The sequence below is a fragment of the Equus caballus genome, chromosome 15 (genome assembly GCF_041296265.1).
Source record: "Equus caballus isolate H_3958 breed thoroughbred chromosome 15, TB-T2T, whole genome shotgun sequence".
NCBI lineage: Eukaryota > Metazoa > Chordata > Mammalia > Perissodactyla > Equidae > Equus > Equus caballus.
This window is the reverse complement of record NC_091698.1, coordinates 9279259-9348052: the sequence shown is the minus strand read 5'-3', so window position 1 is coordinate 9348052 and position 68794 is coordinate 9279259.

The window sequence follows — 68794 nt, the reverse complement described above, 5'->3', positions numbered from 1 at the left end:
TCCACTTCCTAAAGAGCTGGAAGCAGTCCAAGAGGTGGTTTGTCTCCCATTGAGGGGTGGATCCAGAACCAGTGCCTTGTGCCTTCCACCTCGAGAGCAATGGAGGGCATGGCTGAGAGCAAAGGGGCCTTTCTGACATAGCTGCTTTCCGACGCTCTCTAAGCAGTGTAAAATGGTGGTTGGAAAAAGGCATGCTGTTTATCGCCTCCTAAGCATGTGGATGCTCAATCATTTGGGAATCAGCACAGTCGCTTCAGGGGAAGATGTAGGCATTTCGTCTGAGCCGGGTTGGCAAGGTGGAAATGCGGCAGAAGCAGATGTTGCAGATTGGTGAGTTAAGGGCTGAAAAGACACGGTGTTCAGCTGCCTTTGTATGAGACGTTCCCAGGACGCTGTAAGAGCACTGTGCAATGCGAGTGCTTTCCCAGCTTCCTAAAGAGCTGGAAGCAGGACAGTTGCTGGCTTGTCTCCAATTGAAGGATGGAGGCAGTGCTTTGTGCCTTCCACCTCTAGAGCAATGGAGGGCACGGCTGAGATCCAAGGGCCCTTTCTGACATAGGTGCATTCTGACACTCTCTGAGCCAGTGCACAATGGCGGTTTGCAAAAAGCCTATTGTCTGCTCCTGCTAAGCATGCAGAAGCACAGTCATCTGGGCCTCGTCCCCGTTGCTGAAGGGGAAGATGTAGACATTTCGTCTGAGCCGGGTTGGCCAGGTGGAAATGTGGCAGGAGCAGAAGTTCCAAATCTGCGAGTTAAGCGCTGAAAAGAAATGGCATATCAGCTGCCTTTGTATGAGATGTTGCCAGGACACAGAAAGAGCACTGTTGAAAGCGAGTTCTTGCTCAGCTTCCTAAAGAGATGGAAGGAAGGTGGTCTGTGGCTTGTCGCCGCTTGAGGGGGGAGCCAGTGCATTGTGCATTCCACGTCTAGAGCAATGAAGGGCACGGCTGAGAGCAAAGGGGTGTTTCTGACATAGCTGCTTTCCGACACTCTCTCCAGCAGTGCACAATGGTGGTTGGAAAAAGGCGTGCAGTCTATCGCCTCCTAAGCACGTGGACGCTCAATCATTTGGGACTCAGCCCAGTTGCTTCAGGGGAAGATGTAGGCATTTCGTCTGAGCCGGGTTGGCAAGGTGGAATTGCGGCAGAAGCAGGAGTCCTACAGCTGCGAGTTAAGGGCTGGGAAGAAATGCCATTTGAGCTGCCTTGGTATGAGAAGTTCCCCGGTCTGCTGTAACAGGACTGTGGAAAGCGAGTTGTTTGTCAGCTTCCTAAAGAGCTGGAGGCAAGACAGTTTATGGCTTGTCTCCAATTGAAGGATGGAGGCAGTGCTTTGTGCCTTCCACCTCTAGAGCAATGGAGGGCACGGCTGAGAGCAAAGGGCCCTTTCTGACATAGGTGCATTCTGACACTCTCTGACCCAGTGAACAATGGCGGTTTGTAAAAAGCCTATTGTCTGCTCCTGCTAAGCATGTGACAGCAGAATCATGTGGGCTTCGCCCCCGTTGCTTAAGGGGAAGATGTAGGCATTTCGTCTGAGGCGGGTTGGCAAGGTGGAACAGTGGCAGAAGCGGAAGTCCTAAAGCGGCCAGTTAAGCACTGGGAAGAAATGGCGTTTGAGCTGCCTCGGTATGAGCGTTTCCTCGTATGCTGTAACAGCACTGTGGAAAGTGAGTTCTTTCCCAGCTTCCTAAAGAGCTGGAGGCAAGACAGTTTATGGCTTGTCTCCCATTGAAGGATGGAGGCAGTGCTTTGTGCCTTCCACCTCTACAGCAATGGAGGGCGCGGCTGAGAGTTAAGGGGTCTTTCTGCCATTGGTGCCTTCTGACACTCTCCCAACCGTTGCACTTCGTGGTTAGTTAAAAGCCTATTGTCTCTCTCCTCCTCAGCATGTGGAACCACAATCCTATGGGCCTCATCCCCATTGCTCAAGGGGAAGATGTAGGCATTTCGTCTGAGCCGGTTTGGCAAGGTGGAAACGTGCAGGATGCAGATGTCCCAGACTGGCGAGTGAAGTGCTGAAAGGAAACGGCGTTCAGCCTCCTTTGTATGAGATGTTCCCAGGACGCTGTAAGAGCACTGTTGAAAGGGAGTTTTCTCCCCACTTCCTAAAGAGCTGGAAGCAGGCCAAGAGGTGGTTTGTCTCCCATTGAGGGGTGGATCCAGAACCAGTGCCTTGTGCCTTCCACCTCGAGAGCAATGGAGGGCATGGCTGAGAGCAAAGGGGCCTTTCTGACATAGCTGCTTTCCGACGCTCTCTAAGCAGTGTAAAATGGTGGTTGGAAAAAGGCATGCTGTTTATCGCCTCCTAAGCATGTGGATGCTCAATCATTTGGGAATCAGCACAGTCGCTTCAGGGGAAGATGTAGGCATTTCGTCTGAGCCGGGTTGGCAAGGTGGAAATGCGGCAGAAGCAGATGTTGCAGATTGGTGAGTTAACGGCTGAAAAGACACGGTGTTCAGCTGCCTTTGTATGAGACGTTCCCAGGACGCTGTAAGAGCACTGTGCAATGCGAGTGCTTTCCCAGCTTCCTAAAGAGCTGGAAGCAGGACAGTTGCTGGCTTGTCTCCAATTGAAGGATGGAGGCAGTGCTTTGTGCCTTCCACCTCTAGAGCAATGGAGGGCACGGCTGAGATCCAAGGGCCCTTTCTGACATAGGTGCATTCTGACACTCTCTGAGCCAGTGCACAATGGCGGTTTGCAAAAAGCCTATTGTCTGCTCCTGCTAAGCATGCAGAAGCACAGTCATCTGGGCCTCGTCCCCGTTGCTGAAGGGGAAGATGTAGACATTTCGTCTGAGCCGGGTTGGCCAGGTGGAAATGTGGCAGGAGCAGAAGTTCCAAATCTGCGAGTTAAGCGCTGAAAAGAAATGGCATATCAGCTGCCTTTGTATGAGATGTTGCCAGGACACAGAAAGAGCACTGTTGAAAGCGAGTTCTTGCTCAGCTTCCTAAAGAGATGGAAGGAAGATGGTCTGTGGCTTGTCGCCGCTTGAGGGGGGGAGCCAGTGCATTGTGCATTCCACGTCTAGAGCAATGAAGGGCACGGCTGAGAGCAAAGGGGTGTTTCTGACATAGCTGCTTTCCGACACTCTCTCCAGCAGTGCACAATGGTGGTTGGAAAAAGGCGTGCAGTCTATCGCCTCCTAAGCACGTGGACGCTCAATCATTTGGGACTCAGCCCAGTTGCTTCAGGGGAAGATGTAGGCATTTCGTCTGAGCCGGGTTGGCAAGGTGGAATTGCGGCAGAAGCAGGAGTCCTACAGCTGCGAGTTAAGGGCTGGGAAGAAATGCCATTTGAGCTGCCTTGGTATGAGAAGTTCCCCGGTCTGCTGTAACAGGACTGTGGAAAGCGAGTTGTTTGTCAGCTTCCTAAAGAGCTGGAGGCAAGACAGTTTATGGCTTGTCTCCAATTGAAGGATGGAGGCAGTGCTTTGTGCCTTCCACCTCTAGAGCAATGGAGGGCACGGCTGAGAGCAAAGGGCCCTTTCTGACATAGGTGCATTCTGACACTCTCTGACCCAGTGCACAATGGCGGTTTGTAAAAAGCCTATTGTCTGCTCCTGCTAAGCATGTGGCAGCACAATCATGTGGGCTTCGCCCCCGTTGCTTAAGGGGAAGATGTAGGCATTTCGTCTGAGGCGGGTTGGCAAGGTGGAACTGTGGCAGAAGCGGAAGTCCTAAAGCGGCCAGTTAAGCACTGGGAAGAAATGGCGTTTGAGCTGCCTCGGTATGAGCGTTTCCTCGTATGCTGTAACAGCACTGTGGAAAGCGAGTTCTTTCCCAGCTTCCTAAAGAGCTGGAGGCAAGACAGTTTATGGCTTGTCTCCCATTGAAGGATGGAGGCAGTGCTTTGTGCCTTCCACCTCTACAGCAATGGAGGGCGCGGCTGAGAGTTAAGGGGTCTTTCTGCCATTGGTGCCTTCTGACACTCTCCCAACCGTTGCACTTCGTGGTTAGTTAAAAGCCTATTGTCTCTCTCCTCCTCAGCATGTGGAACCACAATCCTATGGGCCTCATCCCCATTGCTCAAGGGGAAGATGTAGGCATTTCGTCTGAGCCGGTTTGGCAAGGTGGAAACGTGCAGGATGCAGATGTCCCAGACTGGCGAGTGAAGTTCTGAAAAGAAACGGCGTTCAGCCTCCTTTGTATGAGATGTTCCCAGGACGCTGTAAGAGCACTGTGGAAAGGGAGTTTTTTTCTCCACTTCCTAAAGAGCTGGAAGCAGGCCAAGAGGTGGTTTGTCTCCCATTGAGGGGTGGATCCAGAACCAGTGCCTTGTGCCTTCCACCTCGAGAGCAATGGAGGGCATGGCTGAGAGCAAAGGGGCCTTTCTGACATAGCTGCTTTCCGACGCTCTCTAAGCAGTGTAAAATGGTGGTTGGAAAAAGGCATGCAGTTTATCGCCTCCTAAGCATGTGGATGCTCAATCATTTGGGAATCAGCACAGTCGCTTCAGGGGAAGATGTAGGCATTTCGTCTGAGCCGGGTTGGCAAGGTGGAAATGCGGCAGAAGCAGATGTTGCAGATTGGTGAGTTAAGGGCTGAAAAGACACGGTGTTCAGCTGCCTTTGTATGAGACGTTCCCAGGACGCTGTAAGAGCACTGTGCAATGCGAGTGCTTTCCCAGCTTCCTAAAGAGCTGGAAGCAGGACAGTTGCTGGCTTGTCTCCAATTGAAGGATGGAGGCAGTGCTTTGTGCCTTCCACCTCTAGAGCAATGGAGGGCACGGCTGAGATCCAAGGGCCCTTTCTGACATAGGTGCATTCTGACACTCTCTGAGCCAGTGCACAATGGCGGTTTGTAAAAAGCCTATTGTCTGCTCCTGCTAAGCATGCGGAAGCACAGTCATCTGGGCCTCGTCCCCGTTGCTGAAGGGGAAGATGTAGACATTTCGTCTGAGCCGGGTTGGCCAGGTGGAAATGTGGCAGGAGCAGAAGTTCCAAATCTGCGAGTTAAGCGCTGAAAAGAAATGGCCTATCAGCTGCCTTTGTATGAGATGTTGCCAGGACACAGAAAGAGCACTGTTGAAAGCGAGTTCTTGCTCAGCTTCCTAAAGAGATGGAAGGAAGATGGTCTGTGGCTTGTCGCCGCTTGAGGGGGGGAGCCAGTGCATTGTGCATTCCACGTCTAGAGCAATGAAGGGCACGGCTGAGAGCAAAGGGGTCTTTCTGACATAGCTGCTTTCCGACACTCTCTCCAGCAGTGCACAATGGTGGTTGGAAAAAGGCGTGCAGTCTATCGCCTCCTAAGCACGTGGACGCTCAATCATTTGGGACTCAGCCCAGTTGCTTCAGGGGAAGATGTAGGCATTTCGTCTGAGCTGGGTTGGCAAGGTGGAATTGCGGCAGAAGCAGGAGTCCTAAAGCTGCGAGTTAAGGGCTGGGAAGAAATGCCATTTGAGCTGCCTTGGTATGAGAAGTTCCCCGGTCTGCTGTAACAGGACTGTGGAAAGCGAGTTGTTTGTCAGCTTCCTAAAGAGCTGGAGGCAAGACAGTTTATGGCTTGTCTCCAATTGAAGGATGGAGGCAGTGCTTTGTGCCTTCCACCTCTAGAGCAATGGAGGGCACGGCTGAGAGCAAAGGGCCCTTTCGGACATAGGTGCATTCTGACACTCTCTGACCCAGTGCACAATGGCGGTTTGTAAAAAGCCTATTGTCTGCTCCTGCTAAGCATGTGGCAGCACAATCATGTGGGCTTCGCCCCCGTTGCTTAAGGGGAAGATGTAGGCATTTCGTCTGAGGCGGGTTGGCAAGGTGGAACTGTGGCAGAAGCGGAAGTCCTAAAGCGGCCAGTTAAGCACTGGGAAGAAATGGCGTTTGAGCTGCCTCGGTATGAGCGTTTCCTCGTATGCTGTAACAGCACTGTGGAAAGCGAGTTCTTTCCCAGCTTCCTAAAGAGCTGGAGGCAAGACAGTTTATGGCTTGTCTCCCATTGAAGGATGGAGGCAGTGCTTTGTGCCTTCCACCTCTACAGCAATGGAGGGCGCGGCTGAGAGTTAAGGGGTCTTTCTGCCATTGGTGCCTTCTGACACTCTCCCAACCGTTGCACTTCGTGGTTAGTTAAAAGCCTATTGTCTCTCTCCTCCTCAGCATGTGGAACCACAATCCTATGGGCCTCATCCCCATTGCTCAAGGGGAAGATGTAGGCATTTCGTCTGAGCCGGTTTGGCAAGGTGGAAACGTGCAGGATGCAGATGTCCCAGACTGGCGAGTGAAGTGCTGAAAGGAAATGGCGTTCAGCCTCCTTTGTATGAGATGTTCCCAGGACGCTGTAAGAGCACTGTGGAAAGGGAGTTTTCTCCCCACTTCCTAAAGAGCTGGAAGCAGGCCAAGAGGTGGTTTGTCTCCCATTGAGGGGTGGATCCAGAACCAGTGCCTTGTGCCTTCCACCTCGAGAGCAATGGAGGGCATGGCTGAGAGCAAAGGGGCCTTTCTGACATAGCTGCTTTGCGACGCTCTCTAAGCAGTGTAAAATGGTGGTTGGAAAAAGGCATGCAGTTTATCGCCTCCTAAGCATGTGGATGCTCAATCCTTTGGGAATCAGCACAGTCGCTTCAGGGGAAGATGTAGGCATTTCGTCTGAGCCGGGTTGGCAAGGTGGAAATGCGGCAGAAGCAGATGTTGCAGATTGGTGAGTTAACGGCTGAAAAGACACGGTGTTCAGCTGCCTTTGTATGAGACGTTCCCAGGACGCTGTAAGAGCACTGTGCAATGCGAGTGCTTTCCCAGCTTCCTAAAGAGCTGGAAGCAGGACAGTTGCTGGCTTGTCTCCAATTGAAGGATGGAGGCAGTGCTTTGTGCCTTCCACCTCTAGAGCAATGGAGGGCACGGCTGAGATCCAAGGGCCCTTTCTGACATAGGTGCATTCTGACACTCTCTGAGCCAGTGCACAATGGCGGTTTGCAAAAAGCCTATTGTCTGCTCCTGCTAAGCATGCAGAAGCACAGTCATCTGGGCCTCGTCCCCGTTGCTGAAGGGGAAGATGTAGACATTTCGTCTGAGCCGGGTTGGCCAGGTGGAAATGTGGCAGGAGCAGAAGTTCCAAATCTGCGAGTTAAGCGCTGAAAAGAAATGGCATATCAGCTGCCTTTGTATGAGATGTTGCCAGGACACAGAAAGAGCACTGTTGAAAGCGAGTTCTTGCTCAGCTTCCTAAAGAGATGGAAGGAAGATGGTCTGTGGCTTGTCGCCGCTTGAGGGGGGGAGCCAGTGCATTGTGCATTCCACGTCTAGAGCAATGAAGGGCACGGCTGAGAGCAAAGGGGTGTTTCTGACATAGCTGCTTTCCGACACTCTCTCCAGCAGTGCACAATGGTGGTTGGAAAAAGGCGTGCAGTCTATCGCCTCCTAAGCACGTGGACGCTCAATCATTTGGGACTCAGCCCAGTTGCTTCAGGGGAAGATGTAGGCATTTCGTCTGAGCCGGGTTGGCAAGGTGGAATTGCGGCAGAAGCAGGAGTCCTACAGCTGCGAGTTAAGGGCTGGGAAGAAATGCCATTTGAGCTGCCTTGGTATGAGAAGTTCCCCGGTCTGCTGTAACAGGACTGTGGAAAGCGAGTTGTTTGTCAGCTTCCTAAAGAGCTGGAGGCAAGACAGTTTATGGCTTGTCTCCAATTGAAGGATGGAGGCAGTGCTTTGTGCCTTCCACCTCTAGAGCAATGGAGGGCACGGCTGAGAGCAAAGGGCCCTTTCTGACATAGGTGCATTCTGACACTCTCTGACCCAGTGCACAATGGCGGTTTGTAAAAAGCCTATTGTCTGCTCCTGCTAAGCATGTGACAGCAGAATCATGTGGGCTTCGCCCCCGTTGCTTAAGGGGAAGATGTAGGCATTTCGTCTGAGGCGGGTTGGCAAGGTGGAACAGTGGCAGAAGCGGAAGTCCTAAAGCGGCCAGTTAAGCACTGGGAAGAAATGGCGTTTGAGCTGCCTCGGTATGAGCGTTTCCTCGTATGCTGTAACAGCACTGTGGAAAGTGAGTTCTTTCCCAGCTTCCTAAAGAGCTGGAGGCAAGACAGTTTATGGCTTGTCTCCCATTGAAGGATGGAGGCAGTGCTTTGTGCCTTCCACCTCTACAGCAATGGAGGGCGCGGCTGAGAGTTAAGGGGTCTTTCTGCCATTGGTGCCTTCTGACACTCTCCCAACCGTTGCACTTCGTGGTTAGTTAAAAGCCTATTGTCTCTCTCCTCCTCAGCATGTGGAACCACAATCCTATGGGCCTCATCCCCATTGCTCAAGGGGAAGATGTAGGCATTTCGTCTGAGCCGGTTTGGCAAGGTGGAAACGTGCAGGATGCAGATGTCCCAGACTGGCGAGTGAAGTGCTGAAAGGAAACGGCGTTCAGCCTCCTTTGTATGAGATGTTCCCAGGACGCTGTAAGAGCACTGTTGAAAGGGAGTTTTCTCCCCACTTCCTAAAGAGCTGGAAGCAGGCCAAGAGGTGGTTTGTCTCCCATTGAGGGGTGGATCCAGAACCAGTGCCTTGTGCCTTCCACCTCGAGAGCAATGGAGGGCATGGCTGAGAGCAAAGGGGCCTTTCTGACATAGCTGCTTTCCGACGCTCTCTAAGCAGTGTAAAATGGTGGTTGGAAAAAGGCATGCTGTTTATCGCCTCCTAAGCATGTGGATGCTCAATCATTTGGGAATCAGCACAGTCGCTTCAGGGGAAGATGTAGGCATTTCGTCTGAGCCGGGTTGGCAAGGTGGAAATGCGGCAGAAGCAGATGTTGCAGATTGGTGAGTTAACGGCTGAAAAGACACGGTGTTCAGCTGCCTTTGTATGAGACGTTCCCAGGACGCTGTAAGAGCACTGTGCAATGCGAGTGCTTTCCCAGCTTCCTAAAGAGCTGGAAGCAGGACAGTTGCTGGCTTGTCTCCAATTGAAGGATGGAGGCAGTGCTTTGTGCCTTCCACCTCTAGAGCAATGGAGGGCACGGCTGAGATCCAAGGGCCCTTTCTGACATAGGTGCATTCTGACACTCTCTGAGCCAGTGCACAATGGCGGTTTGCAAAAAGCCTATTGTCTGCTCCTGCTAAGCATGCAGAAGCACAGTCATCTGGGCCTCGTCCCCGTTGCTGAAGGGGAAGATGTAGACATTTCGTCTGAGCCGGGTTGGCCAGGTGGAAATGTGGCAGGAGCAGAAGTTCCAAATCTGCGAGTTAAGCGCTGAAAAGAAATGGCATATCAGCTGCCTTTGTATGAGATGTTGCCAGGACACAGAAAGAGCACTGTTGAAAGCGAGTTCTTGCTCAGCTTCCTAAAGAGATGGAAGGAAGATGGTCTGTGGCTTGTCGCCGCTTGAGGGGGGGAGCCAGTGCATTGTGCATTCCACGTCTAGAGCAATGAAGGGCACGGCTGAGAGCAAAGGGGTGTTTCTGACATAGCTGCTTTCCGACACTCTCTCCAGCAGTGCACAATGGTGGTTGGAAAAAGGCGTGCAGTCTATCGCCTCCTAAGCACGTGGACGCTCAATCATTTGGGACTCAGCCCAGTTGCTTCAGGGGAAGATGTAGGCATTTCGTCTGAGCCGGGTTGGCAAGGTGGAATTGCGGCAGAAGCAGGAGTCCTACAGCTGCGAGTTAAGGGCTGGGAAGAAATGCCATTTGAGCTGCCTTGGTATGAGAAGTTCCCCGGTCTGCTGTAACAGGACTGTGGAAAGCGAGTTGTTTGTCAGCTTCCTAAAGAGCTGGAGGCAAGACAGTTTATGGCTTGTCTCCAATTGAAGGATGGAGGCAGTGCTTTGTGCCTTCCACCTCTAGAGCAATGGAGGGCACGGCTGAGAGCAAAGGGCCCTTTCTGACATAGGTGCATTCTGACACTCTCTGACCCAGTGCACAATGGCGGTTTGTAAAAAGCCTATTGTCTGCTCCTGCTAAGCATGTGGCAGCACAATCATGTGGGCTTCGCCCCCGTTGCTTAAGGGGAAGATGTAGGCATTTCGTCTGAGGCGGGTTGGCAAGGTGGAACTGTGGCAGAAGCGGAAGTCCTAAAGCGGCCAGTTAAGCACTGGGAAGAAATGGCGTTTGAGCTGCCTCGGTATGAGCGTTTCCTCGTATGCTGTAACAGCACTGTGGAAAGCGAGTTCTTTCCCAGCTTCCTAAAGAGCTGGAGGCAAGACAGTTTATGGCTTGTCTCCCATTGAAGGATGGAGGCAGTGCTTTGTGCCTTCCACCTCTACAGCAATGGAGGGCGCGGCTGAGAGTTAAGGGGTCTTTCTGCCATTGGTGCCTTCTGACACTCTCCCAACCGTTGCACTTCGTGGTTAGTTAAAAGCCTATTGTCTCTCTCCTCCTCAGCATGTGGAACCACAATCCTATGGGCCTCATCCCCATTGCTCAAGGGGAAGATGTAGGCATTTCGTCTGAGCCGGTTTGGCAAGGTGGAAACGTGCAGGATGCAGATGTCCCAGACTGGCGAGTGAAGTTCTGAAAAGAAACGGCGTTCAGCCTCCTTTGTATGAGATGTTCCCAGGACGCTGTAAGAGCACTGTGGAAAGGGAGTTTTTTTCTCCACTTCCTAAAGAGCTGGAAGCAGGCCAAGAGGTGGTTTGTCTCCCATTGAGGGGTGGATCCAGAACCAGTGCCTTGTGCCTTCCACCTCGAGAGCAATGGAGGGCATGGCTGAGAGCAAAGGGGCCTTTCTGACATAGCTGCTTTCCGACGCTCTCTAAGCAGTGTAAAATGGTGGTTGGAAAAAGGCATGCAGTTTATCGCCTCCTAAGCATGTGGATGCTCAATCATTTGGGAATCAGCACAGTCGCTTCAGGGGAAGATGTAGGCATTTCGTCTGAGCCGGGTTGGCAAGGTGGAAATGCGGCAGAAGCAGATGTTGCAGATTGGTGAGTTAAGGGCTGAAAAGACACGGTGTTCAGCTGCCTTTGTATGAGACGTTCCCAGGACGCTGTAAGAGCACTGTGCAATGCGAGTGCTTTCCCAGCTTCCTAAAGAGCTGGAAGCAGGACAGTTGCTGGCTTGTCTCCAATTGAAGGATGGAGGCAGTGCTTTGTGCCTTCCACCTCTAGAGCAATGGAGGGCACGGCTGAGATCCAAGGGCCCTTTCTGACATAGGTGCATTCTGACACTCTCTGAGCCAGTGCACAATGGCGGTTTGTAAAAAGCCTATTGTCTGCTCCTGCTAAGCATGCGGAAGCACAGTCATCTGGGCCTCGTCCCCGTTGCTGAAGGGGAAGATGTAGACATTTCGTCTGAGCCGGGTTGGCCAGGTGGAAATGTGGCAGGAGCAGAAGTTCCAAATCTGCGAGTTAAGCGCTGAAAAGAAATGGCCTATCAGCTGCCTTTGTATGAGATGTTGCCAGGACACAGAAAGAGCACTGTTGAAAGCGAGTTCTTGCTCAGCTTCCTAAAGAGATGGAAGGAAGATGGTCTGTGGCTTGTCGCCGCTTGAGGGGGGGAGCCAGTGCATTGTGCATTCCACGTCTAGAGCAATGAAGGGCACGGCTGAGAGCAAAGGGGTCTTTCTGACATAGCTGCTTTCCGACACTCTCTCCAGCAGTGCACAATGGTGGTTGGAAAAAGGCGTGCAGTCTATCGCCTCCTAAGCACGTGGACGCTCAATCATTTGGGACTCAGCCCAGTTGCTTCAGGGGAAGATGTAGGCATTTCGTCTGAGCTGGGTTGGCAAGGTGGAATTGCGGCAGAAGCAGGAGTCCTAAAGCTGCGAGTTAAGGGCTGGGAAGAAATGCCATTTGAGCTGCCTTGGTATGAGAAGTTCCCCGGTCTGCTGTAACAGGACTGTGGAAAGCGAGTTGTTTGTCAGCTTCCTAAAGAGCTGGAGGCAAGACAGTTTATGGCTTGTCTCCAATTGAAGGATGGAGGCAGTGCTTTGTGCCTTCCACCTCTAGAGCAATGGAGGGCACGGCTGAGAGCAAAGGGCCCTTTCGGACATAGGTGCATTCTGACACTCTCTGACCCAGTGCACAATGGCGGTTTGTAAAAAGCCTATTGTCTGCTCCTGCTAAGCATGTGGCAGCACAATCATGTGGGCTTCGCCCCCGTTGCTTAAGGGGAAGATGTAGGCATTTCGTCTGAGGCGGGTTGGCAAGGTGGAACTGTGGCAGAAGCGGAAGTCCTAAAGCGGCCAGTTAAGCACTGGGAAGAAATGGCGTTTGAGCTGCCTCGGTATGAGCGTTTCCTCGTATGCTGTAACAGCACTGTGGAAAGCGAGTTCTTTCCCAGCTTCCTAAAGAGCTGGAGGCAAGACAGTTTATGGCTTGTCTCCCATTGAAGGATGGAGGCAGTGCTTTGTGCCTTCCACCTCTACAGCAATGGAGGGCGCGGCTGAGAGTTAAGGGGTCTTTCTGCCATTGGTGCCTTCTGACACTCTCCCAACCGTTGCACTTCGTGGTTAGTTAAAAGCCTATTGTCTCTCTCCTCCTCAGCATGTGGAACCACAATCCTATGGGCCTCATCCCCATTGCTCAAGGGGAAGATGTAGGCATTTCGTCTGAGCCGGTTTGGCAAGGTGGAAACGTGCAGGATGCAGATGTCCCAGACTGGCGAGTGAAGTGCTGAAAGGAAATGGCGTTCAGCCTCCTTTGTATGAGATGTTCCCAGGACGCTGTAAGAGCACTGTGGAAAGGGAGTTTTCTCCCCACTTCCTAAAGAGCTGGAAGCAGGCCAAGAGGTGGTTTGTCTCCCATTGAGGGGTGGATCCAGAACCAGTGCCTTGTGCCTTCCACCTCGAGAGCAATGGAGGGCATGGCTGAGAGCAAAGGGGCCTTTCTGACATAGCTGCTTTGCGACGCTCTCTAAGCAGTGTAAAATGGTGGTTGGAAAAAGGCATGCAGTTTATCGCCTCCTAAGCATGTGGATGCTCAATCCTTTGGGAATCAGCACAGTCGCTTCAGGGGAAGATGTAGGCATTTCGTCTGAGCCGGGTTGGCAAGGTGGAAATGCGGCAGAAGCAGATGTTGCAGATTGGTGAGTTAACGGCTGAAAAGACACGGTGTTCAGCTGCCTTTGTATGAGACGTTCCCAGGACGCTGTAAGAGCACTGTGCAATGCGAGTGCTTTCCCAGCTTCCTAAAGAGCTGGAAGCAGGACAGTTGCTGGCTTGTCTCCAATTGAAGGATGGAGGCAGTGCTTTGTGCCTTCCACCTCTAGAGCAATGGAGGGCACGGCTGAGATCCAAGGGCCCTTTCTGACATAGGTGCATTCTGACACTCTCTGAGCCAGTGCACAATGGCGGTTTGCAAAAAGCCTATTGTCTGCTCCTGCTAAGCATGCAGAAGCACAGTCATCTGGGCCTCGTCCCCGTTGCTGAAGGGGAAGATGTAGACATTTCGTCTGAGCCGGGTTGGCCAGGTGGAAATGTGGCAGGAGCAGAAGTTCCAAATCTGCGAGTTAAGCGCTGAAAAGAAATGGCATATCAGCTGCCTTTGTATGAGATGTTGCCAGGACACAGAAAGAGCACTGTTGAAAGCGAGTTCTTGCTCAGCTTCCTAAAGAGATGGAAGGAAGATGGTCTGTGGCTTGTCGCCGCTTGAGGGGGGGAGCCAGTGCATTGTGCATTCCACGTCTAGAGCAATGAAGGGCACGGCTGAGAGCAAAGGGGTGTTTCTGACATAGCTGCTTTCCGACACTCTCTCCAGCAGTGCACAATGGTGGTTGGAAAAAGGCGTGCAGTCTATCGCCTCCTAAGCACGTGGACGCTCAATCATTTGGGACTCAGCCCAGTTGCTTCAGGGGAAGATGTAGGCATTTCGTCTGAGCCGGGTTGGCAAGGTGGAATTGCGGCAGAAGCAGGAGTCCTACAGCTGCGAGTTAAGGGCTGGGAAGAAATGCCATTTGAGCTGCCTTGGTATGAGAAGTTCCCCGGTCTGCTGTAACAGGACTGTGGAAAGCGAGTTGTTTGTCAGCTTCCTAAAGAGCTGGAGGCAAGACAGTTTATGGCTTGTCTCCAATTGAAGGATGGAGGCAGTGCTTTGTGCCTTCCACCTCTAGAGCAATGGAGGGCACGGCTGAGAGCAAAGGGCCCTTTCTGACATAGGTGCATTCTGACACTCTCTGACCCAGTGCACAATGGCGGTTTGTAAAAAGCCTATTGTCTGCTCCTGCTAAGCATGTGGCAGCACAATCATGTGGGCTTCGCCCCCGTTGCTTAAGGGGAAGATGTAGGCATTTCGTCTGAGGCGGGTTGGCAAGGTGGAACTGTGGCAGAAGCGGAAGTCCTAAAGCGGCCAGTTAAGCACTGGGAAGAAATGGCGTTTGAGCTGCCTCGGTATGAGCGTTTCCTCGTATGCTGTAACAGCACTGTGGAAAGCGAGTTCTTTCCCAGCTTCCTAAAGAGCTGGAGGCAAGACAGTTTATGGCTTGTCTCCCATTGAAGGATGGAGGCAGTGCTTTGTGCCTTCCACCTCTACAGCAATGGAGGGCGCGGCTGAGAGTTAAGGGGTCTTTCTGCCATTGGTGCCTTCTGACACTCTCCCAACCGTTGCACTTCGTGGTTAGTTAAAAGCCTATTGTCTCTCTCCTCCTCAGCATGTGGAACCACAATCCTATGGGCCTCATCCCCATTGCTCAAGGGGAAGATGTAGGCATTTCGTCTGAGCCGGTTTGGCAAGGTGGAAACGTGCAGGATGCAGATGTCCCAGACTGGCGAGTGAAGTTCTGAAAAGAAACGGCGTTCAGCCTCCTTTGTATGAGATGTTCCCAGGACGCTGTAAGAGCACTGTGGAAAGGGAGTTTTTTTCTCCACTTCCTAAAGAGCTGGAAGCAGGCCAAGAGGTGGTTTGTCTCCCATTGAGGGGTGGATCCAGAACCAGTGCCTTGTGCCTTCCACCTCGAGAGCAATGGAGGGCATGGCTGAGAGCAAAGGGGCCTTTCTGACATAGCTGCTTTCCGACGCTCTCTAAGCAGTGTAAAATGGTGGTTGGAAAAAGGCATGCAGTTTATCGCCTCCTAAGCATGTGGATGCTCAATCATTTGGGAATCAGCACAGTCGCTTCAGGGGAAGATGTAGGCATTTCGTCTGAGCCGGGTTGGCAAGGTGGAAATGCGGCAGAAGCAGATGTTGCAGATTGGTGAGTTAAGGGCTGAAAAGACACGGTGTTCAGCTGCCTTTGTATGAGACGTTCCCAGGACGCTGTAAGAGCACTGTGCAATGCGAGTGCTTTCCCAGCTTCCTAAAGAGCTGGAAGCAGGACAGTTGCTGGCTTGTCTCCAATTGAAGGATGGAGGCAGTGCTTTGTGCCTTCCACCTCTAGAGCAATGGAGGGCACGGCTGAGATCCAAGGGCCCTTTCTGACATAGGTGCATTCTGACACTCTCTGAGCCAGTGCACAATGGCGGTTTGTAAAAAGCCTATTGTCTGCTCCTGCTAAGCATGCGGAAGCACAGTCATCTGGGCCTCGTCCCCGTTGCTGAAGGGGAAGATGTAGACATTTCGTCTGAGCCGGGTTGGCCAGGTGGAAATGTGGCAGGAGCAGAAGTTCCAAATCTGCGAGTTAAGCGCTGAAAAGAAATGGCCTATCAGCTGCCTTTGTATGAGATGTTGCCAGGACACAGAAAGAGCACTGTTGAAAGCGAGTTCTTGCTCAGCTTCCTAAAGAGATGGAAGGAAGATGGTCTGTGGCTTGTCGCCGCTTGAGGGGGGGAGCCAGTGCATTGTGCATTCCACGTCTAGAGCAATGAAGGGCACGGCTGAGAGCAAAGGGGTCTTTCTGACATAGCTGCTTTCCGACACTCTCTCCAGCAGTGCACAATGGTGGTTGGAAAAAGGCGTGCAGTCTATCGCCTCCTAAGCACGTGGACGCTCAATCATTTGGGACTCAGCCCAGTTGCTTCAGGGGAAGATGTAGGCATTTCGTCTGAGCTGGGTTGGCAAGGTGGAATTGCGGCAGAAGCAGGAGTCCTAAAGCTGCGAGTTAAGGGCTGGGAAGAAATGCCATTTGAGCTGCCTTGGTATGAGAAGTTCCCCGGTCTGCTGTAACAGGACTGTGGAAAGCGAGTTGTTTGTCAGCTTCCTAAAGAGCTGGAGGCAAGACAGTTTATGGCTTGTCTCCAATTGAAGGATGGAGGCAGTGCTTTGTGCCTTCCACCTCTAGAGCAATGGAGGGCACGGCTGAGAGCAAAGGGCCCTTTCGGACATAGGTGCATTCTGACACTCTCTGACCCAGTGCACAATGGCGGTTTGTAAAAAGCCTATTGTCTGCTCCTGCTAAGCATGTGGCAGCACAATCATGTGGGCTTCGCCCCCGTTGCTTAAGGGGAAGATGTAGGCATTTCGTCTGAGGCGGGTTGGCAAGGTGGAACTGTGGCAGAAGCGGAAGTCCTAAAGCGGCCAGTTAAGCACTGGGAAGAAATGGCGTTTGAGCTGCCTCGGTATGAGCGTTTCCTCGTATGCTGTAACAGCACTGTGGAAAGCGAGTTCTTTCCCAGCTTCCTAAAGAGCTGGAGGCAAGACAGTTTATGGCTTGTCTCCCATTGAAGGATGGAGGCAGTGCTTTGTGCCTTCCACCTCTACAGCAATGGAGGGCGCGGCTGAGAGTTAAGGGGTCTTTCTGCCATTGGTGCCTTCTGACACTCTCCCAACCGTTGCACTTCGTGGTTAGTTAAAAGCCTATTGTCTCTCTCCTCCTCAGCATGTGGAACCACAATCCTATGGGCCTCATCCCCATTGCTCAAGGGGAAGATGTAGGCATTTCGTCTGAGCCGGTTTGGCAAGGTGGAAACGTGCAGGATGCAGATGTCCCAGACTGGCGAGTGAAGTGCTGAAAGGAAATGGCGTTCAGCCTCCTTTGTATGAGATGTTCCCAGGACGCTGTAAGAGCACTGTGGAAAGGGAGTTTTCTCCCCACTTCCTAAAGAGCTGGAAGCAGGCCAAGAGGTGGTTTGTCTCCCATTGAGGGGTGGATCCAGAACCAGTGCCTTGTGCCTTCCACCTCGAGAGCAATGGAGGGCATGGCTGAGAGCAAAGGGGCCTTTCTGACATAGCTGCTTTGCGACGCTCTCTAAGCAGTGTAAAATGGTGGTTGGAAAAAGGCATGCAGTTTATCGCCTCCTAAGCATGTGGATGCTCAATCCTTTGGGAATCAGCACAGTCGCTTCAGGGGAAGATGTAGGCATTTCGTCTGAGCCGGGTTGGCAAGGTGGAAATGCGGCAGAAGCAGATGTTGCAGATTGGTGAGTTAACGGCTGAAAAGACACGGTGTTCAGCTGCCTTTGTATGAGACGTTCCCAGGACGCTGTAAGAGCACTGTGCAATGCGAGTGCTTTCCCAGCTTCCTAAAGAGCTGGAAGCAGGACAGTTGCTGGCTTGTCTCCAATTGAAGGATGGAGGCAGTGCTTTGTGCCTTCCACCTCTAGAGCAATGGAGGGCACGGCTGAGATCCAAGGGCCCTTTCTGACATAGGTGCATTCTGACACTCTCTGACCCAGTGCACAATGGCGGTTTGTAAAAAGCCTATTGTCTGCTCCTGCTAAGCATGCGGAAGCACAGTCATCTGGGCCTCGTCCCCGTTGCTGAAGGGGAAGATGTAGACATTTCGTCTGAGCCGGGTTGGCCAGGTGGAAATGTGGCAGGAGCAGAAGTTCCAAATCTGCGAGTTAAGCGCTGAAAAGAAATGGCCTATCAGCTGCCTTTGTATGAGATGTTGCCAGGACACAGAAAGAGCACTGTTGAAAGCGAGTTCTTGCTCAGCTTCCTAAAGAGATGGAAGGAAGGTGGTCTGTGGCTTGTCGCCGCTTGAGGGGGGAGCCAGTGCATTGTGCATTCCACGTCTAGAGCAATGAAGGGCACGGCTGAGAGCAAAGGGGTGTTTCTGACATAGCTGCTTTCCGACACTCTCTCCAGCAGTGCACAATGGTGGTTGGAAAAAGGCGTGCAGTCTATCGCCTCCTAAGCACGTGGACGCTCAATCATTTGGGACTCAGCCCAGTTGCTTCAGGGGAAGATGTAGGCATTTCGTCTGAGCCGGGTTGGCAAGGTGGAATTGCGGCAGAAGCAGGAGTCCTACAGCTGCGAGTTAAGGGCTGGGAAGAAATGCCATTTGAGCTGCCTTGGTATGAGAAGTTCCCCGGTCTGCTGTAACAGGACTGTGGAAAGCGAGTTGTTTGTCAGCTTCCTAAAGAGCTGGAGGCAAGACAGTTTATGGCTTGTCTCCAATTGAAGGATGGAGGCAGTGCTTTGTGCCTTCCACCTCTAGAGCAATGGAGGGCACGGCTGAGAGCAAAGGGCCCTTTCTGACATAGGTGCATTCTGACACTCTCTGACCCAGTGCACAATGGCGGTTTGTAAAAAGCCTATTGTCTGCTCCTGCTAAGCATGTGACAGCAGAATCATGTGGGCTTCGCCCCCGTTGCTTAAGGGGAAGATGTAGGCATTTCGTCTGAGGCGGGTTGGCAAGGTGGAACTGTGGCAGAAGCGGAAGTCCTAAAGCGGCCAGTTAAGCACTGGGAAGAAATGGCGTTTGAGCTGCCTCGGTATGAGCGTTTCCTCGTATGCTGTAACAGCACTGTGGAAAGTGAGTTCTTTCCCAGCTTCCTAAAGAGCTGGAGGCAAGACAGTTTATGGCTTGTCTCCCATTGAAGGATGGAGGCAGTGCTTTGTGCCTTCCACCTCTACAGCAATGGAGGGCGCGGCTGAGAGTTAAGGGGTCTTTCTGCCATTGGTGCCTTCTGACACTCTCCCAACCGTTGCACTTCGTGGTTAGTTAAAAGCCTATTGTCTCTCTCCTCCTCAGCATGTGGAACCACAATCCTATGGGCCTCATCCCCATTGCTCAAGGGGAAGATGTAGGCATTTCGTCTGAGCCGGTTTGGCAAGGTGGAAACGTGCAGGATGCAGATGTCCCAGACTGGCGAGTGAAGTGCTGAAAGGAAACGGCGTTCAGCCTCCTTTGTATGAGATGTTCCCAGGACGCTGTAAGAGCACTGTTGAAAGGGAGTTTTCTCCCCACTTCCTAAAGAGCTGGAAGCAGGCCAAGAGGTGGTTTGTCTCCCATTGAGGGGTGGATCCAGAACCAGTGCCTTGTGCCTTCCACCTCGAGAGCAATGGAGGGCATGGCTGAGAGCAAAGGGGCCTTTCTGACATAGCTGCTTTCCGACGCTCTCTAAGCAGTGTAAAATGGTGGTTGGAAAAAGGCATGCTGTTTATCGCCTCCTAAGCATGTGGATGCTCAATCATTTGGGAATCAGCACAGTCGCTTCAGGGGAAGATGTAGGCATTTCGTCTGAGCCGGGTTGGCAAGGTGGAAATGCGGCAGAAGCAGATGTTGCAGATTGGTGAGTTAACGGCTGAAAAGACACGGTGTTCAGCTGCCTTTGTATGAGACGTTCCCAGGACGCTGTAAGAGCACTGTGCAATGCGAGTGCTTTCCCAGCTTCCTAAAGAGCTGGAAGCAGGACAGTTGCTGGCTTGTCTCCAATTGAAGGATGGAGGCAGTGCTTTGTGCCTTCCACCTCTAGAGCAATGGAGGGCACGGCTGAGATCCAAGGGCCCTTTCTGACATAGGTGCATTCTGACACTCTCTGAGCCAGTGCACAATGGCGGTTTGCAAAAAGCCTATTGTCTGCTCCTGCTAAGCATGCAGAAGCACAGTCATCTGGGCCTCGTCCCCGTTGCTGAAGGGGAAGATGTAGACATTTCGTCTGAGCCGGGTTGGCCAGGTGGAAATGTGGCAGGAGCAGAAGTTCCAAATCTGCGAGTTAAGCGCTGAAAAGAAATGGCATATCAGCTGCCTTTGTATGAGATGTTGCCAGGACACAGAAAGAGCACTGTTGAAAGCGAGTTCTTGCTCAGCTTCCTAAAGAGATGGAAGGAAGATGGTCTGTGGCTTGTCGCCGCTTGAGGGGGGGAGCCAGTGCATTGTGCATTCCACGTCTAGAGCAATGAAGGGCACGGCTGAGAGCAAAGGGGTGTTTCTGACATAGCTGCTTTCCGACACTCTCTCCAGCAGTGCACAATGGTGGTTGGAAAAAGGCGTGCAGTCTATCGCCTCCTAAGCACGTGGACGCTCAATCATTTGGGACTCAGCCCAGTTGCTTCAGGGGAAGATGTAGGCATTTCGTCTGAGCCGGGTTGGCAAGGTGGAATTGCGGCAGAAGCAGGAGTCCTACAGCTGCGAGTTAAGGGCTGGGAAGAAATGCCATTTGAGCTGCCTTGGTATGAGAAGTTCCCCGGTCTGCTGTAACAGGACTGTGGAAAGCGAGTTGTTTGTCAGCTTCCTAAAGAGCTGGAGGCAAGACAGTTTATGGCTTGTCTCCAATTGAAGGATGGAGGCAGTGCTTTGTGCCTTCCACCTCTAGAGCAATGGAGGGCACGGCTGAGAGCAAAGGGCCCTTTCTGACATAGGTGCATTCTGACACTCTCTGACCCAGTGCACAATGGCGGTTTGTAAAAAGCCTATTGTCTGCTCCTGCTAAGCATGTGGCAGCACAATCATGTGGGCTTCGCCCCCGTTGCTTAAGGGGAAGATGTAGGCATTTCGTCTGAGGCGGGTTGGCAAGGTGGAACTGTGGCAGAAGCGGAAGTCCTAAAGCGGCCAGTTAAGCACTGGGAAGAAATGGCGTTTGAGCTGCCTCGGTATGAGCGTTTCCTCGTATGCTGTAACAGCACTGTGGAAAGCGAGTTCTTTCCCAGCTTCCTAAAGAGCTGGAGGCAAGACAGTTTATGGCTTGTCTCCCATTGAAGGATGGAGGCAGTGCTTTGTGCCTTCCACCTCTACAGCAATGGAGGGCGCGGCTGAGAGTTAAGGGGTCTTTCTGCCATTGGTGCCTTCTGACACTCTCCCAACCGTTGCACTTCGTGGTTAGTTAAAAGCCTATTGTCTCTCTCCTCCTCAGCATGTGGAACCACAATCCTATGGGCCTCATCCCCATTGCTCAAGGGGAAGATGTAGGCATTTCGTCTGAGCCGGTTTGGCAAGGTGGAAACGTGCAGGATGCAGATGTCCCAGACTGGCGAGTGAAGTTCTGAAAAGAAACGGCGTTCAGCCTCCTTTGTATGAGATGTTCCCAGGACGCTGTAAGAGCACTGTGGAAAGGGAGTTTTTTTCTCCACTTCCTAAAGAGCTGGAAGCAGGCCAAGAGGTGGTTTGTCTCCCATTGAGGGGTGGATCCAGAACCAGTGCCTTGTGCCTTCCACCTCGAGAGCAATGGAGGGCATGGCTGAGAGCAAAGGGGCCTTTCTGACATAGCTGCTTTCCGACGCTCTCTAAGCAGTGTAAAATGGTGGTTGGAAAAAGGCATGCAGTTTATCGCCTCCTAAGCATGTGGATGCTCAATCATTTGGGAATCAGCACAGTCGCTTCAGGGGAAGATGTAGGCATTTCGTCTGAGCCGGGTTGGCAAGGTGGAAATGCGGCAGAAGCAGATGTTGCAGATTGGTGAGTTAAGGGCTGAAAAGACACGGTGTTCAGCTGCCTTTGTATGAGACGTTCCCAGGACGCTGTAAGAGCACTGTGCAATGCGAGTGCTTTCCCAGCTTCCTAAAGAGCTGGAAGCAGGACAGTTGCTGGCTTGTCTCCAATTGAAGGATGGAGGCAGTGCTTTGTGCCTTCCACCTCTAGAGCAATGGAGGGCACGGCTGAGATCCAAGGGCCCTTTCTGACATAGGTGCATTCTGACACTCTCTGAGCCTGTGCACAATGGCGGTTTGTAAAAAGCCTATTGTCTGCTCCTGCTAAGCATGCGGAAGCACAGTCATCTGGGCCTCGTCCCCGTTGCTGAAGGGGAAGATGTAGACATTTCGTCTGAGCCGGGTTGGCCAGGTGGAAATGTGGCAGGAGCAGAAGTTCCAAATCTGCGAGTTAAGCGCTGAAAAGAAATGGCATATCAGCTGCCTTTGTATGAGATGTTGCCAGGACACAGAAAGAGCACTGTTGAAAGCGAGTTCTTGCTCAGCTTCCTAAAGAGATGGAAGGAAGATGGTCTGTGGCTTGTCGCCGCTTGAGGGGGGAGCCAGTGCATTGTGCATTCCACATCTAGAGCAATGAAGGGCACGGCTGAGAGCAAAGGGGTCTTTCTGACATAGCTGCTTTCCGACACTCTCTCCAGCAGTGCACAATGGTGGTTGGAAAAAGGCGTGCAGTCTATCGCCTCCTAAGCACGTGGACGCTCAATCATTTGGGACTCAGCCCAGTTGCTTCAGGGGAAGATGTAGGCATTTCGTCTGAGCCGGGTTGGCAAGGTGGAATTGCGGCAGAAGCAGGAGTCCTACAGCTGCGAGTTAAGGGCTGGGAAGAAATGCCATTTGAGCTGCCTTGGTATGAGAAGTTCCCCGGTCTGCTGTAACAGGACTGTGGAAAGCGAGTTGTTTGTCAGCTTCCTAAAGAGCTGGAGGCAAGACAGTTTATGGCTTGTCTCCAATTGAAGGATGGAGGCAGTGCTTTGTGCCTTCCACCTCTAGAGCAATGGAGGGCACGGCTGAGAGCAAAGGGCCCTTTCGGACATAGGTGCATTCTGACACTCTCTGACCCAGTGCACAATGGCGGTTTGTAAAAAGCCTATTGTCTGCTCCTGCTAAGCATGTGGCAGCACAATCATGTGGGCTTCGCCCCCGTTGCTTAAGGGGAAGATGTAGGCATTTCGTCTGAGGCGGGTTGGCAAGGTGGAACTGTGGCAGAAGCGGAAGTCCTAAAGCGGCCAGTTAAGCACTGGGAAGAAATGGCGTTTGAGCTGCCTCGGTATGAGAGTTTCCTCGTATGCTGTAACAGCACTGTGGAAAGCGAGTTCTTTCCCAGCTTCCTAAAGAGCTGGAGGCAAGACAGTTTATGGCTTGTCTCCCATTGAAGGATGGAGGCAGTGCTTTGTGCCTTCCACCTCTACAGCAATGGAGGGCGCGGCTGAGAGTTAAGGGGTCTTTCTGCCATTGGTGCCTTCTGACACTCTCCCAACCGTTGCACTTCGTGGTTAGTTAAAAGCCTATTGTCTCTCTCCTCCTCAGCATGTGGAACCACAATCCTATGGGCCTCATCCCCATTGCTCAAGGGGAAGATGTAGGCATTTCGTCTGAGCCGGTTTGGCAAGGTGGAAACGTGCAGGATGCAGATGTCCCAGACTGGCGAGTGAAGTGCTGAAAAGAAACGGCGTTCAGCCTCCTTTGTATGAGATGTTCCCAGGACGCTGTAAGAGCACTGTGGAAAGGGAGTTTTTTCTCCACTTCCTAAAGAGCTGGAAGCAGGCCAAGAGGTGGTTTGTCTCCCATTGAGGGGTGGATCCAGAACCAGTGCCTTGTGCCTTCCACCTCGAGAGCAATGGAGGGCATGGCTGAGAGCAAAGGGGCCTTTCTGACATAGCTGCTTTCCGACGCTCTCTAAGCAGTGTAAAATGGTGGTTGGAAAAAGGCATGCAGTTTATCGCCTCCTAAGCATGTGGATGCTCAATCATTTGGGAATCAGCACAGTCGCTTCAGGGGAAGATGTAGGCATTTCGTCTGAGCCGGGTTGGCAAGGTGGAAATGCGGCAGAAGCAGATGTTGCAGATTGGTGAGTTAAGGGCTGAAAAGACACGGTGTTCAGCTGCCTTTGTATGAGACGTTCCCAGGACGCTGTAAGAGCACTGTGCAATGCGAGTGCTTTCCCAGCTTCCTAAAGAGCTGGAAGCAGGACAGTTGCTGGCTTGTCTCCAATTGAAGGATGGAGGCAGTGCTTTGTGCCTTCCACCTCTAGAGCAATGGAGGGCACGGCTGAGATCCAAGGGCCCTTTCTGACATAGGTGCATTCTGACACTCTCTGACCCAGTGCACAATGGCGGTTTGTAAACAGCCTATTGTCTGCTCCTGCTAAGCATGCGGAAGCACAGTCATCTGGGCCTCGTCCCCGTTGCTGAAGGGGAAGATGTAGACATTTCGTCTGAGCCGGGTTGGCCAGGTGGAAATGTGGCAGGAGCAGAAGTTCCAAATCTGCGAGTTAAGCGCTGAAAAGAAATGGCCTATCAGCTGCCTTTGTATGAGATGTTGCCAGGACACAGAAAGAGCACTGTTGAAAGCGAGTTCTTGCTCAGCTTCCTAAAGAGATGGAAGGAAGATGGTCTGTGGCTTGTCGCCGCTTGAGGGGGGGAGCCAGTGCATTGTGCATTCCACGTCTAGAGCAATGAAGGGCACGGCTGTGAGCAAAGGGGTCTTTGTGACATAGCTGCTTTCCGACACTCTCTCCAGCAGTGCACAATGGTGGTTGGAAAAAGGCGTGCAGTCTATCGCCTCCTAAGCACGTGGACGCTCAATCATTTGGGACTCAGCCCAGTTGCTTCAGGGGAAGATGTAGGCATTTCGTCTGAGCCGGGTTGGCAAGGTGGAATTGCGGCAGAAGCAGGAGTCCTAAAGCTGCGAGTTAAGGGCTGGGAAGAAACGCCATTTGAGCTGCCTTGGTATGAGAAGTTCCCCGGTCTGCTGTAACAGGACTGTGGAAAGCGAGTTGTTTGTCAGCTTCCTAAAGAGCTGGAGGCAAGACAGTTTATGGCTTGTCTCCAATTGAAGGATGGAGGCAGTGCTTTGTGCCTTCCACCTCTAGAGCAATGGAGGGCACGGCTGAGAGCAAAGGGCCCTTTCTGACATAGGTGCATTCTGACACTCTCTGACCCAGTGCACAATGGCGGTTTGTAAAAAGCCTATTGTCTGCTCCTGCTAAGCATGTGGCAGCACAATCATGTGGGCTTCGCCCCCGTTGCTTAAGGGGAAGATGTAGGCATTTCGTCTGAGGCGGGTTGGCAAGGTGGAACTGTGGCAGAAGCGGAAGTCCTAAAGCGGCCAGTTAAGCACTGGGAAGAAATGGCGTTTGAGCTGCCTCGGTATGAGCGTTTCCTCGTATGCTGTAACAGCACTGTGGAAAGCGAGTTCTTTCCCAGCTTCCTAAAGAGCTGGAGGCAAGACAGTTTATGGCTTGTCTCCCATTGAAGGATGGAGGCAGTGCTTTGTGCCTTCCACCTCTACAGCAATGGAGGGCGCGGCTGAGAGTTAAGGGGTCTTTCTGCCATTGGTGCCTTCTGACACTCTCCCAACCGTTGCACTTCGTGGTTAGTTAAAAGCCTATTGTCTCTCTCCTCCTCAGCATGTGGAACCACAATCCTATGGGCCTCATCCCCATTGCTCAAGGGGAAGATGTAGGCATTTCGTCTGAGCCGGTTTGGCAAGGTGGAAACGTGCAGGATGCAGATGTCCCAGACTGGCGAGTGAAGTGCTGAAAAGAAACGGCGTTCAGCCTCCTTTGTATGAGATGTTCCCAGGACGCTGTAAGAGCACTGTGGAAAGGGAGTTTTTTTCTCCACTTCCTAAAGAGCTGGAAGCAGGCCAAGAGGTGGTTTGTCTCCCATTGAGGGGTGGATCCAGAACCAGTGCCTTGTGCCTTCCACCTCGAGAGCAATGGAGGGCATGGCTGAGAGCAAAGGGGCCTTTCTGACATAGCTGCTTTCCGACGCTCTCTAAGCAGTGTAAAATGGTGGTTGGAAAAAGGCATGCAGTTTATCGCCTCCTAAGCATGTGGATGCTCAATCATTTGGGAATCAGCACAGTCGCTTCAGGGGAAGATGTAGGCATTTCGTCTGAGCCGGGTTGGCAAGGTGGAAATGCGGCAGAAGCAGATGTTGCAGATTGGTGAGTTAAGGGCTGAAAAGACACGGTGTTCAGCTGCCTTTGTATGAGACGTTCCCAGGACGCTGTAAGAGCACTGTGCAATGCGAGTGCTTTCCCAGCTTCCTAAAGAGCTGGAAGCAGGACAGTTGCTGGCTTGTCTCCAATTGAAGGATGGAGGCAGTGCTTTGTGCCTTCCACCTCTAGAGCAATGGAGGGCACGGCTGAGATCCAAGGGCCCTTTCTGACATAGGTGCATTCTGACACTCTCTGACCCAGTGCACAATGGCGGTTTGTAAACAGCCTATTGTCTGCTCCTGCTAAGCATGCGGAAGCACAGTCATCTGGGCCTCGTCCCCGTTGCTGAAGGGGAAGATGTAGACATTTCGTCTGAGCCGGGTTGGCCAGGTGGAAATGTGGCAGGAGCAGAAGTTCCAAATCTGCGAGTTAAGCGCTGAAAAGAAATGGCCTATCAGCTGCCTTTGTATGAGATGTTGCCAGGACACAGAAAGAGCACTGTTGAAAGCGAGTTCTTGCTCAGCTTCCTAAAGAGATGGAAGGAAGATGGTCTGTGGCTTGTCGCCGCTTGAGGGGGGGAGCCAGTGCATTGTGCATTCCACGTCTAGAGCAATGAAGGGCACGGCTGTGAGCAAAGGGGTCTTTGTGACATAGCTGCTTTCCGACACTCTCTCCAGCAGTGCACAATGGTGGTTGGAAAAAGGCGTGCAGTCTATCGCCTCCTAAGCACGTGGACGCTCAATCATTTGGGACTCAGCCCAGTTGCTTCAGGGGAAGATGTAGGCATTTCGTCTGAGCCGGGTTGGCAAGGTGGAATTGCGGCAGAAGCAGGAGTCCTAAAGCTGCGAGTTAAGGGCTGGGAAGAAACGCCATTTGAGCTGCCTTGGTATGAGAAGTTCCCCGGTCTGCTGTAACAGGACTGTGGAAAGCGAGTTGTTTGTCAGCTTCCTAAAGAGCTGGAGGCAAGACAGTTTATGGCTTGTCTCCAATTGAAGGATGGAGGCAGTGCTTTGTGCCTTCCACCTCTAGAGCAATGGAGGGCACGGCTGAGAGCAAAGGGCCCTTTCTGACATAGGTGCATTCTGACACTCTCTGACCCAGTGCACAATGGCGGTTTGTAAAAAGCCTATTGTCTGCTCCTGCTAAGCATGTGGCAGCACAATCATGTGGGCTTCGCCCCCGTTGCTTAAGGGGAAGATGTAGGCATTTCGTCTGAGGCGGGTTGGCAAGGTGGAACTGTGGCAGAAGTGGAAGTCCTAAAGCGGCCAGTTAAGCACTGGGAAGAAATGGCGTTTGAGCTGCCTCGGTATGAGCGTTTCCTCGTATGCTGTAACAGCACTGTGGAAAGCGAGTTCTTTCCCAGCTTCCTAAAGAGCTGGAGGCAAGACAGTTTATGGCTTGTCTCCCATTGAAGGATGGAGGCAGTGCTTTGTGCCTTCCACCTCTACAGCAATGGAGGGCGCGGCTGAGAGTTAAGGGGTCTTTCTGCCATTGGTGCCTTCTGACACTCTCCCAACCGTTGCACTTCGTGGTTAGTTAAAAGCCTATTGTCTCTCTCCTCCTCAGCATGTGGAACCACAATCCTATGGGCCTCATCCCCATTGCTCAAGGGGAAGATGTAGGCATTTCGTCTGAGCCGGTTTGGCAAGGTGGAAACGTGCAGGATGCAGATGTCCCAGACTGGCGAGTGAAGTGCTGAAAAGAAACGGCGTTCAGCCTCCTTTGTATGAGATGTTCCCAGGACGCTGTAAGAGCACTGTGGAAAGGGAGTTTTTTTCTCCACTTCCTAAAGAGCTGGAAGCAGGCCAAGAGGTGGTTTGTCTCCCATTGAGGGGTGGATCCAGAACCAGTGCCTTGTGCCTTCCACCTCGAGAGCAATGGAGGGCATGGCTGAGAGCAAAGGGGCCTTTCTGACATAGCTGCTTTCCGACGCTCTCTAAGCAGTGTAAAATGGTGGTTGGAAAAAGGCATGCAGTTTATCGCCTCCTAAGCATGTGGATGCTCAATCATTTGGGAATCAGCACAGTCGCTTCAGGGGAAGATGTAGGCATTTCGTCTGAGCCGGGTTGGCAAGGTGGAAATGCGGCAGAAGCAGATGTTGCAGATTGGTGAGTTAAGGGCTGAAAAGACACGGTGTTCAGCTGCCTTTGTATGAGACGTTCCCAGGACGCTGTAAGAGCACTGTGCAATGCGAGTGCTTTCCCAGCTTCCTAAAGAGCTGGAAGCAGGACAGTTGCTGGCTTGTCTCCAATTGAAGGATGGAGGCAGTGCTTTGTGCCTTCCACCTCTAGAGCAATGGAGGGCACGGCTGAGATCCAAGGGCCCTTTCTGACATAGGTGCATTCTGACACTCTCTGAGCCAGTGCACAATGGCGGTTTGTAAAAAGCCTATTGTCTGCTCCTGCTAAGCATGCGGAAGCACAGTCATCTGGGCCTCGTCCCCGTTGCTGAAGGGGAAGATGTAGACATTTCGTCTGAGCCGGGTTGGCCAGGTGGAAATGTGGCAGGAGCAGAAGTTCCAAATCTGCGAGTTAAGCGCTGAAAAGAAATGGCCTATCAGCTGCCTTTGTATGAGATGTTGCCAGGACACAGAAAGAGCACTGTTGAAAGCGAGTTCTTGCTCAGCTTCCTAAAGAGATGGAAGGAAGATGGTCTGTGGCTTGTCGCCGCTTGAGGGGGGGAGCCAGTGCATTGTGCATTCCACGTCTAGAGCAATGAAGGGCACGGCTGAGAGCAAAGGGGTCTTTCTGACATAGCTGCTTTCCGACACTCTCTCCAGCAGTGCACAATGGTGGTTGGAAAAAGGCGTGCAGTCTATCGCCTCCTAAGCACGTGGACGCTCAATCATTTGGGACTCAGCCCAGTTGCTTCAGGGGAAGATGTAGGCATTTCGTCTGAGCTGGGTTGGCAAGGTGGAATTGCGGCAGAAGCAGGAGTCCTAAAGCTGCGAGTTAAGGGCTGGGAAGAAATGCCATTTGAGCTTCCTTGGTATGAGAAGTTCCCCGGTCTGCTGTAACAGGACTGTGGAAAGCGAGTTGTTTGTCAGCTTCCTAAAGAGCTGGAGGCAAGACAGTTTATGGCTTGTCTCCAATTGAAGGATGGAGGCAGTGCTTTGTGCCTTCCACCTCTAGAGCAATGGAGGGCACGGCTGAGAGCAAAGGGCCCTTTCGGACATAGGTGCATTCTGACACTCTCTGACCCAGTGCACAATGGCGGTTTGTAAAAAGCCTATTGTCTGCTCCTGCTAAGCATGTGGCAGCACAATCATGTGGGCTTCGCCCCCGTTGCTTAAGGGGAAGATGTAGGCATTTCGTCTGAGGCGGGTTGGCAAGGTGGAACTGTGGCAGAAGCGGAAGTCCTAAAGCGGCCAGTTAAGCACTGGGAAGAAATGGCGTTTGAGCTGCCTCGGTATGAGAGTTTCCTCGTATGCTGTAACAGCACTGTGGAAAGCGAGTTCTTTCCCAGCTTCCTAAAGAGCTGGAGGCAAGACAGTTTATGGCTTGTCTCCCATTGAAGGATGGAGGCAGTGCTTTGTGCCTTCCACCTCTACAGCAATGGAGGGCGCGGCTGAGAGTTAAGGGGTCTTTCTGCCATTGGTGCCTTCTGACACTCTCCCAACCGTTGCACTTCGTGGTTAGTTAAAAGCCTATTGTCTCTCTCCTCCTCAGCATGTGGAACCACAATCCTATGGGCCTCATCCCCATTGCTCAAGGGGAAGATGTAGGCATTTCGTCTGAGCCGGTTTGGCAAGGTGGAAACGTGCAGGATGCAGATGTCCCAGACTGGCGAGTGAAGTGCTGAAAAGAAACGGCGTTCAGCCTCCTTTGTATGAGATGTTCCCAGGACGCTGTAAGAGCACTGTGGAAAGGGAGTTTTTCCTCCACTTCCTAAAGAGCTGGAAGCAGGCCAAGAGGTGGTTTGTCTCCCATTGAGGGGTGGATCCAGAACCAGTGCCTTGTGCCTTCCACCTCGAGAGCAATGGAGGGCATGGCTGAGAGCAAAGGGGCCTTTCTGACATAGCTGCTTTCCGACGCTCTCTAAGCAGTGTAAAATGGTGGTTGGAAATAGGCATGCAGTTTATCGCCTCCTAAGCATGTGGATGCTCAATCATTTGGGAATCAGCACAGTCGCTTCAGGGGAAGATGTAGGCATTTCGTCTGAGCCGGGTTGGCAAGGTGGAAATGCGGCAGAAGCAGATGTTGCAGATTGGTGAGTTAAGGGCTGAAAAGACACGGTGTTCAGCTGCCTTTGTATGAGACGTTCCCAGGACGCTGTAAGAGCACTGTGCAATGCGAGTGCTTTCCCAGCTTCCTAAAGAGCTGGAAGCAGGACAGTTGCTGGCTTGTCTCCAATTGAAGGATGGAGGCAGTGCTTTGTGCCTTCCACCTCTAGAGCAATGGAGGGCACGGCTGAGATCCAAGGGCCCTTTCTGACATAGGTGCATTCTGACACTCTCTGAGCCAGTGCACAATGGCGGTTTGTAAAAAGCCTATTGTCTGCTCCTGCTAAGCATGCGGAAGCACAGTCATCTGGGCCTCGTCCCCGTTGCTGAAGGGGAAGATGTAGACATTTCGTCTGAGCCGGGTTGGCCAGGTGGAAATGTGGCAGGAGCAGAAGTTCCAAATCTGCGAGTTAAGCGCTGAAAAGAAATGGCATATCAGCTGCCTTTGTATGAGATGTTGCCAGGACACAGAAAGAGCACTGTTCAAAGCGAGTTCTTGCTCAGATTCCTAAAGAGATGGAAGGAAGATGGTCTGTGGCTTGTCGCCGCTTGAGGGGGAGAGCCAGTGCATTGTGCATTCCACGTCTAGAGCAATGAAGGGCACGGCTGAGAGCAAAGGGGTCTTTCTGACATAGCTGCTTTCCGACACTCTCTCCAGCAGTGCACAATGGTGGTTGGAAAAAGGCGTGCAGTCTATCGCCTCCTAAGCACGTGGACGCTCAATCATTTGGGACTCAGCCCAGTTGCTAAAGGGGAAGATGTAGGCATTTCGTCTGAGCCGGGTTGGCAAGGTGGAATTGCGGCAGAAGCAGGAGTCCTAAAGCTGCGAGTTAAGGGCTGGGAAGAAATGCCATTTGAGCTGCCTTGGTATGAGAAGTTCCCCGGTCTGCTGTAACAGGACTGTGGAAAGCGAGTTGTTTGTCAGCTTCCTAAAGAGCTGGAGGCAAGACAGTTTATGGCTTGTCTCCAATTGAGGATGGAGGCAGTGCTTTGTGCCTTCCACCTCTAGAGTAATGGAGGGCACGGCTGAGAGCAAAGGGCCCTTTCTGACATAGGTGCATTCTGACACTCTCTGACCCAGTGCACAATGGCGGTTTGTAAAAAGCCTATTGTCTGCTCCTGCTAAGCATGTGGCAGCACAATCATGTGGGCTTCGCCCCCGTTGCTTAAGGGGAAGATGTAGGCATTTCGTCTGAGGCGGGTTGGCAAGGTGGAACTGTGGCAGAAGCGGAAGTCCTAAAGGGGCCAGTTAAGCACTGGGAAGAAATGGCGTTTGAGCTGCCTCGGTATGAGAGTTTCCTCGTATGCTGTAACAGCACTGTGGAAAGCGAGTTCTTTCCCAGCTTCCTAAAGAGCTGGAGGCAAGACAGTTTATGGCTTGTCTCCCATTGTAGGATGGAGGCAGTGCTTTGTGTCTTCCACCTCTACAGCAATGGAGGGCGCGGCTGAGAGTAAAGGGGTCTTTCTGCCATTGGTGCTTTCTGACACTCTCCCAACCGTTGCAATTCGTGGTTAGTTAAAAGCCTATTGTATCTCTCCTCCTCAGCATTGGAACCACAATCCTATGGGCCTCATCCCAATTGCTCAAGGGGAGGATGTAGGCATTTCGTCTGAGCCGGGTTGTCAAGGTGGAAACGTGCAGGATGCAGATGTCCCAGACTGGCGAGTGAAGTGCTGAAAAGAAACGGCGTTCAGCCTCCTTTGTATGAGATGTTCCCAGGACGCTGTAAGAGCACTGTGGAAAGGGAGTTTTTTTCTCCACTTCCTAAAGAGCTGGAAGCAGGCCAAGAGGTGGTTTGTCTCCCATTGAGGGGTGGATCCAGAACCAGTGCCTTGTGCCTTCCACCTCGAGAGCAATGGAGGGCATGGCTGAGAGCAAAGGGGCCTTTCTGACATAGGTGCATTCTGACACTCTCTGACCCAGTGCACAATGGCGGTTTGTAAAAAGCCTATTGTCTGCTCCTGCTAAGCATGTGGCAGCACAATCATGTGGGCTTTGCCCCCGTTGCTTAATGGGAAGATGTAGGCATTTCGTCTGAGGCGGGTTGGCAAGGTGGAACTGTGGCAGAAGCGGAAGTCCTAAAGCGGCCAGTTAAGCACTGGGAAGAAATGGCGTTTGAGCTGCCTCGGTATGAGCGTTTCCTCGTATGCTGTAACAGCACTGTGGAAAGCGAGTTCTTTCCCAGCTTCCTAAAGAGCTGGAGGCAAGACAGTTTATGGCTTGTCTCCCATTGAAGGATGGAGGCAGTGCTTTGTGCCTTCCACCTCTACAGCAATGGAGGGCACTGCCGAGAGTAAAGTGCCTTTCTGACATTGGTGCTTTCTGACACTCCCCCAACCATTGCTCAAAGGCGGTTTGTTCAAAGCCTATTATCTGTCTCCTCCTCAACATGTGGAACCACAATCATCCGGGCCTCGTCCCCATTGCTCAAGGGGAAGATGTAGGCATTTCGTCTGAGCCGGGTTGGCAAGGTGGAGATGCGGCAGAAGCAGAAGTTCTAAAGTGGCGAGTTAAGGGCTGGCAAGAAAGGCCGTTTTACCTGCCTTTCTATGACAGTTTCCCCAGAGGCGGTTCCCGGGAGTCGAGCAGGTGTTTCCAGAATGCTCAGCAGGTGGTTCCAGTCTTTCACGGAAGTGGTCTGGGGCGTCCAGCACGTGGTTCTGGCACATCTGAGGGGCGGTTCCGGGATGAATGGCAGGTTATTCCGGAGTGTCGGCAAGTGGTTCTGGCATAGCCAGCAGGTGATTTTGGTGTATCCAGCAGATGGTTCCAGCGAGTCGAGCAGGTGGTTCCAGCGTGCTCGTAAGGTGGTTCAGGCATGTCCGAAATGTGGTTCCGGTTAGTCCGGGAGGTGGTTCCGCCGTGTCCGGCACGTTTTTCATGCACGTCTGAGGGGTGGTTCCGGCATGCACGGCAGGTGATTCCGGAGTGTCCGCCAAGTGGTTCCCGCGTAGCCGGCAGGTGGTTCAGGCGGGTCCAGCAGGTGGTTCTGGGGAGTGGATCAGGTGGTTCTGGCATGCTCGGCAGGTGCTTCTGGCGTCTCCTGCACGTGGTTTTGGTACGTATGAGAGGTGGTCCCGGCACGCCAGGCAGGTGATTTTGGAGTGTCCGGCAAGTGGTTCTGACATAGCCGGCAGCTGATTTTGGCATGTCTGGCAGGTGGCTCCAGAGAGTCGAGCAAGTTGTTCCGGCATGCTCAGCAGGTGGTTCCGGCGGGTCCGGCAGGTGGTTCTGGTCTGTCCAGTAGGTGGTTCTGGCGTGTCCGGCACGTGCTTCCGGCACGTCTGAGAGGGGGTTCTGGCATGACCGGCGGGTGATTCAATAGAGTCGGCCACGTGGTTCTGGCCTAGCCGGCAGGTGATTTTGTCATCTTTGGCAGGTGGTTCGTGCGAGTCGAGCAGGAGGTTCCGGCGTGCTCGGCAGGTGCATCCAGTGTCTCTGGCACGTGTTTCTGGCACCTCTGAGAGGTGGTTCTGGCATGCCCGACAGGTGATCCCGGAGTGTCCGGCAAGTGGTTCTGGCATAGCCAGCAGGTGATTTTGGCCTGTCCGGCAGATGATTTTGATGTGTCCGGCAGGTGTTTCAGGTGAGCTGATCATGTGGTTCCGGTGTTCTCGGCAGGTGATTCCGGCGTGTCCGGCCGGTGGTTCCGGTCTGTCCGGTAGTGGGTCCCGGCGTGTGCCGCACATGGTTCTGCTTTGTCTGAGACGTGGGGCCCGCATGCCCAGCAGGTGATTCCGGACTCTCCGCCACGTGGTTCTGGCACATCTGAGTGGTGGTACTGGCATGCCTGGCAGGTGATCCCGGAGAGTCCTCCATGTGGTTCTGGCCTAGCCCGCAGGTGATTTTGGCGTGTCCAGCACGTGGATCCGGCATGCTCGTCAGGTGGTTCAGGCAGGTAGGGTAGGTGGTTCCGGTATGTCCGAGAGATGGTTCCGGCGTGTCTGGCACGTGGTTCCGGCACGTCTGACAGGTGGTTCAGGCATGTCCGGCAGGTGATTCCGGATTGTCCACCAAGTGGTTCTTGGGTAGCTGGCAGGTGATTCTGGCGTGTCCCACAGGTGGTTCCGACGATTCGAGCAGGTGCTTCCGGCTAGCTCGGCAGGTGCTTCTGGCGCCTCCGACACTTGACTTCGGCACAGTTGAGAGGTGGGTCCGGCATTTCCGGCAGCTGATTCCAGAAAGTCCAGCAAGTGGTTCTGGCATAGCCAGCAGGTGATTTTTGCGTGTCCGGCAGGTGGTTCCGTTGTGTCCGGTAGGTGGTTCCGGCGTGTCCGGCACGTGGTTCTGGCACATCTGAGAGGTGGTTCCGGCATGCCCGGCAGGTGTTTCCGGAGTGTCTGCCGAGTGGTTCTTGCGTAGCCAGCAGGTGATTTTGGCGTGTCCAGCAGGTGGTTCTGAGGAGTGAATCAGGAACTTCTGGCATTCTCGGCAGGTGCTTCCGCCGTCTCCGGCATGTGGTTGTGGCACCTCTGAGAGGTGGTTCCAGCATGCCCGGCAGGTGATTCCGGAGTGTCTGACAAGTGGTTGTGGCGTAGCTGGCAGGTGATTTTGGCGTGACCGGCAGGTGGTTATGTGGAGTGGCACAGGTGGTTGGGGCATGCTCAGCACGTGCTTCCGGCGTCTCCGGAATGTGGTTGTTGCACGTTTGAGAGGTGGTTCCGGCATGACCGGCATGTGATTCTGGAGTATGTGCCGAGTGGTTCTGGTGCAGCCGGCAGTTGATTTTGGCATGTGTGGCAGGTGGTTATGGGGAGTGGATCAGGTGATTCCGGCGTGCTCTGCAGGTGGTTCAGGCAGGTCTGGCAGGTGTTTGCAGTCTGTCCATGACGTGGTTCCAGCATGCTCGGAAGGTGATTTCGGAGTGTCCACCAAGTGGTTTTGGCGTAGCCGTCATGTGATTTTGGCGTGTCAGGCAGGTGGTTCCGACGTGTCCAGCAGGTGGTTCCGGCGAGCTCGGCAGGTGCTTCCGGTCTCTCCGGCACGTGGTTGTGGCATGTCAGGCAGGTGGTTCCGGCACGTCTGAGATGTGGTTCTGGCATGCGCGGCAGGTGATTCCGGCGTCTCCGGTATGTGGTTCTTGCACATTTGAAGCTGGTTCCAGCATCCCCGGCAGGTGATTCCGGAGTGTCCGACAAGTGGTTGTGGCATAGCTGGCTGGTTATTCTGGCGTGTCCGGCAGGTGGTTCTGGCGAGTCAAGCAGGTGGTCCCGGGCTGTCTGGCAGGTGGTTCCGGACTGTCCTGGAGGTGGTTCCGGAGTGTCTGCCGAGTGGTTCTTGCGTAGCCGGCAGGTGATTTTGGCGTGTCCAGCAGGTGGTTCTGGGGAGTGGAGCAGGTGGTTCCGGCATACTCGGCAGGTGGTTCCGGCGTGTCTGGCACATGGCTCTGGCACGTCTGAGAGGTGGTTCCGGCATGCCCAGCAGGTGATCCCAGAGACTCCTCCAAGTGGTTCTGGCGTACCCCACAGGTGTTTCTGGTATGTCCGGCAGGTGGCTCTGGTGAGTCGAGCAGGTGGTTCCAGCATGCCCGGCAGGTGATTCCGGAGTGTCCGACAAGTGGTTCTGGCTAGTCAAGCAGGTGGTCCCGGCGTGTCCGGCAGGTGCTTCCGGTCTCTCCGGCACGTGGTTCTGGTATGTCTGAGGGGTGGTTATTGCATGCCCGGCAGGTGATTCCGGACTGTCAGCCAGGTTGTTCTCGCATAGCCAGCTGTTGATTTTGGCCTGTCCGGCAGGTGGTTCCGGCGAGTCAATCAGGTGGCTCCGGCGTGCTCGGCAGGTGTTTCCGGCATGTCTGGCTGGTGGTTCTGGTCTGTCCAGTAGGTCGTTCCGGCATGTCCGGCACGTGCTTCTGGCACTTCTGAGAGGTGGTTCCGCCATGGCTGGCAGGTGATTCCGGACTGTCCCCCAGGTGGTTCTGGCATAGCCAGCAGTTGATATTGGCCTGTCCGGCATGTGGTTCCGGCAAGTCGAGCAGCTGGCTGTGGTGTGTTCGGCAGGTGGTTCCGGCATGTCTGGCAGGTGGTTCCGTTCTGTCCAATAGTTCGTTCCGGCATGTCCGGCACGTGCTTCTGGCACGTGTGAGAGGTGGTTCTGGCATGCCAGGCAGGTGATTCCGGAGTGTCGGGTAAGTGGTTCTGGTGTAGCCGGCAGTTCATTTTGGCGTGTCCGGCACGTGGGTCCTGCGAGTCGAGCAGGTGGTTCCGGCATGCTCAGCAGGTGGTCCAGGCGTGTCCGGCAGGTGGTTCCACACTGTCCAGGACGTGGTTCCAGCGTGTCCGGCACACGGTTTTGTTACGTCTGAGAGGTGGCTCCTGCATGCACGGCAGGTGATTCCGGACTGTCCACCAGGTGGTTCCCGCATACCCAGCTGTTGATTTTGGCCTGTCTGGCGGGTGGTTCCTACGAGTAGAGCAGGTGGCTCCGGCGTGCTCCGCAGGTGGTTCCGGCATGTCTGGCAGGTGGTTCCGGTCTGTCCAGTAGGTGTTTCCGGCGTGTCAGGCACGTGCTTCCGGCACGTCTGAGAGGTGGTTCCGGCATGCCCGGCAGGAGATGCCGGAGTGTCGGCCGAGTGGTTCTGGCGTAGCCGGAGGGTGATTTTGGCATGTCCAGCAGGTGGTTCTGGGGAGTGGATCAGGTGGTTCCGGCATGCTCGGCAGGTGGTTCCGGCGTTTCCGGCAAATGGTTCTGGCAGGTGTGAGAGGTGGTTCTGGCATGCCCGACATGTGATTCTGGAGTGTCCGCCAAGTGGTCCTGGCGTACCTGGCAGGACATTTTGGCATGTCCGGCAGGTGGTTCTGGCGAGTCAAGCAGGTGGTCCTGGCGTGTCCGGCAGGTGGTTCCGGTCTGTCCTGGAGGTGGTTCCGGAGTGTCTGCCGCGTGGTTCTGGCGTAGCCGGCAGGTGATTTTGGTGTGTCCAGCAGGTGGTTCTGGGTAATGGATCAGGTGGTTCCGGCATACTCTGCAGGTGGTACCGCCGTGTCCAGAACATGATTCTGGCAAGTCTGAGAGGTGGTTCCGCCTGCCCGACAGGTGATTCCGGAGGGTGCACCAAGTGGTTCTGGCATACCCGGCAGGTGATTTTGGTGTGTCAGGTAGGTGGTTCCGGCAAGTCGAGCAAGTGGTTCCGGCGTGCTCAGCAGGTGGTTCAGGCAGGTCCGGCATGTGTTTTCAGTCTGTCCATGACGTGGTTCCGGCATGCCTGCCAGGTGATTCTGGAGTGTCCACCAAGTGGTTTTGGCGTAGCCGGCATATGATTTTGTCCTGTCAGGCAGGTGGTTCCGGCATGTCCAGCAGGTGTTTCCAGCGAGCTCGGCAGTTGCTTCCGGTCTCTCCGGCATGTGGTTCTGGCACCTCTGAGAGGTGGTTCTGGCATGTCCGGCAGGTGATACCTGAGTGTCTGCCAAGTTGTTCTGGCAAAGCCGACAGGTGATTTTGGCGTGTCCAGCAGGTGGTTCTGGGGAGTGGATCAGGTGGTTCCGGCACACTCGGCAGGTGGTTCCGGCGTTTCCGGCAAATGGTTCTTGCAGGTGTGAGAGGTGGTTCCGTTATGCCCGGAAGGTGAACCCGGAGAGTCCTCCAAGTGGTTCTGGCGTACCCGGCAGGTGATTTTTGCGTGTCCGGCAGGTTTTTCTTGCGAGTCGAGCAGGTGGCTCAGGCATGCTCAGCAGGTGTTTCTGGCATCTCCGGCAGGTTTTTCTGGTGTGTCTGAGAGGTGGTTCTGGCATGTCCAGCAGATGATTCCGGAGTGACCACTAAGTGGTTCTGGCATACCCGGCCTGTGGTTTTTGGGTGTCAGGTAGGTGGTTCCGGCGAGTCGAGCAGGTGGTTCCAGTGTGCTCGGCAGGTGGTTCAGGCGGGTCTGGCAGGTGGTTTCAGTCTTTTCGGGGTGTGGTTCCGGCATCTCGGGCACATGGTTCTGGCACGTCTGAGATGTGGTTCCGGCAGGCCCGACATGTGTTTCCGGAGTGTCTGCCAAGTGGTTCTGGCGTAGCTGGCAGGTGATGTTGGCGTGACCGGCAGGTGGTTCCAGCAAGCCTGGCAGGTGATTCCAAAGTGTTCACCAACTGGTTGTGGCGTAGCTGGCAGGTGATTTTGGCGTGTCCGGCAGGTGGTTCTGGGGTGTGGATCAGGTGGTTCCGGCATACTCGGAAGGTAGTACCGGCGTGTCCAGAACATGGTCCTGGCAAGTCTGAGAGGTGGTTCCGGCATGCCCGGCAGGTGATTCCGGAGTGTCCGACATGTGGTTCTGGCGTACCCGGCAGGAGATTTTGGCATGTCCGGCAGGTGGTTCTGGCGAGTCAAGCAGGTGGTCCCGGTGTGTCCGTCGGTGGTTCCGGTCTGTCCTGGAGGTGGTTCCAGAGTGTCTGCCGAGTGGTTCTGGCAAAGCCGGCAGGTGATTTTGGCGTGTCCAGCAGGTGGTTCTGGGGAGTGGATCAGGTGGTTCCGGCATACTTGGCAGGTGGTTCCGGCGTGTCCGGCACATGGTACTGGCAAATCTGAGAGGTGTTTCCGGCATTCCCGAAAGGTGACTCCGGAGTGTCCGCCAAGTGGTTCTGCCGTAGCCAGCAGGTGATTTTGGCGTGACCAGCAGGTGTTTCTTGCTAGTCGAGCATGTGGCTCAGGCATGCTCAGCAGGTGCTTCCGGCATCTGCGGCATGTGGTTCTGGTGTGTTTGAGAGCTGGTTCTGAAATGTCCGGCAGATGATTCAGGAGTGTCCAACAAGTGGTTCTGGCGTACCCGGCAGGCGATTTTGGCGTGTCCAGCAGGTGGTTCAGGCGAGTTGAGCAGGTGGTTCCGACGTGCTCAGCAGGTGTTTCCAGTGTCTCCGGCACATGTTTATGGCACATCTGGCAGGTGGTTCCAGCATGCCCGAAGGTGATTCCAGTCTGTCCAGCATGTGGTTCCAGTGAGTCGAGCAGGTGGCTGGGGCATATTCGGCAGGAGGTTCCGGCGTGTCTGATAGATGGTTCCTGCATGCCCAGCAGGTGATTCCGGACTGTGCACCAGGGGGTTCCGGTCTGTCCGGGAGGTGGTTCCGGCGTGTCCGGCACGTGGTTCTGGCACATCTGGCAGGTGGTTCCTGCATGCCCGAAAGGCGATTCCGGTCTGTCCAGCAGGTGGTTCCGGCGAGTCGAGCAGGTGGCTGTGGCGTGTTCAGCCGGTGGTTCTGGCGTGTCTAAGAGGTGGTTCTGGCATGCCTGGCAGGTGATTCCGGAGTGTTCGCCAAGTGTTTCTGGCGTAGCCAGCAGGTGATTTTGCATGTCCGGCGGTGGTTCCGGCGAGTCGAGCCGGTGGTTCCGGCGTGTCCGGCAGGTGGTTCCGTTGTGTCCGGCAGGTGGTTCTGCGGTGTCCGGCACGAGGTTCTGGCACGTCTGAGAGGTTGTGTGTGCATGGCCTTCACGTGATTCCGGCTTGTCCGCCAAGTGGTTCTGGTGTAGCGGGCAGGTGATTTTGGCGTATCCGGCAGGTGGGACCGGTGAGTCAAGCAGGTTGCACTGGCGAGTGTTTCCTGTGGTTCCGGTCTGTCTGGGAGTTGGATCCGGCCTGTCCGGCACGTGCTTCTGGCACTTCTGAGAGGTTGTGCTGTCATGCCCAGCAGGTGATTCTGGAGTGTCCGCCAAGTGGTCCTGGCGTAGCCAGCAGGTGATTTTGGCGTGTCCAGCAGGTGGTTCTGTGGAGTGGATCAGGAACTTCCGGCATTCTCGGCAAGTGCTTCCGCCGTCTCCGGCATGTGGTTGTGGCACCTCTGAGAGGTGGTTTCAACATGCCCAGCAGGTGGTTCCGGAGTGTCCGACAAGTGGTTGTGGCCTAGCTGGCTGGTGATTTTGGGGTGTCCTGCAGGTGGTTCTGGCGAGTCAAGCAGGTGGTCCCGGCGTGTCCGGCAGGTGAATCCGGTCTGTCCTGGATGGGGTTGTGGAGTGTCTGCCGAGTGGTTCTGGGATAGCCTGCAGGTGATTTTGGCATGACCGGCAGGTGGTTCCAGCAAGCGCGACAGGCGATTCCGAAGTTTTCACCAACTGGTTGTGGCGTAGCCGTCAGGTGATTTTAGCGTGTCCGGCACGTGGGTCTGGCGAGTCTAGCCGGTGGTTCCGGCATGCTCGGCAGTTGCTTCTGGACACTCCAGCACGTGGTTGTGGCACCTCAGAGACGTGGTTCCGGCATGCCCGGCAGGTGATTCCAGAGTGTCTGCTGAGTGGTTCTGGCGTTGCAGGCGGGTGATTTTGGCGTGTCAAGCAGGTGGTTCAGGGGAGTGGATCAGGTGGTTCTGGCATACTTGGCAGGTGGTTCCGGCGAGTCAGGAACATGGTTCTGGCAAGTCTGCGATGTGGTTCCGCCTGCCCGACAGGTGATCCTGGAGTGTCCGCCAAGTGGTTCTGGCGTACCCTGCAGGTGATTTTTGCGTGTCCGGAGGGTGTTTCCTGCGAGTCAAGCAGGTGGCTCAGGCATGCTCAGCAGGTGCTTCTGGCGTCTCCGGCACGTTGTTCTGGTGTGTCTGAGAGCTGGTTCTGGCATGTCCGGCAGATGATTCCGGAGTGACCACCAAGTGGTTCTGGCATACCCAGCCTGTGGTTTTTGGGTGTCAGGTAGGTGGTTCCGGCGAGTCGAGCAGGTGGTTCCAGTGTGCTCGGCAGGTGGTTCAGGCGGGTCTGGCAGGTGGTTTCAGTCTATTTGGGGTGTGGTTCCGGCATCTCGGGCACATGATTCTGGCACGTCTGAGATGTGGTTCCGGCAGGCCCGACAGGTGTTTCCGGAGTGTCCGCCAAGTGGTTCTGCCGTAGCCAGCAGGTGATTTTGGCGTGTCCGGCAGGTGGTACCGGTGAGTCAAGCAGGTGGTTCCGGCGAGTGTTTCCTGTGTTTCCGGTCTGTCCGGGAGATGGTTCCGGCCTGGCCGGCACGTGCTTCTGGCACTTCTGAGAGGTTGTGCTGGCATGCCCGGCAGGTTATTCTGGAGTGTCCGCCAAGTGGCCCTGGCATAGCCGGCACGTGATTTTGGCGTGTCCGGCAGGCGGTTCTGTGGAGTGGAGCAGGTGGTTCTGTCATACTCTGCAGGTGGTACCGGCGTGTCCGGAACTTGTTCTGGCAAGTCTGAGAGGTGGATCCGGCATGCACGACAGGTGATTCCGGAGTGTCCGGGATGTGGTTCTGGCACCTCTGAGAGGTGGTTCCGGCATGCCCGACAGGTGATTCCGGAGTGTCCGTCGAGTGGTTCTGGCGTACCTGGCAGGTGATTTTGGCGTGTCCGGCAGGTGTTTCTTGCGAGTCAAGCAGGTGGCTCAGCCATGCGCAGCAGGTGCTTACGGCGTGTCCAGCAGGTGATTCTGGTGTGTCTGAGAGCTGGTTCTGGCAAATCCGGCAGATGCTTCCGGAGTGCCCACCAAGTGGTTCTGGCATACCCGGCAGGTGATTTTGTCGTGTCAGGGAGGTGGTTCCGGCGAGTCGAGTATGTGGTTCCGGTGTGCTCGGCAGGTGGTTCAGGCGGGTCTCGTAGGTGGTTTCGGTCTGTTCGGGGTGTGGTTCCGGCATCTCAGGCACATGGTTCTGGCACGTCTGAGAGTTGGTTCCTGCCGGCCCGACAGGTGTTTCCGCAGTGTCCGCCATGTGGTTCTGGCGTAGCTGGCAGGTGATTTTGGCATGTCCAGCAGGTGTTTCTGTGGAGTGGATCAGGTGGTTCCGGCATACTCGGCATGTGGTACCGGCGTGTCCGCAACATGGTTCTGGCAAGTCTGAGAGGTGGTTCCGGCATGCCCGACAGGTGATTCCGGAGTGTTCGCCAAGTGGTTCTGGCGTAGCCGGCAGGTGATTTTGCATACCCGGCGGTGGTTCCGGAGAGTCGAGCCAGGGGTTCCGGCGTGTCCGGCAGGTGGTTCCGGTCTGTCCTAGAGGTTGTTGCGGAGTGTCTGACCAGTGGTTCTGGCATAGCCGGCAGGTGATTTTGGCGTGTCCAACAAGTGGTTCTGGGGAGTGGATAAGGTGGTTCCAGCATACTCGGAAGGTGGTACCGGCATGTCCGGAGCATGGTTCTGGCAAGTCTGAGAGGTGGTTCCGGCATGCCCGACAGGTGATCCTGGAGTGTCCGCCAAGTGGTTCTGGCGTACCTGGCAGGTGATTTTGGCGTTTCCGGCAGGGGGTTGTGGCGAGTCCAGCAGGTGGTTCCGGCGTGCTCGGCAGGTCCTTCCGCTGTCATTGGCATGTGGTTCTGGCATGTTTGAGAGGTGGTTCCGGCATGCCCGGCAGGTGATTCCGGAGTGTTCGCCAAGTGGTTCTGGCGTAGCCGGCAGGTGATTTTGGAGTGTCAGGTAGGTGGTTCCGGCGAGTCGAGCAGGTGGTTCCGGCGTGCTCGGCAGGTGGTTCAGGCGGGTCTGGCAGGTGGTTTCGGTCTGTTCGGGGTGTGGTTCCAGCACCTCAGGCACATGGTTCTGGCTCGTCTGAGTGTTGTTTCCGGTCGGCCTGACAGGAGTTTCCGTAGTGTCCGCCAAGTGGTTCTAGCGTAGCTGGCAGGTGATGTTGGCTTGACCGGCAGGTGGTTCCAGCAAGCCCGGAAGGTGATTCCGAAGTGTTCACCAACTGGTTGTGGTGTAGCCGGCAGGTGATTTTGGTGTGTCTGGCAGGTGGTTCTGGCGAGTCGAGCAGGTGGTTCCAGTGTGCTCGGCAGGTGCTTCCGGTGTCATTGACATGTGGTTCTGGCATGTCTGAGAGGTGGTTCCGGCATGCCCGGCAGGTGATTCCGGAGTGTTCGCCAAATTGTTCTGGCATAGCCGGCAGGTGATTTTGCATGTCCGGCGGTGGTTCCAGCGAGTCGAGCCATTGGTTCCGGCATGTCCGGCAGGTGGTTCCGGTGTGTCTGGCAGGTGGTTCTGGGGTGTCCGGGACGAGGTTCTGGCACGTCTGAGAGGTTGTGTCGGCATGCCCTTCACGTGATTCCGGCTTGTCCACCAAGTGGTTCTGGTGTAGCGGGCAGGTGATTTTGGCGTGTCCGGCAGGTGGGACCGGTGAGTCAAGGAGGTGGTTCCTGCGAGTGTTTCCTGTGGTTCCAGTCTGTCCGGGAGATGGTTCCGGCCTGCCCGGCGTGTGTTTCTTGCACTTTTGAGAGGTTGTGCTGGCATGCCCGGCAGGTGATTCTGGAGTGTCCGCCAAGTTGTTCTGGCGTACCCGGCAGATGATTTTGGCATGTCCGGCAGGTGTTTCTTGCGAGTCAAGCAGGAGGTTCCGTCATGCTCGGCAGGTAGTTCAGGCCGATCTGGCAGGTGGTTTCGGTCTGTTCGGGGTGTGGTTCCGGCATCTCAGGCACATGGTTCTGGCACGTCTGAGAGGTGGTTCCGGCCGGCCCGACAGGTGTTTCCGGAGTGTCCGCCAAGTGGTTCTGGCGTAGCTGGCAGGTGATGTTGGCGTGACCGGCAGGTGGTTCCAGCTTGCCCGGCAGGTGATTCCGAAGTGTTCACCAACTGGTTGTGGCATAGCTGGCAGGTGATTTTGGCGTGTCAGGCAGGAGGCTGTGGCGAGTCGAGCCGGTGGTTCCGGCGTGTCCGGCAGGTGGTTCCAGTCTGTCCGGCAGGTGGTTCTCGGGTGTACGGCACGAGGTTCTGGCACGTCTGAGAGGTTGTGTCGGCATGCCCTTCACGTGATTAGAGCTTGTCCGCCAAGTGGTTCTGGTGTAGCGGGCAGGTGATTTTGGCATGTCCGGCAGGTGGGACCGGTGAGTCAAGCAGGTGGTTCCTGCTAGTGTTTCCAGTGGTTCTGGTCTGTCTGGCAGGTGGTTCCGGTCTGTCCGGGAGATGGTTCCGGCCTGCCCGGTATGTGTTTCTTGCACTTTTGAGAGGTTGTGCTGGCATGCCCAGCAGGTGATTCTGGAGTGTCTGCCAAGTGGTTAGGGCGTAGCCGACATATGATTTTGGCCTGTCACGCAGGTGGTTCCGGCATGTCCAGCAGGTGGTTCTGGCGAGTTCGGCAGGTGCTTCCGGTCTCTCCAGCACGTGGTTGTGGCATGTTTGAGAGATGGTTCCGGCATGCCCAGCAGGTGATCCCGGAGTCTCCAGCATGTGGTTCTGGCACCTCTGAGAGGTGGTTCCGGCATGCCCGAAAGGTGATTCCGGAGTGTCCGCCGAGTGGTTCTGGCGTAGCCGGCAGGTTATTTTGGCGTGTCCAGCTGGTGGGTCTGGCGAGTCAAGCAGGTGGTGCCGGCGTGCTCGGCAGGTGCTTCCGGAGTGATCGCCAAGTGGTTCTGGCCTAGCCGGCAGGTGATTTTGCATGTCCGGCAGTGGTTCCGGTGAATCGAGCCGGTGGATCCGGCGTGTCTGGCAGGTGGTTCCCGTCTGTCCTGGAGGTGGTTCCGGAGTGTCAGCCGCGTGGTTTTGGTGTAGCCGGCAGGTGATTTTGGCGTGTCCAGCAGGTGGTTCTGGGGAGTGGATGAGGTGGTTCCGGCATACTTGGCAGGTGGTACCGGCGTGTCTGGAACATGGTTCTGGCAAGTCTGAGACGTGGTTCCGGCATGCGCGGCAGGTGATTCCGGAGTGTCCACCAAGTGGTTCTGGCATACCCGGCAGGTGATTTTGGTGTGTCAGGTCGGTGGTTCTGGCGATTCGAGCAGGTGGTACCGGCGTGCTCGGCAGGTCCTTCCGGTGTCATTGGCATGTGGTTCTGGCATGTCTGAGAGGTGGTTCCGGCATGCCCGGCAGGTGATTCCAGAGTGTTCGCCAAGTGGTTCTGGCATACCCGGCAGGTGATTGTGGCGTGTCAGGTAGGTGGTTCTGACGAGTCGAGCAGGTGGTTCCGACGTGCTCAGCAGGTGGTTCAGGTGGGTCTGGCAGGTGGTTTCAGTCTTTTGGGGTGTGCTTCCGGCATCTCAGGCACATGGTTCTGGCACGTCTGAGAGGTGGTTCCGGCCGGACTGACAGGTGTTTCCAGAGTGTCCGCCAAGTGGTTTTGGCGTAGCTGACAGGTGATGTGGGCGTGACCAGCAGGTGGTTCAAGCAAGCCCAGCAGGTGATTCCGAAGTGTTCACCAACTGGTTGTGGCGTAGCCGTCAGGTTATTTTGGCGTGTCCGGCAGGTGGTTCTGGCGAGTCGAGCAGGTGGTTCCGGCGTGCTTGGCAGGCTCTTCCGGTGTCATTGGCATGTGGTTCTGGCATGTGCGAGAGGTGGTTCCGGCATGTCCGGAAGGTGATTCGGGATTGTTCACAGAGTGGTTCTGGCGTAGCCAGCAGGTGATTTTGCATGTCCAGCGGTGGTTCCGGCGAGTCGAGCCGGTGGTTCCAGCGTGTCCGGTGGTGGTTCCTGTCTGTACGGCAGGTGGTTCTGGGGTGTACGGCACGAGGTTCTGGCACGTCTGAGAGGTTGTGTGGGCATGCCCTTCACGTGATTAGAGCTTGTCCGCCAAGTGGTTCTGGTGTAGCGGGCAGGTGATTTTGGCGTGTCCGGCAGGTGGTTCTGAGGAGTGGATCAGGAACTTCCAGCATTCTCGGCAGGTGCTTCTGCCGTCTCCGGCATGTGGTTGTGGCACATCTGAGAGGTCGTTCCAGCATGCCCGGCATGTGATTCGGAGTGTCCGACAAGTGGTTGTGGCATAGCCGGCTGCTGATTTGGCTTGTCCGGCAGGTGGTTCCGGTCTGTCCTGGAGGTGGTAGAGGAGTGTCTGCCGATTGGTTCTGGCATAGCCGACGGGTGATTTTGGCGTGTCCAGCAGGTGCTCCTGGGGAGTGGATCAGGTGTTTCCGGCATACTGGGCATGTCGTACCAGCATGTCCGGAACATGTTTCTGGCAAGTCTGAGAGGTGGTTCCGGCATTCCCGACAGGTGATTCCGGAGTGTCTGCCAAGTGGTTCTGGCGTACCCGGCAGGTGATTTTGGCTTGCCCAGCAGGTGGTTCTGACGAGTCATGCAGGTGGTTCCGATGTGCTCGGCAGGTGCTTACAGTGTCATTGGCATGTGGTTCTGTCATGTCTGAGAGGTAGTTCTGGCATGCCCGACAGGTGATTCCGGAGTGTTCTCCAAGTGGTTCTGGCGTAGCCGGCAGTTGATTTTGCATGTCTGGCATTAGTTCCAGAGAGTCGAGACAGTGGTTCCGGTGTGTCCGGCAGGTGGTTAGGGTCTGTCCTAGAGGTGGTTGCGGAGTGTCTGACGAGTGGTTCTGGCACAGTCGGCAGGTGATTTTGGCGTGTCCAGCAGGTGGTTCTGGGGAGTGGATCAGGTGGTTCTGGCATACTCGGCAGGTGGTACCGGCGTCTCCGGAACATGGTTCTGGCAAGTCTGAGATGTTGCGTCAGCATGCCCTTCACATGATTCCGGCTGGTCCGCCAAGTGGTTCTGGTGTAGCAGGCTGGTGATTTTCGCATGTCCGGCAGGTGGGACCGGTGAGTCAAGCAGGTGGTTCCGGCGAGTGTTTCCTGTGTTTCCGGTCTGTCCGGGAGATGGTTCCGGCCTGGCCGGCACGTGCTTCTGGCACTTCTGAGAGGTTGTGCTGGCATGCCCGGCAGGTTATTCTGGAGTGTCCGCCAAGTGGCCCTGGCATAGCCGGCACGTGATTTTGGCGTGTCCGGCAGGCGGTTCTGTGGAGTGGAGCAGGTGGTTCTGTCATACTCTGCAGGTGGTACCGGCGTGTCCGGAACTTGTTCTGGCAAGTCTGAGAGGTGGATCCGGCATGCACGACAGGTGATTCCGGAGTGTCCGGGATGTGGTTCTGGCACCTCTGAGAGGTGGTTCCGGCATGCCCGACAGGTGATTCCGGAGTGTCCGTCGAGTGGTTCTGGCGTACCTGGCAGGTGATTTTGGCGTGTCCGGCAGGTGTTTCTTGCGAGTCGAGCAGGTGGCTCAGGCATGCGCAGCAGGTGCTTCGGTGTGTCCGGCACCTGATTCTGGTGTGTCTGAGAGCTGGTTCTGGCATGTCTGGCAGATGATTCCGGAGTGTTCGCCAACTGATTCTGGCATAGGCGGCAGGTGATTTTGGTGTGTCAGGCAGGTGGCTGTGGCGAGTCGAGCAGGTGGTTCCGGCATGCCCGGCAGGTGACTCTGGAGTGTTCGCCAAAGGGTTCTGGCGTTGCCGGCAGGTGATTTTGCATGTCCCACGGTGGTTCCGGCGAGTCGAGCCGGTGGTTCCAGCGTGTCCGGAAGGTGGTTCCGGTCTGTCCGGCAGGTGGTTCTGGGGTGTACGGCACGAGGTTCTGGCACGTCTGAGTGGTTGTGTCGGCATGCCCTTCATGTGATTCCAGCTTGTCCGCCAAGTGGTTCTGGTGTAGCGGGCAGGTGATTTTGGCATGTCCGGCAGGTGGGACCGGTGAGTCAAGCAGGTGGTCCCGGCGTGTCCGGCTGGTGGTTCCGGTTTGTCCTGGAGGTGGTTCCGGAGTATCTGCCAAGTGGTTCTGGCGTAGCCGGCAGGTGATTTTGGCGTGTCCGGCTGGTGGTTCTGGCGAGTCGAGCAGATGGTTCCGGCATGCTCGGCAGGGGCTTCCGGGGTCATTGGCACATGGTTCTGGCATGTGTGAGAGGTGGTTCCAGCATGCGTGGCAGGTGGTTCCGGGGTGTCCTGAAGGTGCTTCTGGTCTGTCCGGGAGCTGGTTCCGGCACGGCCGGCATGTGGTTCTGGCATGTCTGTGAGGTGCTTCAGGCGTGCCCAGCAGGTGATACCTGGGTGTCCGCCAAGTGGTTCTGGCGTCACCGGCAGGTTATTTTGGTGTGTCCAGCAGGTCTTTCCTGCTTTTTGGGCTCGTGGCTCTGGCTTGTAAGACAGATGCTTGTGGCATTTCTGGCCCCCGTTCTTTCATACTCCTCAGCTGGTTTCAGTGTTTCTGGCTCCTGTTTGTGGCATATCCAACAGGTGTTTACAATGTGTCTGGCATGTCGTTGTGCTATGTTTGGAATCTGGTTCCGTCATGTCATTGTGTGCGGCTGGCATGTTGAAGAGATGGTTCTGCAGTGTCAGAATGGCTGTTCCACTGTGTCCGGCAGGTGGTTACAGGTGGTTCCGGCATGCAACGTGGGTGCTTCTGGTATGCCTGTTGGGTCATACTGGCATGAATGTGTGGCCCTTTGAGAGTGTGCAGAGGGTGTTTTTGGCATGTCTCCTGGGGTTTTCTGGCACATAAGGGGCATGATTCCTTTTTATACGTCAGGTGAGTTTGTTCTCAGCTTCCTAAAGAGATGGAAGGAAGATGGTCTGTGGCTTGCGGCCCCTTGAGGGGTGGAGCCAATGCATTGTGCATTCCAATCTAGAGCAATGGAGGGCATGGCTGAGGGCAAAAGGGTCTTTCTGAATTAGCTGCATTCTGACGCTCTCTCCACCAGTGCACAATGGTGTTTGGAAAAAGGCTTACAGTCTATCGCCTCCTGAGCAGGTGGATGCTAAATCATTTGGGACTCAGCCCAGTTGCTTCAGGGGAAGATGTAGGCATTTCGTCTGAGCAAGGTTGGCAAGGTAGAACTGCGGCAGAAGCCGAAGTCCTAAAGCGGCGAGTTAAGCGCTGGGAAGAAATGGCATTTGAGCTGACTTTGTATGATAGTTTCCTCGTATGCTGTACAGCACTGTGGAAAGCGAGTTCTTTCTCAGCTTCCTAAAGAGCTGGAGGCAAGACAGTTTATGGCTTGTTTCCCATTGAAGGAAAGAGGCAGTGCTTTGTGCTTTCCACCTGCAGAGCAATGGAGGGCATGGCTGAGAGCCCAGGGGGCTTTCTGCCATTGGTGCTTTCTGATAACCTTCAGGGGTGGTGCCAGTGCCGTGTGCCTCCTACCTCTAGAGGAATGGAGGGCAAGACCAAGCGTAAAGGGACTTTCTGAAATTGGTGGTTTCTGACACTGCCCCAACCATTGCTCAAGGGCGGTTGGTTAAAAGCCTATTGTCTGTCTCCTCCTCAGCATGTGGAACCACAATCATCCAGGCCTCGTCCCCATTGCTCAAGGGGCAGATGTAGGCATTTCGTCTGAGCTGGGTGGGCACGGTGGAAATGCAGCAGAAGCAGATGTTGCAGATTGGCAGGTTAAGGGCTGAAAAGAAACGGTGTTCAGGTGCCTTTGTATGAGATGTTCCCAGGATGCTGCAAGAGCACTGTGGAATGCGAGTGCTTTGCCAGCTTCCTAAAGAGCTGGAAGCAGGATAGTTTATGGCTTGTCTCCAATTGAAGGATGGAGGCAGTGCTTTGTGCCTTCCACCTCTAGAGCAATGGAGGGCACGGCTGAGAGCAAAGGGCGCTTTTTGACATAGGTGCATTCTGACACTCTCTGACCCACTGCACAATGGCAGTTTGTAAAAAGCCTATTGTCTGCTCCTGCTAAGCATGTGGAAGCACAATCATCTGGGCCTCGTGCCCGCTGCTGGAGGGGAAGATGTAGGCATTTTGTCTGAGCCTGGTTGGCAAGGTGGAAATCTGGCAGAAGCAGAACTTCCAAATCGGTGAGTTAAGCGCTGAAAAGAAACGGCATATCAGTTGCCTTTGTATGAGATGTTGCCAGGACACAGAAAGAGCACTGTTGAAAGGGAGTTCTTTCTCAGCTATCAGAAGAGATGGAAGGATGATGGTCTGTGGCTTGTCGCCCCTTGAGGGGTGGAGCCAGTGCATTGTGCATTCCACGTCTAGAGCAATGGAGGGCACGGCTGCCTGCAAAGGGGTCTTTCTGACACAGCTGCTTTCTGACACTCTGTCCACCAGTGCGCAATGGTGGTTGGAAAAAGGCATAGAGTCTATCACCTCCTAAGCATGTGGACGCACAATCATTTGGGACTCAGCCGAGTTGCTTCAGGGGAAGATGTAGTCATTTCGTCTGAGCCGGGTTGGCAAGGTGGAATTGCAGCAGAAGTCCTAAAGCGGCAAGTTAAGCGCTGGGAAGAAATGGCATTTGAACTGCCTTTGTATGAGAGTTTCCTCGTATGCTGTAACAGCACTGTGGAAAGCGAGTTCTTTCTCAGCTTCCTAGAGAGCTGGAAGCAAGACATTTTATGGCTTGTCTCCCATTGAAGGATGGAGGCAGTGCTTTGTGCCTTCCACCTCTAGAGCAATGGAGGGCACGGATGAGAGCAAAGTGCCCTTTCTGACATAGGTGCATTCTGACACTCTCTGCACCAGTGCACAATGGGGGTTGTAAAAAGCCTATTGTCTGCTCCTGCTAAGGATGTGGAAGCACAATCATTTGCGGCTCGTTCCTGTTGCCGAAGGGGAAGATATAGGCATTTCGTCTGAACCGGGTTGGCAAGGTGCAAATTTGGCAGGAGCAGAAATTCCAAATCAGTGAGTTAAGCGCAGAAAACAAACAGCATATCAGCTGCCTTTGTATCAGATGTTGCCAGGACACAGAATGAGCACTGTAGAGAGCGAGTTCTTTCTCAGCTTCCTAAAGAGATGGAAGGAAGATGGTCTGTGTCTTGTCACCCCTTGGGGGTGGAGCACGTGCATTGAGCATTCCACGTCTACAGCATTGGAGGGCACGGCTGAGAGCAAAGGGGTCTTTCTGACATAGCTGCTTTCCGACACTCTCTCCACCAGTGCACAATGGTGGTAGGAAAAAGGTGTACACTCTATCACCTCCTAAGCATGTGGACGCGCAATCATTTGGGACTCAGCCCAGTTACTTCAGGGGAAGATGAAGGCATTTCGTCTGAGCCGGGTTTGCAAGGTGGAACTGCGGCAAAAGCAGAAGTCCTAAAGCAGCGAGTTAAGCGCTGGGAAGAAATGGCGTTTGAGCTGCCTCGGTATGAGAGTTTCCTCGTATGCTGTACAGCACTGTGGAAAGCGAGTTCTTTCTCAACTTCCTAAAGAGCTGGAAGCAAGACAGTTTATGGCTTGTCTCCCATTGAAGGATGGAGGCAGTGCTTTGTGCCTTCCACCTGCAGAGCAATGGAGGGCACGGCTGAGAGTAAAGTAAAGGGGTCTTTCTGCCATTGGTGCTTTCTGACACTCTCCCAACCATTGCACTTCGTGGTTATTTAAAAGCCTATTGTCTCTCTCCTCCTCAGCATGTGGAACCACAATCATCCGGGCCTCATCCCCATTGCTCAAGGGGAAGGTGTAGGCATTTCGTCTGAGCCTGGTTGACAAGGTGGAAATGTGCAGGATGTAGCTGTTCCAGACCGGAGGGTGAAGTGCTGGAAAGAAACGGTGTTCAGCCTCCTTTGTATGAGATGTTCCCAGGACGCTGTAAGAGCACTGTGGAAAGGGAGTTTTTTCTTAGCTTCCTAAAGTGCTCTAAGCACGACTAGATGTGGTTTGTCACCCATTGATGGGTGGATACAGAGCCAGTGCATTGTGCCTTCCACCTCTAGAGCAATGGAGGGCACGGCTGACTGCAATGGGGCCTTTCTGACATAGCTGCTTTCCAACACTCTAGCCAGCAGTGCACAATGGTGGTTGGAAAAAGGCATGCAGTCCATTGCCTGCTAAAAACGTGAACGCTCAATCATTTGGGACTCAGCCCAGTTGCTTCAGGGGAAGGTGTAGGCATTTCGTCTGAGCCGGTTTGGAAAGATGGATTTGTGGCAGAAGCAGAAGTCTTAAAGCTGCGAGTTAAGGGCTGGGACAAAATGGCGTTTGAGCTGTCTTTGTATGAGAGGTTCCTGGTATGCTGTAACATGACTGTGGAAAGCGAGTTGTTCCTCAGCTTCCTAAAGAGCTGGAGAGAAGACAGTTTATGGCTTGTCTCCCACTGAAGGATGGAGGCAGTGCTTTGTGCCTTCCACCTGCAGAGCAATGGAGGGCACGGCTGAGAGTAAAGTAAAGGGGTCTTTCTGCCATTGGTGCTTTCTGACACTCTCCCAACCGTTGCACTTGGTGGTTAGTTAAAAGCCTATTGTCTGTCTCCTCCTCAGCATGTGGAACCACAATCATCCGGGCCTCATCACAATTGCTCAAGGGGAAGATGTAGGCATTTCATCTGAGCCGGGTTGGCAAGGTGGAAATGTTCAGGATGCAGATGTTTCAGACCGGCGAGTGAAGTGCTGGAAAGAAACGGCGTTCAGCCTCCTTTGTATGAGATGTTCCCAGGACGCTGTAAGAGCACTGTGGAAACGGAGTTTTTTCTCAGCTTCCTACAGAGCTGGAAGCAGGACAAGATGTGGTTTGTCTCCCATTGAGGGGTGGATCCAGAGCCAGTGCCTTGTGCCTTCCACCTCCACAGCAATGGAGAGCACGACTGAGTGCAAATGGGCCTTTCTGAGATAGCTGCTTTCCCAAACTCTCTCCAGCAGTGCAAAATGGTGGTTGGAGATGGTGTGCATTCTATCGCCTCCTAAGCACGTGGACGCTCAATCATATGGGAGTCAGCCCAGTTGCTTCAGCAGAAGATGCAGGCATTTCGTCTGAGCCAGGTTGGCAAGGTGGTGCTGGGTTGCTACAGAAGCAGAAGCCCTAAAGCGGCGAGTTAAGGGCTGGGAATAAATGGCGTTTGATCTTCCTTTGTATGAGAGGTTCCTGGTATGCTGTCACAGGACTGTGGAAAGCGAGTTGTTTGTCAGCTTCCTAAAGAGCTTGAGGGAAGACAGTTTATGGCTTGTCTCCCATTGAAGGACAGAGGCAGTGCTTTGAGCCTTCCACCTGCAGATCAAGGGAGGACACGGCAGAGAGCAAAGGGGACTTTCTCTCAAGGGGCTTTCTGATACCCTTCAGGGGTGGTGCCAGTGCCTTGTGCCTCCTGCCTCTAGAGGAATGGAGGGCACGGCCCAGAGTAAAGGGCCTTTCTGACATTGGTGCTTTCTGACACTACGCCAACCACTGCTCATGGGCGGTTGGTTAAATGCCTATTGTCTGTCTCCTCCTCAGCATGTGGAACCACGATCATCCGGGCCTCGTCCCCATTGCTCAAGGGGAAGATGTAGGCATTTCGTCTCGCCGGGTTGGCAAGGTGGAATTGCGGCAGAAGCAGAAATCCTAAAGCGGCGAGTTAAGCACTGGGAAGAAATTGCGTTTGAGCTGCCTTTGTACCAGTGTTTCCTCATATGCTTTAACAGCACTTTGGAAAGTGAGTTCTTTCTCAGCTTCCTAAAGAGCTGGAAGCAAGACAGTTTATGGCTTGTTTCCCATTGAAGGATTGAGGCAGTCCTTTCTGCATTCCTGCTCTAGAGCAATGGAGGGCACTGCTGAGAGTAAAGGGGTCTTTCTGTCATTGGTGCTTTCTGACACTCTCCCAACCATTGCACTTCGTGGTTAGTTAAAAGCCTATTGTCTCTCTCCTCCTCAGCATGTGGAACCACAGTCATCCGGGCCTCGTCCCCATTGCTCAAGGTGAAGATGTAGGCCTTTCGTCTGAGCCGGGTTGGCAAGGTGGAATTGTGGCAGAAGCAGAAGTTCTAAAGTGGCGAAGTAAGGTCTGGCAAGAAAGGCCGTTTGACCTTCATTTCTATGACAGTTTCCCCGTAGGATTTTCCAGGGAGCCGAGCAGGTGTTTCTGGCATTCTCGTCAGGAGGTTCGGGCATGTACGGCAGGTGGTTCCAGTGTGTCCAGGATGCGGTTCCAGCGTGTCTGGCACGTGGTTCTGGTATGTCTCAGAGGTGGTTCTGGCATGCCCGGCCGGTGATCCCGGAGAGTCCACCAAGTGATTCTGGCGTAATCGGCAGGTGATTTTTGCATGTCCGGCAGATGGTTCTGGCGAGTCGGGCAGGTGGTTCCGGCCTGCTCGGCAGGTGCGTCCAGTGTCATTGGCACGTGGTTCTGGCACGTCTGAGAGGTGGTTCCGGCATACCCGGCAGGTTATTCCGGAGTGTTCGCCAAGTGTTTCTGGCATAGCCGGCAGGTGATTTTGCATATCCGGCGGTGGTTCCGGCGGGTTGAGCCGGTGGTTCCGGCGTGTCCGGCAGGTGGTTCTGGGGTGTCCGGAACGAGGTTCTGGCATGTCTGAGATATTGTGCCGGCATACCCTTCACGTGATTGCAGCTTGTCCCGCAAGTGGTTCTGGTGTAGCCTGCAGGTGATTTTTGCGTGTCCAGCAGTTGGGACCAGTGAGTCAAGCAGGTGGTTCCGGCGATTGTTTCCTGTGGTTCCGGACTGTCCGGGAGATGGTTCCGGCCTGTCCGGCACGTGCTTCTGGCACTTCTGAGAGGTTGTGCTGGCATGCCCGGCAGGTGATATCTGAGTGTCGGCCAAGTGATTCTGGTGTAGCCGGCAGGTGATTTTGCCATGTCCGGCATGTGGTTCCAGTGAGTCGAGCGTGTGGTTCTGGTGTGCTCGACAGTTGGTGCAGGCAGCTCTGGCAGGTGGTTCCGGTCTGTCCGGCAGGTGGTTCCGGCGTGTCCGGCACGTCGTTCTGTCACGTCTGAGAGGTGGTTCTATCATGCCCGGCAGGTGATTCCAGAGAGTCCACCAAGTGGTTTTGGCGTAGCTGGCAGTTGATTTTGGCGCATCCGGCAGGTGGTTCGGGCGAGATGTGCAGGTGGTTCCGACGTGCTCAGCAGGTGCTTCCGGCGTCTCCGGCACGTGTTTCTGGCACATCTGACAGGTGGTTTAGGCATGGCCGAAAGGTGATTCCGGTCTGTCCGGTAGGTGGTTCCGGCGTGTACGGCACATGCTTCTGGTACGTCTCAGAGGTGGTTGCGCTTGCCCAACAGGTGATTCCGGACTGTCCGCCACGTGGTTCTGGCACGTCTGAGAGGTGGTTCCAGCATGCCCAGCAGGTCATCCTGGAGAGTCCTCCAAGTGGTTCTGGCGCAGCCCGCCGGTGATTTTGGCGTGTCCGGCAAGTGGTTCCGTCGTGCTCGGCAGGTGGTTCAGGCGTGGCCGGCACGTGGTTCCAGTCTGTCCAGTACGTGTTTCCAGCTTGTCCGACACGTCGTTCTGGTACGTCTGAGAGGTGGTTCCGCCATGGCTGGCAGGTGATTCTGGACTGTCCCCCAGGTGGTTCTGGCATAGCCAGCAGTTTATATTGGCCTGTCCGGCAGGTGATTCCGGCGAGTCGAGCAGGTGGTTCAGGCGTGTCTGGCAGGTGGTTCTGTTCTGTCCGATAGGTCGTTCCGGCATGTCCGGCATGTGCTTCTGGCACGTGTGAGAGGTGGTTCTGGCATGCCAGGCAGGTGATTCCGGAGTGTCGGGTAAGTGGTTCTGGTGAAGCCAGCAGATCACTTTGGCGTGTCCCTCACGAGTGTCCTGCGAGTCGAGCAGGTGGTTCCGGCATGCTCGGCAGGTTGTTCCAGTCTGTCCAGGACGTGATTCCAGCGTGTCAGGCTCGTGGTTCTGTTACGTCTGAGAGGTGGTTCCTGCATGCCCGGCAGGTGATTCCGGACTGCCCGCCAGGTGGTTCTCGCATAGCCAGCTGTTGATTTTGGCCTGTCTGGCAGGTGGTTCTGGCGAGTCGAACAGGTGGCTCCGGCGTACTCGGCAGGTGGTTCCGGCATGTCAGGCAGGTGGTTCCAGTCTGTCCGGTAGGTGTTTCCGGCCTGTCCGGCACGTGCTTCCGGCACGTCTGAGAGGTGGTTCCGGCATGTGCGGCAGGTGATTCCGGAGTGTCCTCCAGGTGGTTCTGGCATACCCCGCCGGTGTTTCTGGTGTGTCCGGCAGGTGGCTCTGGTGAGTCGAGCAGGTGGTTCCGGCGTGCACAGAAGGTGGTTCAGGCAGGTCCGGCAGGTGTTTGCAGTCTGTCCATGACCTGGTTCTGGCATGCCCGGCAGGTGATTCCGGAGTGTCCAACAAGTGGTTGTGGCGTAGCCGGCGTATGATTTTGGACTGTCAGGCAGGTGGTTCCGGCATGTCCAGAAGGTGGTTCCGGCGAGCTCGGCAGGTGCTTCCGGTCTCTCCGGCATGTGGTTGCGGCACGTCTGCGAGATGGTTCCGCCATGCCAGGCAGGTGATTCCGGAGTCTGCAGCATGTGGTTCTGGCACCTCTGAGAGGTGGCTCCGGCATGCCTGGCAGGTGATTCCGGAGTGTCCGCCGAGTGGTTCTGGCGTAGCCTGCAGGTGATTTTGGCGTGTCCGGCAGGTGTTTCTTGCGTGTTGAGCAGGTGGCTCAGGCATGCTCAGCAGGTGCTTCCGGCGTCTCCGGCACTTGGTCCTGGTGTGTCTGAGATCTGGTTCTGGCATGTCCGGCAGATGATTCCGGAGTGTCCACCAAGTGGTTCTGGTATACCCGGCAGGTGATTTTTGCGTGTCAGTTAGGTGGTTCAGGATATTCGAGCAGGTGGTTCAGGCGTGCTCATGAGGTGGTTCAGGCGGGTCTGGCAGGTGGTTTCGGTGTGTTCAGGGTGTGGTTCCGGCATCTCAGTCACATTGTTCTGGCATGTCTGAGAGGTGGTTCCGCCGGCCCTACAGATGTTTCCTCAGTGTCCGCCAAGTGGTTCAGGCGTAGCCGGAAGGTGATTTTGGTGTGTCCAGCAGGTGGTTCTGGCGAGTCGAGCAGGTGGTTCCAGTGTGCTCGGCAGGTGCTTCCGGTGTCATTGGCATGTGGTTCTGGCATGTCTGAGTGGTGGTTCCGGCATGCCCGGCAGGTGATTCCGGAGTGTCCGCCAAGTGGTTCTGGCGTAGCCGGCAGGTGATTTTGCATGTCCGGCGTTGGTACCGGCGAGTCGAGCCAGTGGTTCTGGCGTGTCTGGCAGGTGGTTCTGGTCTGTCCAGCAGGTGGTTGTGGGTTGTCCGGCACGAGGTTCCGGCACGTCTGAGAGGTTTTGTCAGCATGCCCTTCAAGTGATTCCGGCTTGTACGCCAAGTGGTTCTCGTGTAGCAGGCAGGTGATTTTGGCGTGTCCAGCAGGTGTTTTTAGGGAGTGGATCAGGTGGTTCTGGTATACTGGGCACGTGGTACCGGCATTTCCGCAACATGGTTCTGACATGTCTGAGAGGTGGTTCCGGCATGCCCGACAGGTGATTCCGGAGTGTTCGCCAAGTGGTTCTGGCGTAGCCGGCAGGTGATTTGCATGTCCTGCGGTGGTTCCAGAGAGTTGAGCCAGTGGTTCTGGCGTGTCCGGCAGGTGGTTCCGGTCTGTCCTAGATGTGGCTGCGGAGTGTCTGACGACTGGTTCTGGCGTAGCCGGCAGGTGATTTTGGCGTGTCCAGCAGGTGGTTCTGCGGAGTGGATATGGTGGTTCCGGCATGTCCGGAACATGGTTCTGGCAAGTCTGAGCGGTGGTTCCGGCATGCCCAACAGGTGATACCGGAGTGTCCGGAATGTGGTTCTGGCACCTCTGAGAGGTGGTTCCGGCATGCCCGACAGGTGATTCCGGAGTGTCCGCCGAGTGGTTCTGGCGTACCTGGCAGGTGATTTTGGCGTGTCCGGCGGGTGTTTCTTGCGAGTCGAGCAGGTGGCTCAGGCATGCGCAGCAGGTGCTTCCGGCGTGTCCGGCACATGATTCTGGTGTCTCTGAGAGCTGGTTCTGGCATGTCCGGCAGATGATTCCCGAGTGTCCACCAAGTGGTTCTGGCATACCCGGCAGGTGATTTTGGCGTGTCACGTAGGTGGTTCCGGCGAGTCGAGGAAGTGCTTCCGGCATGCTCGGCAGGTGGTTCAGGAGGGTCTGGCAGGTGGTTTCGGTCTGTTCGGGGTGTTGTTACGGCATCTCAGGCACATGGTTCTGGCTCGTCTGAGACGTGGTTACAGCCGGCCCGACAGGTGTTTCTGGAGTGTCCGCCAAGTGGTTCTGGCATAGCTGGCAGGTGATGAAGGTGTGACCGGCAGGTGGTTCCAGCCAGGCCGGCAGGTGATTCCGAGGTGTTCACCAACTGGTTGTGGCCTAGCCAGCAGGTGATTTTGGCATGTTTGGCAGGTGGTTCTGGCGAGTCGAGCAGGTGGTTCCAGCGTGTTCAGCAGGTCCTTCGAGTGTCATTGGCATGTGGTTCTGGCATGTTGAGAGGTGGTTCCGGCATGCCCGGCAGGTGATTCCAGAGTGTTCACCAAGTGGTTCTGGCATAGCCAGCAGGTGATTTTGGCGTGTCAGGTAGGTGGTTCCGGCGAGTCGAGCAGGTGGTTCCAGCGTGCTCGGGAGGTGGTTCAGGAGGGTCTGGCAGGTGGTTTCCTCTGTTGGGGTGTGGTTCCGGCATCTCAGGCACATGGTTCTGGCACGTCTGAGAGGTGGTTCCGGCCGGCCCGACAGGTGATTCCGGAGTGTCCGCCAAGTGGTTCTGGCGTAGCTGACAGGTGATGTGGGTGTGACCGGTAGGTGGTTCCAGCAAGCCCGGCAGGTGATTCCGAAGTGTTCACCAACTGGTTGTGGCATAGCCGGCAGGTAATTTTGGCATGTCCGGCAGGTGGTTCTGGCAAGTCGAGCAGGTGGTTCCGGCGTACTCGGCAGGTGCTTCCGGTGCCATTGACATGTGGTTCTGGCATGTCTGAGAGGTGGTTCCGGCATGCCCGGCATGTGATTCCGGAGTGATCGCCAAGTGGTTCTGGCGTAGCCGGCAGGTGATTTTGCATGTCCGGCGGTGGTTCCGGCGAGTCGAGCCGGTGTTCCGGCGTGTCCGGCAGGTGGTTCCGGTCTGTCCTGGAGGTGTTTCCGGAGTTTCTGCCAAGTGGTTCTGGCGTAGCTGGCAGGTGATTTTGGCGTGTCCAGCAGGTGGCTCTGGGGAGTGGATCAGGTGTTTCCGGTATACTCGACAGGTGGTACCGGCGTGTCCGGAACATGGTTCTGGCACGTCTGAGAGGTTTTGTCAGCATGCCATTCACGTGATTCCGGCTGGTCCGCCAAGTGGTCCTGGCATAGCCGGCACGTGATTTTGGCGTGTCCGGAAGGCTGTTCTGTGGAGTGGAGCAGGTGGTTCTGTCATACTCGGCAGGTGGTACCGGCGTGTCTGGAACATGTTTCTGGCAAGTCTGAGACGTGGTTCCCCCATGCCCGACAGGTGATTCCGGAGTGTCCGGGATGTGGTTCTGGCACCTCTGAGAGGTGGTTCCGGCATGCCCGACTGGTGATTCCGGAGTGTCCGCCGAGTGGTTCTTGCGTACCTCGCAGATGATTTTGGTGTGTCCGGCAGGTGTTTCTTGCGTGTCGAGTAGGTGGCTCAGGCATGCGCAGCAGGTGCTTCCGGCGTGTCCGGCACGTGATTCTGGTGTGTCTGAGAGCCGGGTCTGGCATGTCCGGCAGATGATTCCGGAGTGTCCACCAAGTGGTTCTGGCATACGCGGCAGGTGATTTTGGCGTGTCAAGTAGGTGGTTCCGGCGAGTCGAGGAGGTGGTTCCGGCGTGCTCGGCAGGTGGTTCAGGCGGGTTTGACAGGTGGTTTTGGTCTGTGTGGGAGTGGTTCTGGCCTGCCCGGCATGTGCTTCTTGCACTTTTGAAAGGTTGTGCTGGCATGCCCGGCAGGTAATTCTGGAGTGTCCGCCAAGTGGTTTTGGCGTACCCAGCAGATGATTTTGGCATGTCCGGCAGGTGTTTCTTGCGAGTCAACCAGGAGGTTCCGTCATGCTCGGCAGGTGGTTCAGGCCGATCTGGCAGGTGGTTTCGGTCTGTTCGGGGTGTGGTTCCAGCATCTCAGGCACATGGTTCTGGCTCGTCTGAGAGTTGTTTCCGGTCGGCCTGACAGGAGTTTCCGTAGTGTCCGCCAAGTGGTTCTGGCGTAGCTGGCAGGTGATGTTGGCGTGACCGGCAGGTTGTTCCAGCCAGCCCGGCAGGTGATTCCGAATTGTTCACCAACTGATTGTGGCGTACCCGGCAGGTGATTTTGGCGTGTCCGGCAGGTGGCTGTGGCGAGTCGAGCAGGTGGTTCTGGCGTGCTCGGCAGGTGCTTCCGGTGTCATTGGCATGTGGTTCTGGCATGTCTGAGAGGTGGTTCAGGCATGCCCGGCAGGTGATTCCAGAGTGTTCGCCAAATGGTTCTGGCGTAGCCGGCAGGTGATTTTGCATGTCCCGCGGTGGTTCCGGCGACTTGAACCGGTGGTTCTGGAGTGTCCGGCCTGTGGTTCCGGTGTGTCCGGCAGGTGGTTCTGGGGTGTCCGGCATGAGGTTCTGGCACGTCTGAGAGGTTGTGTCGGCATGCCCTTCATGTGATTCCCGCTTGTCCGCCAAGTGGTTCTGGTGTAGCGGGCCGGTGATTTTGGCGTGTCCGGCAGGTGGGACCGGTGAGTCAAGCAGGTGGTTCCTGCGAGTGTTTCCAGTGGTTCCGGTCTGTCCGGAAGGTGGCTCTGGTCTGTCCGGCAGGTGGTTCCGGTCTGTCCTAGAGGTGGTTGTGGAGTGTCTGACGAGTGGTTGTGGTGTAGCCGGCAGGTGATTTTGGCGTGTCCAGCAGGTGGTTCTGGGGAGTGGATAAGTTGGTTCCGGCATACTCGGCAGGTGGTACTGGCATGTCCGGAACATGGTTCTGGCAAGTCTGAGAGTTGGTTCCGGCAACCCGACAGGTGATTCCGGAGTGTCCACCGAGTGGTTCTGGTGTACCCGGCACGTGATTTTGGCGTGTCCAGCAGGTGGTTGTGGCGAGTCGAGCAAGTGGTTCCTGCGTGTTCGGCATGTCCTTCCGGTGTCGTTGGCATGTGGTTCTGGCAGGTCTGAGAGGTGGTTCCTTCATGCCCGACAGATGATTCCGGAGTGTTCGCCATGTGGTTCTGGCATAGCGGGCAGGTGATTATGGCGTGTCCAGTGGTGGTTCTGAGGAGTGCAGAAGGTGGTTCCGGCATACTCGGCAGGTGGTACTGGCATGTCCGGAACATGGTTCTGGCAAGTCTGAGAGGTGGTTCCAGCATGCCCGACAGGTGATTCCGGAGTGTCCGGGATGTGGTTTTGGCACCTCTGAGAGGTGGTTCCGGCATGCCCGAAAGGTGATTCCGGACTGTCTGCCGAGTGGTTCTGGCGTACCTGGCAGGTGATTTTGGCGTGTCCGGCAGGTGTTTCTTGCGAGTCGAGCAGGTGGCTCAGGCATGCGCAGCAGGTGCTTCCGGCGTGTCCGGCACGTTGTTCTGGTGTGTCTGAGAGCTGGTTCTGGCATGTCCGGCAGACGATTCTGGAGTGTCCACCAAGTGGTTCTCGCATACCCGGCAGGTGATTATGGCGTGTCAGGTAGGTGGTTCCGGCGAGTCGAGCAGGTTGTTCCGGTGTGCTCGGCAGGTGGTTCAGGCGGGTCTGGCAGGTGGTGTCGGTCTGTTCGGGGTGTGGTTCCGGCATCTCAGGCACATGGTGCTGGCACGTCTGAGATATGGTTCCGGCCGGCCCTACAGGTGTTTCTGGAGTGTCCGCCAAGTGGTTCTGGCGTAGCTGGCAGGTGATGTTGGCGTGACCGGCAGGTGGTTCCAGCAAGCCCGGCAGGTGATTCCGAAGTGTTCAACAATTGGTTGTGTGGTAGCCGGCAGGTGATTTTGGCGTGTCCTGCAGGTGGCTCTGGTGAGTCGAGCAGGTGGTTCCGGCAAGCTCGGCAGGTGGTTCTGTCAGGTTGGGCAGGTGTTTTCAGTCTGTCCATGACGTGGTTCTGTCATGCCCGCAAGGTGATTCTGGAGTGTCCACCAAGTGGTTTGGGCATAGCCGACATATGATTTTAGCCTGTCACGCAGGTGGTTCCCGCATGTCCAGCAGGTGGTTCCGGCGAGCTCGGCAGGTGCTTCCGGTCTCTCCGGCACGTGGTTGTGCCACGTCTGAGAGATGGTTCCAGCATGTCTGGCAGGTGATTCCGGAGTCTCCGACATGTGGTTCTGGCACCTCTGAGAGGTGGTTCCGGCATTCCTGGCAGGTGATTCCAGAGTGTCTGCCGAGTGGTTTGGCGTAGCCGGCAGGTTATTTTGGCGTGTCCGGCTGGTGGTTCTGGCGAGTCAAGCAGGTGGTGCCGGCGTGTCCGACAGGTGGATCCGGTCTGTCCTGGAGGTGGTTCCGGAGTGTCTGCCGAGTGGTTCCGGCGTAGCCAGCAGGTGTTTCTGGTGGTCCGGCAGGTGGCACTGGAGAGTCAAGCAGGTGCTTCCAGCGTGCTCGGCAGGTGCTTCCGGTGCCATTGACATGTGGTTCTGGCATGTCTGAGAGGTGGTTCCGGCATGCCTGGCAGGTGATTCTGGAGTGATCGCCAAGTGGTTCTGGTGTAGTCGGCAGGTGATTTTGCATGTCCGGCAGTGGTTCCTGCGAGTCGAGCCGGTGGATCCGGCGTGTCCGGCAGGTGATTCCGGTCTCTCCTGGAGGTGTTTCCGGAGCGTCTGCCGAGTGGTTCTGGCGTACCCGGCAGGTGATTTTGGCGTGTCCGGCAGGGGGTTCTGGCGAGTCGAGCAGGTGGTTCCTGTGTGCTCGGCAGGTCCTTCCGGTGTCATTGGCATGTGGTTCTGACATTTCTGAGAGGTGGTTCCGGCATGCCTGGCAGGTGATTCCAGAGTGTTCACCAAGTGCTTCTGGCATAGCCGGCAGGTGATTTTGGAGTGTCAGGTAGGTGGTTCCGGCGAGTGGAGCAGGTGGTTCCAGCGTGCTTTGCAGGTGGTTCAGGCGGTCTGGCAGGTGGTTTCGGTCTGTTCGGGGTGTGGTTCCGGCATCTCAGGCACATGGTTCTGGCACGTCTGAGAGGTGGTTGCGGCCGGCCCGGCAGGTGTTTCCGGAGTGTCCGCCAAGTGTTTCTGGCGTAGCTGGTACGTGATGTTGGCGTGACCGGCAGGTGGTTCCAGCAATCCCGGCAGGTGATTCCGACGTGTTCACCAACTGGTTGTGGCGTAGCCGGCAGGTGATTTTGGCATGTCCGGCATGTGGTTCTGTGGAGTCGTGCAGGTGGTTCCGGTATGCCCGGCAGGTGATTACGGAGTGTCCGCCAAGTGATTCTGGCGTAGCCGGCAGGTTACTATGGCGTGTCCAGCAGGTGGTTCTTTGGAGTGGATCATGAACTTCAGGCATTTTCGGGAGGTGCTTACGCCATGTCCGGCATGTGTTTGTGGCACCTCTGAGAGGTGGTTCCAGCATGCACGGCAGGTGATTACGGAGTGTCCGCCAAGTTGTTCTGGTGTAGCTGGCAGGTGATGTTGGCGTGACCGGCAGGTGGTTCCGGAAATCTCAGCAGGCGGTTCAGTCAAGTTTGGTAGGTGTTTGCAGTCTGTCCATGACGGGGTTCTGGCATGCCTGCAAGGTGATTCTGGAGTGTCCACCAAGGGGTTTGGGCTTAGCCGGCATATGATTTTGGCTTGTCACGCAGGTGGTTCCGTCATGTCCAGCAGGTGGTTCCGGCGAGTTTGGCAGGTGCTTGCGGTCTCTCCGGCACGTGGCTGCGGCACATTTGAGAGATGGTTCCGGCATGCCCAGCAGGTGATCCCGTCGTCTCCGGCATGTGGTTCTGGCAACTCTGAGAGGTGGTTCTGGCATGCCCGGCAGGTGATTCCGGAGTGTCTGCCGAGTGGTTGTGGCGTAGCCGGCAGGTGCTTCTGGCGTCTCCGGCACGTGGTTCTGGTGTGTCTGAGAGATGGTTCCGGCATGTCCGGCAGATGATTCTGGAGTGTCCGCCAAGTGGTTCTGGCGTACCCGGCAGGTGATTTTGGCATGTCTGGCAGGTATTTCCTGCAAGTCGAGCATTTGGCTCAGGCATGATCAGCAGGTGCTTCCGGCGTGTCTGGCACGTGGTTCTGGTGTGTCTGAGAGATGGTTCCGGCATGTCCGGCAGATGATTCCGGAGTGTCCGCCAAGTGGTTCTGGCATACCCGGCTGCTGATTTTGGCGTGTCAGGTAGGTGGTTCCGGTGAGTCGAGCAGGTGGCTCCGGCGTGCTCGGCAGGTTGTTCAGACGGGTCTGGCAGGTGTTTTCCGTCCGTTCGGGCTGCGGTTCCAGCATCTCATGCACATGGTTCTGGCACGTCTGAGATGTGGTTCCGGCCGGCCCGACAGGTGTTTCCACAGTGTCCGCCAAGTGGTACTGGCGTAGTTGGCAGGTGATTTTGGCATGACCGGCAGGTGGTTCCAGCAAGCCCGGCAGGTGATTCCGAAGTGTTCCCCAACTGGTTGTGGCGTAGCCGGCAGGTGATTTCTGCGTGTCCGGCAGGGGGTTCTGGCGAGTTGAGCAGGTGGTTCCGGCGTGCTCGGCAGGTGCTTCCGGGGTCATTGGCACGTGGTTCTGGCATATCTGAGAGGTGGTTCCGGCATGCCCGGCAGGTGATTCCGGAGTGTTCGCCAAGTGTTTCCGGCGTAGCCGGCAGGTGATTTTGCATATCCGGCGGTGGTTCCGGCGGGTCGAGCCAGTGGTTCCGGCGCGTCCGGCAGGTGGTTCCGGTCTGTCCGAAAGGTGGTTCTGTGGTGTCCAGCACGAGGTTCAGTCTGAGAGGCTGTGCCGGCATGCCCATCATGTGATTCCGGCTTGTCCCCGAAGTGGTGCTGGTGTAGCGGGCAGGTGATTTTGGCGTGTCCGGCAGGTGGTTCAGGCGAGTTGAGCAGGTGGTTGCGACGTGCTCGTCAGGTGATTCCGGCGTCTCCGGCACGTGTTTCTGGCACATCTGACTGGTGGTTCCGGCATGCCCCAAAGTTGATTCCGGTCTGTCCGGTAGGTGGTTCCGGCGTGCACGGCACGTGGTTCTGGTACGTCTCAGAGGTGGTTGCGTATGCCCAACAGGTGATTCCGGACTGTCCGCCACGTGCTTCTGGCACGTCTGAGAGGTGGTTCCAACGTGCCCGGCAGGTCATTTCGGAGAGTCGTCCAAGTGGTTCTGGCGTAGCCCGCAGGTGATTTTGGCGTGTCCGGCAGGTGGTTCCGCCGTGCTCGGCAGGTGGTTCAGGCATGGCCGTCACGTGGTTCCAGTCTGTCCAGGACGTGTTTCCAGCTTCTCCGGCAGGTGGTTCTGGTACGTCTGAGAGGTGGTTCCGCCATGGCTGGCAGGTGATCCCGGACTGTCCCCCAGGTGGTTCTGGCATAGCCAGCAGTTGATATTGGAATGTCCGGAAGGTGGTTCCAGCGAGTCGAACAGGTGGCTCCGGCGTTCTTGGCAGGTGGTTCCGGTCTGTCCGGTAGGTGTTTCCGGCGTGTCTGGCACGTGCTTCCGGCACGTCTGAGAGGTGGTTCCGGCATGCGCGGCAGGTGATTCCGTAGTGTCCGCCAGGTGGTTCTGGCGTAGCCGGCAGGTGATTTTGGCGTGTCCGGCAGGTGTTTCTGGCGAGTCGAGCAGGTGGCTCCGGCATGCTCGGCAGGTGCTTCCGGCGTCTCCGGCACATGGTTCTGGTGTGTCTGAGAGCTGGTTCCGGCATGTCCGGCAGATGATTCCGGAGTGTCCGCCAAGTGGTTCTGGCATACCCGGCTGCTGATTTGGGCATGTCAGGTAGGTGGTTCCGGCGAGTCGAGCAGGTGGCTCCAGCGTGCTCGGCAGGTTGTTCAGACGGGTCTGGCAGGTGTTTTCCGTCTGTTCGGGGTGTGGTTCCAGCATCTCATGAACACGTTTCTGCCACGTCTGAGATGTGGTTCCGGCCGGCCCGACAGGTGTTTCCACAGTGTCCGCCAAGCGGTTCAAGCATAGTTGGCAGGTGAATTTGGCAAGACCGGCAGGTGGTTCCAGCAAGCCCGGCAGGTGATTCCGAAGTGTTCCCCAACTGGTTGTGGCGTAGCCAGCAGGTGATTTCTGTGTGTCCGGCAGGTGGTTCTGGCGAGTCGAGCAGGTGGTTCCGGCGTGCTCGGCAGGTGCTTCCGGGGTCATTGGCACGTGGTTCTGGCATATCTGAGTGGTGGTTCCGGCATGCCCGGCAGGTGATTCCAGAGTGTATGGCATGTGGTTCTGGCACCTCTGAGACGTGGATCCGGAATGCCTGGCATGTGATTCCGGAGGTCTGCCGAGTGGTTCTGGCATAGCCGGCAGTTGATTTTGGCGTGTCCAGTAGGTGGTTCTGGGGAGTGGATCAGCTGGTTCCGGCATACTCGGTGGTTGGTTCCGGCGTGTCCAGCACATGGTTCTGGCACGTATGAGAGGTGGTTCCGGCATGCCCGGCAGGTGATCCCGGAGAGTCCTCCAAGTGGTTCTGGCGTACCCCGCAGTTGTTTCTGGTGTGTCCATCAGGTGGCTTTGGTGAGTCGAGCAGGTGGTTCCGGAGTGCTCGGCAGGTGGTTCCAGCAGGTCCGGCAGGTGTTTGCCGTCTGTCCATGTCTTGGTTCTGGCATGCCCGCAAGGTGATTCTGGAGTGTCCACCAAGTGGGTTTGGCGTAGCCGGCATATGATTTTGGCCTTTGAGGCAGGCGGTTCCGGCATGTCCAGCACGTGGTTCCGGGGAGCTCGGCAGGTGCTTCTGGTCTCTCCGGCACGTGGTTGTGGCACGTCTGAGAGATGGTTCCGGCATGCCCGGCAGGTGATTCCGGAGTGTCCGGCATGTGGTTGTCTCACCTCTGAGAGGTGGTTCCGGCATGCCCGGCAGGTGATTTCGGAGTGTTCGCCAAGTCGTTCTGGCGTAGCCGGCAGGTGATTTGCATGTCCGGCAATGGTTCCAGCGAGTCGAGCCGGTGGTTCCGGCGTGTCCGGCAGGTGGTTCCGGTCTGTCCAGCAGGTGGTTCTGGTGTGTCCAGCACGAGGTTCTGGCACGTCTGAGAGGTTGTGTCGCCATGCACTTCACGTGATTCCGGCTTGTCCGCCAAGTGGTTCTGGTGTAGCGGGCAGGTGATTTTGGCGTGTCCGGTATGTGGGACCGGTGAGTCAAGCAGGTGGTTCCGGCGAGTGTTTCCTGTGTTTCCGGTCTGTCCGGGAGATGGTTCCGGCCTGTCCGGCACGTGCTTCTGGCACTTCTGAGAGGTTGTGCTGGCATGCCCGGCAGGTGATTCTGGAGTGTCCGCCAAGTCGTTGTGGCATAGCCGGCAGGTGATTTTGGCGTGTCCGGCAGGTGGTTCTGGGGAGTGGATCAGGCACTTCCGGCATTCTCGGAAGGTGCTTCCGCTGTCTCCGGCATGTGGTTGTGGCACCTCTGAGAGGTGGTTCCAGCATGCCCGGCAGGTGATTCCGGAGTGTCCGACAAGTGGTTGTAGCGTAGCCGGGTGGTGATTCTGGCGTGTCCGGCAGGTGGTTCTGGCGAGTCAAGCAGGTGGTTCCGGCATGTCCGGCAGGTGGTTCCGGTCTGTCCTGGAGGTGGGTCCGGAGTGTCTGCCGAGCGGTTCTGGCGTAGCCGGCAGGTGATTTTGGCGTGTCCAGCAGGTGGTTCAGGGGAGTGGAGCAGCTGTTTCCGGCATACTCGGCAGGTGGTTCCGGCGTGTCCGGCAAATGGTTCTGGCACGTCTGAGAGGTGGTTCCGGCATGCCCGGCAGGTGATTCCAGAGAGTATGTCATGTGGTTCTGGCACCTCTGAGACGTGGATCCGGAATGCCTGGCATGTGATTCCGGAGTGTCTGCCGAGTGGTTCTGGCGTAGCCGGCAGGTGATTTTGGCGTGTCCCGCAGGTGGCTCCGGCATGCTCGGCAGGTGCTTCCGGCGTCTCCGGCACTTGGTTCTGGTGTGTCTGAGAGCTGGTTCCGGCATGTCCGGCAGATGATTCCGGAGTGTCCGCCAAGTGGTTCTGGCATACCCAGCAGGTGATTTTGGCGTGTCAGGGAGGTGGTACCGGTGAGTCGAGCAGGTGGTTCCGGCGTGCTCAGCAGGTGGTTCAGGCGGTTCTGGCAGGTGGTATCCGTCTGTTCGGGGTGTGGTTCCAGCATCTCATGAACACGTTTCTGGCACTTCTGAGATGTGGTTCCAGCCGGCCCGACAGGTGTTTCCGCAGTGTCCGCCAAGCGGTTCTGGCGTAGTTGGCAGGTGATTTTGGCATGACTGGCAGGTGGTTCCAGCAAGCCTGGCAGGTGATTCCAAAGTGTTCACCAACTGGTTGTGGCGTAGCCGGCAGGTGATTTTTGCGTGATCGGCAGGTGGTTCTGGCGAGTCGAGCAGGTGGTTCCGGCGTGCTCGGCTGGTGTTTCCGGGGTCATTGGCACGGGGTTCTGGCATGTCTGATAGGTGGTTCCTGCATGCCCGGCAAGTGATTCCGGAGTGTTCACCAAGTGGTTCTGGCATAGTGGGCAGGTGATTTTGGCATGTCCGACAGGTGGTTCAGGCGAGTTGAGCAGGTGGTTCCAACGTGCTTGGCAGGTGCTTCCGGCGTCTCCGGCACGTGTTTCTGGCACATCTGACAGGTAGTTCCGGCATGCCCGAAAGGTGATTCCGGTCTGTCCGGTAGGTGGTTCCAGCCTGCACCCCATGTGGTTCTGGTACGTCTCAGAGGTGGTTGCGTATGCCCAACAGGTGATTCCGGACTGTCCGCCACATAGTTCTGGCACGTCTGAGAGGTGGTTCCGGCATGCCCGGCAGGTCATCCCAGAGAGTCCTCCAAGTGGTTCTGGCATAACACGCAGGTGATTTTGGCATGTCTGGCAGGTTGTTCCATTGTGCTTGGCAGGTGGTTCAGGCTTGGCCGGCAGGTGGTTCCAGACTGTCCAGGACGTGTTTCCAGCTTCTCCGGCAGGTGGTTCTGGTATGTCTGAGAGGTGGTTCCGCCATGGCTGGCAGGTGATTCCGGACCGTCCCCCAGGTGGTTCTGGCATAGCCAGCAGTTGATATTGGCCTGTCCGGCAGGTGGTTCCAGCGAGTCGAACAGGTGGCTCCGGCGTGCTCGGCAGGTGGTTCCGGTCTGTCCGGTAGGTGATTCCGGCGTGTCCGGCACGTGCTTCTGGCGCGTCTGAGAGGTGGTTCCGGCATGCCCGGCAGGTGGTTCCGGAGTGTCTGCTGAGTGGTTCTGGCGTAGCCAGCAGGTGATTCTGGCGTGTCCAGCAGGTGGTTCTGGGGAGTGGATCAGGTGGTTCCGGCATACTCGGCAGGTGGTTCCGGCAGGTCCGGAACATGGTTCTGGCAAGTCTGAGAGGTGGTTCCGGCATGCCCGACAGGTGATTCCGGAGTGTTCGCCAAGTGGTTCTGGCGTAACCGGCAGGTCATGTTGCATGTCCGGCGGTGGTTCCGGCGAGTCGAGCCGGTGGTTCCGGCGTGTCCAGCAGGTGTTTCTGGTCTGTCCGGCAGGTGGTTCTGGCGTGTCTGGCACGAGGTTCTGGGACGTCTGAGAGTTGGTTCCGGCATGCCCGACAGGTGATTCCGGAGCGTCGGCCACGTGGTTCTGGCGTACCCGGCAGGTGATTTTGGCCTGTCTGGCAGGTATTTCTTGCAAGTCGAGCATTTGGCTCAGGCATCATCAGCAGGTGCTTCCGGCGTGTCCGGCAGGTGGTTCTGGTGTGTCTGAGGGCTGGTTCTGGCATGTCCGGCAGATGATTCCGGAGTGTCCACCAAGTGGTTGTGGCATACC